The sequence below is a fragment of the Trachypithecus francoisi genome, unplaced genomic scaffold (assembly GCF_009764315.1).
Source record: "Trachypithecus francoisi isolate TF-2019V2 unplaced genomic scaffold, Tfra_2.0 Lachesis_group7, whole genome shotgun sequence".
NCBI lineage: Eukaryota > Metazoa > Chordata > Mammalia > Primates > Cercopithecidae > Trachypithecus > Trachypithecus francoisi.
Genome location: NW_022681472.1, coordinates 73,940,939 through 74,013,027, shown reverse-complemented (window position 1 = coordinate 74,013,027; position 72,089 = coordinate 73,940,939). Strand labels below are relative to the sequence as shown.

The window sequence follows — 72,089 nt, the reverse complement described above, 5'->3', positions numbered from 1 at the left end:
TAATTATATATTACTATGTGCTCAGTGTTGCATGAGCATATATTACATTAATATATAATGATGACCTAAAGGGGCATTCAATCAGAAGGGAAGATGTACTAGAAAATACGCAATTATGTTATGGTTCATTAAAATTAGTGATAGGGGCATGCACATAGTGAAATGGAAGCCATAACAACAGCATTGAACCTAGCCTTGAGAAGTTGTACCACATTTCTAGGAGTCAGTAAACTGCTCTGGGTTCCAGAGAAACTGATTGGTTCAAATTAGTAAAGAAAACTTGGTGAAGAGGAGTAAGATGATGACAAAGTGTGCACTAAGGCCCCAGAAGTGAAAAGAATGTGATGTGAGATTTCTCATAGCTCAGCATTAAAGCAAGAGTACCAGAAGGCAATGGGTAAAGTGGTGAAGGGTGGGGTTAAAAAGTTGGAGCAGTCTCATAATCACATGTCCCTATTTGCCTGTGACAGTCCTGGTTCAGGCTTGTTGTCTAGATCAGTTTTAATAGCCTCTTCTTTCACTCTTAAAATATGATACATTTTACAACTGGACGATGCATTATGTGATTGGCCACTTATAGCCGGTCCCAAGGAGTCTAGCTTTTTGGCCAGAGGAAACTGTCTCGGCTTTCAAGGGTTTTGGCAGGATTGTGAATTGATCTGTTTTCTGGTGTGACTATCTCACTTTGGTTGCAGTATAGAAAATAGATTGTAGAGGGACAGGATTGGGCTTAGTGATGGGATTGATAGATCTGTGTCCCTGCCCAAATCTCATGTCGAATTTTAATCCCCAGTGTTGGAGGTGGGTTCTGGTTGAAGGTAATTGGATCATGGGGCTGGTTTCTAATGGTTTAGCACTATCCCTTTGGTGCTGCTCTCATGATAGAGTTCTCATGAGATCTGGTCACTTAAAAGTGTGTGGCAACTCCCCTCCCTCTCTCTTTCTCTCCTCTCATGCTACAGCCATGATTCCCCTGTATCTTTTTCCATGAGTGTGAGTGTGAGTTTTCTGAGGCTTACAACTAGAAGAAGTAAAAGCTGCTATGCTTCCTATGCAGCCTGCAGAACTATAGGTCAATTCAACCTCTTTTCTTTACAAATTACCCAGTCTCAGGTATTTTTTATAGCAATGTGAGAATGGAGAATACAGAAAATTGGTATTGATGGGCGGGGCATTGCCCTAAAGATACCTGGAAATGTGGAAGCAGCTTTCAAACTGTCTAATGGGCAGAGGTTGTAAGAGGAGTGTGGCGGGCTCAGAAGAAGACAGGAAAATGAGGAAAAGTTTGGAACTTCCTAGACACTTGTCAAATTGCTGTGACCAAAATACTGATAGTGATATGGACAATGAAGTCCAAGTTGAGGAGGTCTCAGATAGAAACGAGGAACTTACTGGAAACTGGGGCAAAGGTCACTTTTGTTATACTTTAGCAAATAATTTGGAGGCATTGTGCTCCTGCCCTAGGGATCTTTGGAACTTTGAACTTGAGAGTGATGATTTAGGGTATCTGGCAGAAGAACTTTCTAAGCAACAAAATGTTTAAGATGTGGCCTGGCTGCTTCTAAAAACTATGCTCATATGTGTGAACAAAGAAATGACCTGAAACTGGAACTTCCATTTAAAAGGGAAGCAGAGCATAAAAGTTTGGAAAACTTGCAGGCTGACCATGTGTTAGAAAAGAAAATCCCATTTTCAGGGAATCAATTCAAGCTAGCTATAGAACTTTGCATAAGTAAAAAGGAGCCAAGTGCTAATAATCAAGACAATGCGGAAATGTCCTTGAAAGCATTTCAGAGAACTTTGTGGCAGCACCTCCCATTACAGGCCCAGAGACTTAGGAGGAAAGAATGGTTTGGTGGGCCATGCCCAGGGCCCTTCCATCCTACATAGCCTTGGGACACTGCTCCCGAAATCCCTGTTGCTCCAGTACCAGCCATGGCTCAAAAGTACAGCTAAGGCTGCTGCTTTCTAGGGTGCAAGTCATAAGCCTTGGTGGCTTCCACATGGTGTTAAGCCAGTGGGTATAAAGAGTGCAAGATATGAGGCTTAGAAGCCTTTGCCTAGATTTCAGGGGATGTATGGGAAGGCCTTGATGTCTAGGCAGAAGCCTGCTGCAGTGGTGGAGCCTGCATGGAGAACCTCTCCTAAGGCAGTGTATAGGGGGAAATGTGGGGTTGGAGACTTGTTGAATTGTTGCAAAATAAAATGCTGATAGTCATATGGACAGTGAAGTTGTGGCTGAAGAGGTCTCAGATGGAGATGAGAAACTTATTGGGAACTGAACAAAGGCCACTCTTGCTATGCTTTAGCAAAGAGACTGGCATCTTTGTGCTCCTGCTTTAGAGATATGTGGAAGTTTGAACTTGAGGGAGATGATTTAGGGTATCTGGCAGAAAAAATGTCTAAACAGCAAAGCATTCTATATATGGCTTAGCTGTTTCTGAGAGCCTATGGTCATTTACATAAACAAATAAATGCCCTAAAACTAGACCTTATATTTAAAAGTGAAACAGAGCATAGAAGTTTGGAAAATTTGCAGCCCAACCATGGGATAGAAAAGAAAACCCATTTTCTGGGGAGGAATTCAAAGCTGCATAAATTTGCATAAGTAAAGAAGAGCCAAATATTAATAGCCAAGTCAATGGAGAAAATTCAGGGCATTTCAGAGACCTTTGTGGTAGCCCCTCCCATCACAGGCCTGGAGGCCTAGGAGGAAAGAATGGATTCTAGGGCAGGCCCAGGGCCCCATTGCTCTCTGCAGCCTTGGGACATGGCACCATGTGTCCCAGTCACTCCAGCTCTGGCCATAGCTAAAAGGGCCATTGCTTAGACCATAGATTCAGAGGGTGCAAGCCCCAGGCTTTGGCAGCTTCCACATGGTATTGAGCCTGCCAGGTGTGCAGAAGGCAAGAGTTGAGGTTTGGGAGCCTCCACCTAGATTTCAAAAGATGTATGAACACCTGCATATCTAGGTAGAAGTCTGCTGCAGGGGGTGGAGGCCTCATGGAGAACCTCCACTAGGGTACTGTGGAGGGAAAATGTGGGGTTGGAGCCCCCACACAGAGTCCCCACTGAAGCATTGCCTAGTGGAGCTGTGAGAAGTGGGCCACTATCCTCCAGATCACTGAATGGTAGATTCACTGCCAGCTTGCACTTTGTACCTGAAAAAGCCACAGGCATGCAAAGCCAACCCTTGAGAGCAGCTGTGGGAGCTGACCCCTGCAAAGCCATCCTGCCCAAGGTCATGGGAGCCTACCCTTTGCCCCAGTATGTCTTGGATGAGAGACATGGGGTCAAAGGAGATTATTTTGGACCTTTAAAATGTAATGGCTGTCCTGCTGAGTTTTGAACTTGCATGGGGCCTGTAGCCCCTTTCTTTTGGATGATTTCTCCCTTTTGGAATAGAAATATTTACCCAATGCCTATACCTCCATTGTGTCTTGGAAGTAACTAACTTGTTTTTGATTTTACAGGCTTGTAGGTGGAAGGGACTAGCCTTGTCTCAGATTAGAATTCTTTGGACTTTTGAGTAAATGCTGGAATGAGTTAAGACTTTGGGGGATTGTCAGGAAGGCATGATTATATTTTTGTGATGTGAGAATGACATGAGATTTGGGAGGGACTGGGGGAATTCTATGGTTTGGAGGTGAGGCCTGGTGGGAAGTGATTGGATCATGAGGATGGTTTCTAATGGTTTAGTATCATTCCTTTGGCGCTGTTCTCATGAGAGAATTCTTACAAGATCTGGTTGTTTAAAAGTGTGCAGCACCTCTCCCCTCACTCTCTTCCTCCTGCTATGGCCATGTGAGATGTGCCTGCTTCCCTTTCACCTTCTGCCATGATTGTGAGTTTCCTGAGGCTTCCCAACAACAGAAGCTGCTGTTTCCTGCACAGCCTGCAGAAGCATGAGAAAATTTAACCTCTTTTTCTTATAAATTACCCAGTCTCATGTATTTCTTTATAGCAGTGCAAGAATGAACTAATGTAGGGATATTGTTTTGTGGGCAGTTGTAGAAATACTGGCAAGAGGTGATAGTGGGTCTAACAAGATAATGACACTGTGGGTAAACAGAAAAGAATGGATTTTGAAAATACTAAGAATAAGACAGATTTACCACTTAATGTATAATCTTGGACAAGTTACTTACTGTTTCTTCCTTTGCTTATAAACATTTATGCCTCATGCCTATAATTTCAGAACTTTTTGGGGCTCAGTCTTTAGGATTATTTGAACCCAGAAGTCTGAGAATAGACTGTGCAACATACAGAGATCTCCATCTCTACCAAAAATTAAAAAATAATTAGCAGGGCATAGTGGTATGTGCCTGTTTTCCCAGCTAGTTGGAAGGCTGAGGTGGGAGGATCTCTTGAGCCCAGGAAGTTGAAGCTACAGTGAGCTGTTTCTGCCACTGCACTGTAGTCTGGATGACAGAGCAAGGGCCTGTCTCAAAAACTTTTTTCATCAATTTCTTCTTAGAACTAGCAGAGACAATTGGTTAGAATGTGCATAATTCATCCTGTGAAGCCCTCAGTGATTGTCTCTTTTCCTTCCAAGCAAGCCCTTCAATACCTACATGGTGATCTCCATAGCACAGTTCCCAGGTCTACCTCCCGTGGTCAATTCTTCATTCTCCAACATTATGTGTCCCTTATCTTTCTCCCAACTTCCTAGTCCTTATACCTCCACTTAATTCCCAGATTGCAGGTGGATGTCACCAAGGATAGCCTTATTTACTGGAATATGTGCTTGATAGTTCTAATTACTTGAAGGATCCATTTAGCTATCCAAATAAGGACAGTCACAAAAGACCCAACAAACTTTAACCTTAAAGCATATACCTCGAAACTATACGCATAAGCAGTGTGGCCTACGGACATGGTAGCCATGCATCCAGGATCTCCTGCAACAGTTTGGTCATGGGCCCTGGATTTTATTGGTTCAGAAAATATGGTATCTTTGGGCAAAAATCGCTGTGTGTTTATTTGTTTGACACAGAGTCTCACTCTGTCACTGGACTGGAGTGCAGTGGCGCGATCTTGGCTCACTGTAACCTCTGCCTCCCTGGTTCAAGCAATTCTCCTGCCTCAGCCTCCCGAGTAGCTGGGGTTAAAGACATGTGCCACCATGCACAACTAATTTTTGTATTTTTAGTGGAGATGAGTTTCTCCATGTTGGCCAGGATGGTCTCAATCTCCTGACCTTGTGATCTGCCTGCCTTGGCCTCTCAAAGTGCTGGAATTACAGGTGTGAGCCACTGTGCCCGGCCCTGATCACTGTGTATTTGAATCAGCTTTACCGTCCACCATAACTACGCCTTTCTTTTTTCACTCTCCCTTTTCTTTCATTTCTTTTTCTTTTTTTTTTTCCTTTTTCTCACTTTTACCCTTCTGCTGTATATATGATTGCCTCTAATAACACCCCCAAGCACCTTGACTTTTTTAGTTTGGTTTTAGGGTGCTTCTCCACAAAGGGAGGCTTTTTAAGTCAATCCCTTTCCTGAAGTATGACATCCTTCCTTTCTTGTCTCTGTGCTTATTTATGCTAATATTTTACCCGTAAAAGCTCTGTGTCTGAGTTGATTCTCCTGAGCTGAATTTCCATATTCTCCAAGGAGTGCTTTCATTTTGTACTTGAGCTTGAACTTGGCACTCTCCTTCCCTCTCTTCTCCCAATTTAAAATTGTCCTCACCATGGACAATATCCAGCCTGATATCTTTCTTGCTTTTCATTATTATTTGAGTTACTTCTCCTCTCGCTAATTGGTATTTGTCCTTAAATCTGAAGGTCACCTATATTCCTGGTTTATCTCTAAGTAAAAGTACAGGAAGAAAAATTGTAGAATTCACTCTAGTATCCTAGAATTCTGAATATTTATTTTTTCTTAATTTGTAAAGGTAGTTAAACAATGTACAGTTATTGGTGGAACAATTCAGTATGATGTATTTTCTGTGGTTTGAATGTATTTCTTCCAAAATTCTGATATTGTCAATGTGATAGTATTAAAGAATGGGTCCTTTCAGAGGTGATTAGGCTATGAAGGCTCCTCCCTCCTTACCAGAATTAAGGACCTTGTGAAAGAGGTGTCATGCAACATTCCACTAGCTTGCTCTCCTGTCCGTATGCCATGAGAAAACATGAAGTTCCTCCTCTCTGGAGGATGCAGTCCTCACTAGACAACAAAACCTGCTGGTGCCTTGAATCTTGGACTTTCTGGAGCTTTGAATCTGGAACTTCCCAGCTTCCAAAACTGTGAGGAAATAAATTTCCACTCATTAGAAATTACTCAGTCTCAGCTATTCTATCATAGCAACAGAAAAAGTCTGCATTCATTCAGGCTATGGGTCATAAAACATAGTACAGGATACTTTTTTTCTTTCTTTTAAAAATACTTTGGTTTCAGAGAAGTTTTAGGTTCCAGTAAAATTGAACAGAAGGTAGGGAGCTTTCTTATCTGCCCTCTGTCCTCACATTCCCCATCAGAATGGTGCATTTGTTATAACTGATGATCCCACTTTACTATACCATAATCACCCATTGTCGACACTATGGTTCATGCTTGGTGTTTTACATTCTATAGGTCTTGGTGAATATTTAACGAAATGTATTCATCATTATGGTATTATACAGAGTATTTTCACTGCTCTAAAATATGCTTTGTGGTCCATTGATTTGTCCCTCCCCATCCCCCGCTACATCTGGCAACTAGGGGTTTTTTCAATTTTAATTTTTTATTTTTGCTTTCTCCATAGGTTTGCCATTTCCAGAATGTCATGTAGTTTGAATTATATAGTATGTAGGATTTTCAGATTAGCATTTTTTTAACTTAGTAATATAAATTTGAAATTACTCCTTGTGTTTTTGTGACTTGGTAGCTCATTTCATTTTAGCATTGAATAATATTTCATTGTTTGGGTGTACCAGAGTTTAGCTATCCACTCACCTACTGTAGAATATCTCAGTTGCTTCCACACTTTAGCAATTATGAATACAGTTGCTATAAACATTTGTTTGCATGTTTTTGTGTGGACATAAATTTTCAACTCTTTTGGGTAAATATCAAGAAACACAATTGCTAGATTGTATAAGAATATGTTTAGTTCTGTAAGAAACTGCCAAACTGTCTTCCAAAGTGGATGTCCATTTTGCATTCCCACAAGTAAGAAGTGAGTGTTCTTGTGGTTTTGGATTTTCATCATTCTAATAGGTGTGCAGGGGTATCTCATTGTTTTAATGTGCATTTCCCTAATGACATATGATGTGGAAAATGCTTTCATGTACTTATTTGCAATGTGTATATTTTCTTTGGTGAGGTGTCTGTTTAGGTTTCTGATTCATTTTTTAGTAGGATTGTTTATTTTCTAATTGAGTTTTAGGAGTTTATTGTATATTTGAATAAGAGCTCTTTATGAGATGTGTTTTTTACAAATATTTCTCTCAGTCTGTGATTTATCCTTGCATTCTCTTCTCATTATCTTTCACAGAGCAGAAATATTTAATTTTAATGAAGTCCAGGTCATTTATTTCTTTCATAAATCATGCCTTTGGTGTTGTATCTAAAAAGTAATTGCCAAACCCAAAGTCATCTAGATTTTCTCCTATGTTATAATCTAGATGTTTGTAGTCTTACATTTCACATTCAGGTCTGCAATCCATTTTGAGTTTTTGAAGGGTGTGATGTCTGTGTCTAGATTCAATTTTTGTGTGTGTATGGATGTCCAGTTGTCCCACTATCATTTGTTGAAAATACTGTCTTTTGTCCATTGTATTGCCTTTGCTTCTTTCTCAAAGATCAGTTGACCATATTTATGTGAGTCTATTTCTAAACTCTCAATTCTGTTTCATGGATTTATTTGTTTACCCTTTCACCAATACTACACTGTCTTAATTACTATGGTTTCATAATAAGCCTTAAAGGTCATGTAGTATTAGTCTTTCAACTTTGTTCTTCTCCTTCAATGTTGCATTGGTGATTCTGGGTCTTCTGTCTCTCCATATCAATGTTAAATTAATCAATGTCCATAAAACTAAATTGCTGAGGTTTTGCTTGGATTTCCATTGCTGGGGTTTTGATTGGGAATCCATTGATAAGATTGGAAAGAACCAATATCTTAACAATATTGAGTGTTCTTATCTATGAACATGAAATATTTCTCCAATTTATTTGGTTCTTCATTGATTTCTTTCATCTGAGTTATATAGTTTCCCTCTTTTAGATCTCGTATATATATTGTGTGATTTATACAGAAGTATTTAATTTTGGGGTGCCACTTCAAATGGTATTGTGTTTTTAATTTTAAAATCCATTTTTTCATTGTTGACATATAGGAACATATGACTTTTGTATATTGACCTTTGTATCCTGCAACTTCACTGTAATCACTTATTAGTTCCAGGAGTTTTTGTTGATTCTTTCAGATTTCTTACATAGATGATCATGTCATCTGTAAACAAAGACAACCTTATTTCTTCCAATCTGTACACCTTTCCTCTCTTCTCCTCTCCTTTCCTCTCTCCTCTCCTCTCCTCTCCTCTTTTCTCTTCTCTTCTCTTGTTTTCATTATCTAGCACTTCTAGGATGATATTAAAAAGGAGCGGTAAGAAGGGATATTCTTGTCCTGTTCCTGATTGTAGTGGGAAAACTTCTCATTTCTCAACAATATGCTGCTTTTTGTAGTGAAACTTAATGACAGCTAAACAAATAAAGTAAAGCCTTCTTTCCCCAAACCTAGCTAAGATTGCTATTGTTTAGTCACACTAACCTTCCCTCTGTATAAGTAATCCTTAAAGTAAAGAGAAATCTTTGTGGAAAGAGATGGAACAGGAGCATAGTTGTACAATTGCCTTCCTTAAGCCCCTTATTCATTTTCACAAATATTTATTGTTTGTACACTGTGTACTAGGCACTGCTCAAGGCTCTGGAAACAGTGAAAAAGAAAAAAGTTATCTCTGCACTTTAGGGACTTATACTCTAAAAGGAAGTGATAGGCAATAAATAAGCTATGAATGGTCATCATAAGAGTGGTAGAAGAAGCTACCAAGGTGTTATGAGAGAAAATAATGGGGTGTGGACTATGTGAGATTGGATAAGCAGAGGTGTCTCTGAGAATATCATATGGACCAATTTGCAAAGAGCCACAGAAAGAGCTTTCTAGGTAGAGAGAATGACTTGTGCAAAAGCCCTGAGATATGAAAGAACTTGACAAGTTCAAGATACAGAAATAAGTATGACATAGCCAAATGGAAGTAGGAAAGGGGAGAGTGGCATGGAGCAAAATTGGAGAAGCAACAAGCCAAAAACTGAAATGAGAATAGAAATGTCCAGGCAGATAATTTGGAAACTGAATAAAAGAGTGAAGTTTCCTTTCATGAGAAGATGGACATAATCAATCACTGTTGCTATCTTTATACAACTCTTGCCCTTTTCCTCCTAAACCTAAAACTGTCTTGTCACCATTGGTTTGCCCCATCTGAAGAGTGGTATATGAGTTGCCTTGTCTAACTTAGACCTGCTTCCATTGATTTTACTCAGGCAAATTCTCTGTTTTGGAGGCCATGGGAAGACACTTCTCATATGCAAATAGGGTAATTATTCAACAAAAGTGGCCTAATTTAGTGTAGACAAACATGTTAAATGTTATCCATTCTCCCTTGGGGTATTTTGCGATCAAAAACTTTCCCTTTGGTTTATGTATTCACACAGATTTGAAAGCAAACAATCTGGATGATTCTGATTCATTTACATTCCACTCATTACCATGTCATTCTTTTACAGTAGTTTGATGTTTAAAAACCTTTTGTGACTTATTTACCTAAAAAAAAATTTTAAAAGGTATTTTTAACTCTTTTTGTTCATAAGAACAGGAAATATTATAAACACAAAAACAGAAAAGACCAATTCCAGATTTCAGTTTACAGCATAAAAATTTATGATGCTGGTTTAAGTTTCAAGAGTGAGGAAAATCAGACTTTGTTAACATGAACAATGGGTGTCTTTTACATAGAGTAGAAGACTACAGCATATCATTGAGAGGTAAGAGTTTCACTCTGTTTATTTCTTTAATTCAGTAAGCTGTTGAATTTCAGAGGTACCAGACCTTTAGAAAAAAAAAAAGTCATCAAATTACATACTGACAGTGTTTGAAGAGACATTATAAAAGGTCATTTTATTGGGTAAGGCCCTGCTGTTTGCATGTGACAGAGAATTCACTAGACTGGGCTTAAACAAAATAAAAAACTAATTGGTTTAGGTGGCTGAAAAACTCAGAGGTAGAGTGGGTTTCAGGTATGGGAGAATTTAGAGATTCAAACAGTGTCATCAGAACATGTCAAATACACAATGTCAAAGACAGTTCTATGTGCTTCTACCTCTGATCTATGGTTTCCTCTCTTGTCTTCATGTGATGGGAAAATGTTTTTAAGTAACTTGAGACCATGTACTCCTAGTTTCCTGAGGCCCGATGGGGGATTAAAATGATATGCACATGCTCCTCTCTCAGTAATTACATCAAAACTCCCTAGGTGTCTGATTGGGTCAAGAGTTCATTTATGAGCCAATCACTGTGCTTGAAAGCTGTGGTTTTCTGATTTCTTAGGGCCGAGTTATGAGGAACTAAGGGTTTGAGTGAATTCTACTTGAAGCACTGGGAAAGAAACAGGGGAGGAGATATTGCAAAGGAAACTTGAGGTATCATCCCCAGAGGAAAAGATGACGAATATTGGATAGTAAAACAAATAACCCAACCAGCAAACAAAGTGAAACAAAAATGTCCATTGCACACCTACTGCCCCTATTCCTCTGATGTTCGAATCTCTTGATTGGTAAAGTGAAATCGCCGCCTGGATGGACATCCTAGCTTTGTCGTAAATTACCTAGGTGATGTGGCTGAATCCCTTCACTTCTCTGTGCCTCTGTATCCTCATTTCTAAAAGGCAGGGATTGAACTCGATGCTCTCTCCAAGTTTTCTTCCAGCTCTGAAATGGTAATGATCCCAAGCTTGCCAAATGAGAATGAGAAGATTCCCCTGGCCTAAGATTTCGTGGAAAAGAAAACGGAAGCAGGCCCAGGTGCAGGGCAGAAAAGGGAGCCAGCAGACCCTGGGCCATAGAGCGAAGGAAGCAAAAAAGAATTCTCAGGAGAGCAAGGTCAACTCCAGGACAGGACATCTCTCTGCAAGCTGAGGAGCACCCTCCAGTCACCGCCGATTGCTCTATGAGCGAGTGCACTCGAGCGGTGGTGATAGTTGCCATAGAGAGGGATAAATAGACTGTTGTTTGGTGCAATAACTTGGTTTCCACCAGAAAGTTTCACACTCAAAATAAATATTACATATGGCTCCCATCAGCAGTGCCTAATCCAGAAAGAAAAACATATACTTTCTGAGGTGTTATAAGTGTTATAATTCTACATGTCCATAATCTCTCATCTAGAGGCTTTGAAGTCATATGTGTTTTGGAATTCAATTTTTTTAAATTCTAAAAAGCAAGTAGAAGACACATATCATTTATGATATCAAAAGTGGGATACAGTGTAGCACCCTTTAATCATATATATTGCTATTACTATAGTAAAATGTATGAATGTTTACACTGAGAGAGAAAGATTACAAATAGTTTCCCATTAGTTCAGGTCATGTTGAATTTTTTCAAAAATTCAGTTTCCAGAGCTTTCTGGATTCTAGAGTAGTGGACAAAGGATCTGTAGGCACCAGAGGTGATTGAGATCATCTTGGATAAAATAAAGAAGAGAGATGGAATCTGGAATGTCAATGAATAAGTTGAATTGTTTTTATTAATGTTAAGGTACATGGAATTGACCTCCTTGTCTTTTTCCTCTGTGCGAGTCTATAGTAGGTGTTTAATAACTATTTGTGAAATGAATACTTCCTATCCATTTTTGGCTCACAGGTTGTGTTTTCATCTCACTGTTCCACTCTCTCTACTGAATGGTCACATGACATTCATGAATGGCCTCTATAGCATTTGATGGTTAGAGCGTTCTCCCTGGGTCTCTCTTTTACTGATTTTCATAAAGCCACATTGTATCTCAATCTCTGGAGGGTCCTGCTTGATTTCTCTCTTGGGCTACTTTCCCTCCGCCTGCTCCTTGTTTATTGGTGTTCGCTACTCTTGTTCCTCTGCATATTTTTCATTGGTAAACTGCATAGATTACTCACTTAGGATTTTTGTGATAGATAACCCTAAGTGGATAATCTGTCGCCCAGGCTGGAGTGCAGTGGCGCAATCTCGGCTCACTGCAACCTCTGCTTCCTGGTTCAAGTGATTGTCCTGCCTCAATCTCTTGAGTAGCTGGAATTACAGGCACACACCACCACACCCAGCTAATTTTTGGATTTTTAGTAGACGGGGTTTCACCATGTTGGTCAGGCTGGTCTCGAACTCCTGACCTCGTGATTCACCTGCCCCAGCCTCCCAAAGTGCTGGGATTACAGGTGTGAGCCACCATGCCCAGTCACTTATTTGGATTTTCTAAGATCGGGAGTTATGGTCGACAAGATGTTTCCCAAATCAAATATGCTAATGAGTTACAGATCAAATGTATTATGTTCCCCTCCTTCTCTTTTTCCACTTCCCTCCCCATTACCATACACACACACACACACACACACACACACACACACAGCATGCCTCAGTGAAAACTATCACCCTCTATTCAGGTCCCCAAGACAGATTCCTGAGTTACGAAGTTTGATCTATTGCACAGTATCTAGCTTATATCTTTTTTTATATATTTCTTTTTCTCCATCATTTACTCTGTGACTATCTTAATTCTGAACTTCGTCATCCTTTGCATAAATTACTCAGTGGCCTCCTAACTCACTTTCCTGTTTCTAGTTAACAATCTCTATAATTCATTATCTCCATTACTATTACAGACACTTTTCTCAAAAATCTAATCAAGTCATCACTGTGCTTCAAGTCTGTGATTTTCCTCACCCTCAAGATCAAATCCAAACTCCATTATTTGATTCTACACTCCATATCACCTGGCCTCTAATTTCTAGACTCACTTTTGGTTTTCATTCTGTGTCCCAGTTGTAGGAAATTATTTATAGCTCTCCAAACATGCTCAAACCATTTTGTCTTGTTTCTTTGCACATGGTATCCTCATTTTCTAAAACTGCTTATCCTCTCAAATAACTAATTTATATTTATGATTCAGACTCAGCTTAGACACCTGCTTCTCCAGGAAGTTTCCAGCTGATCATGCTCAGCTGGAATCAGTATCCTCCTCTGCACACCTATAGCACACTGTTTATAATCCTATTATAAATACTTTATAATGTTGATTTTCTTTCATAAGATTGCTGGCTTTATGTCAGCAGAGGCCAAGAAGTTTATATCCTCATTGTCTAGAATAATCTCGGACCCATTTTTGTCAATAAACTTTTGTTGAATGGAGGAATAAATGAACACACACACACACTCCTCTTTCTCACATATTAAGGCTCTCATAAAGCATTCAGTATGTTTTTATTTCCCTGAAGTTTACATATTGACTCATTACTGCTAAGAAACGCTGTTCTGATTTTTGTGATTCAAACTAGTAGCGTGTCATTCAGATTAAGTAAGATTATAAGCAGTAATAAACAATCTCTAATCTTAGAGGTCATATGGCCTCAGTTACGTGGGCCCCAGGCAGGACAAGCCTACTATGTGCCTAGAATCCTGGAACATTTATAATATTTGATGGCCAGCAGAACTTTAGATATAAAGACCTTTAATTTGTTTTATCACATTTAAAACTTTACATTTATGAAAAAATACACTGTTTAACATCACAGGTTGATTTTGAAAAAGCACCTTCTAGATTGATATGAATTTGTTTGATTTTTCTTCTCTTTCCATATCAGCATGTGAAGTATTTACTTTCTGAGCCTCTAAATTGTAAACACTCACCCTGACGGCCACATGTCCCATCACCAAGGGAATCCTTCCTTCCTCTCCCTGCTGTCCTTGCCCTGGCCTTCATCTCTTCATGTCTGGAATATAGCATTAGCTTGCTGACTGTTCCGTCTCCCCTCTTTCATTCTGCTCCTACACAATGCAGCTTGAATAATCCCATTAAAATATCCTTAGGATTTCAGTGTTTCACCAGAGGTTGCAGAATAAAATATTAAGCCTACAGCTTATCACCCAAGGCCTGTTATAATTTGTTCCCCACCTCCACTGTGACCTCATTTTCTCATTATCTCCTTGTGAAAGTCTTTAGCTCATGCAAAGGACACCCCCGCCCCCCCCTCCTTGAGCCTTCACTTTCTTATCTGTACTGGTTTAAAAATGACAGTCCCTGTCTCATAGCCTTGTCATGAAGACTGAATAAAATGATAAATAAAAAGCCCTGATCACGCAGTCCTGACATACAGTCAGCCCTTTATATTATTGTGACACGCTGTTAAAAATACATTTTACCCCTTTCTGGCACTCCCATTAGAAATTCCTTGTTAATTAGCAGTGCCTTTGCAGTATTCCAAAATCGTTCTTATTGTTTAGGATTCTCTGAGAATAAAGAGTTTACCAACAAGACACAAATGCCAATCATTCATACCGAAAAACTCAATAAATGGCTATAACCAAATTCTTTGCAATAAGTGATTCCGGTTCTTATCCGAATGATGGCATATTTTTCTACTCCTTAGTCTTGCTAGGTTTCACTTTGACTACCAACAGTTAAGCAACCCCTCAGTGGTGTTATTACCTTGAAGATCAAATAATCTGCCTTTTTAGCTGCTAGAGTCCCCTCGTGGGCTAGCTCCATTACACCTTTGACATAAGAAATTGCAAAAATCTTTGGTTACCTCTGGGGCGCGATGGTGTATTATAAAACTATGCTTTGTAGGATTAAGGGTGTTCAGAGGTTGTTACACCCAGCCAGTGGTGTACCTGCTGAGAACATGGATTGGGGGCTGGTACACTTGTTGATTCCTTATAAATGCACCCTGATTTGAATTTCTGGGAAATGGGCTGTAAAAGTGATTCAGTGCTGTATAAAGAGTACTGGACTAGGAGTCTGAAAACCTGGCTTCTGAGATCTGTGTAGAACTAATGGTATGCCCCTTTAGCATCAGTTTATTTCTTGGTAGAATATGAAAAAAGTAATATCTGTTTCCTTAGAAGACTGTTGTAAAATAACAAATCATGTTTGTGAAAGTGTTCGGTTAAAACTGATCATTTTATTTCTGCGTTAAATTTACACATACAAAATGCAAGACAATATGCAAATAACCTAAGAATAGCTGTTGGTACATTTATGGTATTTGCTGAAAATATTTTTTAGAACCAAATTCGGTCCCTAAGAGGTAACTGCTACACATACTTAGAATCAACTGCAACTAGTAATGAGAACATTATTTTTTTTTGCTATTGTTTTTCATTGTTTATGGTATTCACATTCCTAAAGGGAAGGAAAGTATGTATAAGAAGATTTTATATAAAGAAATAAATTTGAGAAATAGGACTATCTGGGGGAGGGGGGTGTCAAAAATCCTGAAGTTGAATTTTTACCTTTTAATATTGAAAACTGGCATGTTAGGTAAAAGTCAGAATTATTGGACTTCTATTTGTATTACCAGAGCAAAGTAAAGGCTTAGCTACTCTTTGGAAGGAAGTCACTGGTTAGCATCCGGCTGGTTTGTTCAAAATAATGACAAAAACAGCAGCAGCAGCTCCTGCTTCAATTCTTTCTTCTCAGTAAGATCAGAGCAGTGATGATTTTGCTGGGGGAAAAACTGATCCAGAAATTATGAGACTTGCCCCAAATCTTTTCACTGAGCCAAACTATAAAACAAGTTCTACCTGGCTCTAAACCCTATGTTCTTTTTTTTTTTTTTTTTTTTTTTTTGAGACGGAGTCTTGCTCTGTCGCCGGGGCTGGAGTGCAGTGGCCGGATCTCAGCTCACTGCAAGCTCCGCCTCCCGGGTTCACGCCATTCTCCTGCCTCAGCCTCTCCCGAGTAGCTGGGACTACAGACGCCCGCCACCTCGCCCGGCTAGTTTTTTGTATTTTTAGTAGAGACGGGGTTTCACTGTGTTAGCCAGGATGGTCTCGATCTCCTGACCTCGTGATCCGCCCGTCTCGGCCTCCCAAAGTGCTGGGATTACAGGCTTGAGCCACCGCGCCCGGCCAACCCTATGTTCTTTTAAAGGAACCACCTGATAAAGCTGGTTGTGAGAAAAACTGTGACTTCAATGAAGAAGGCAAAGACAAAAATAGAAAGTTTACTATAAGATGTAGCCTTCTTTCTTTTACTTTTGCTCCTTGCACGGAATGTCTGATGGCCTTAAGCCTGTGTTGTTATTAATAACTCAATCACTGCTAAGGTTTTTTAGTGAAAAGTAAAAGAGCTATGCCCAACCTCAGTAGAAGAAGCCAAGCTTTGCAAATGGAGCCCAGTTTACATGTTCCGAAATTGTATTTTGATTAACAGAAATATATTGCAAGGTGTTGAAAAATAACTTTTAATTATAACACAGTGAGTATCTCAAGGACACGAAAGACACTGATGTTTTCCATCTGATTCACACTCAACCTCCTGCTTCATGGAAATTTGCATTCTGATTATATTGATCTGTGCTTTTAATTTATTTCTGATTACGTTTATTGCCATCTGTGCTTTTAATGGGTAAGCTTTGGCTAGTGCCTTAAAAGGAGCCATAGCTCTCTGCTGTTATTTAGAACAGCATGTTATATATGGCTTTAAAATTTGGGTTTTCATGTTACCCTGAGGAGAAGGGACTCAAGGGTACCTTATATTAAAATGGAAAATCTTTTTGAAGTTTCCCACCGTCAGCAGCTGCCTACAGTCTCTAAAATGTACTCTGACTGCCCTCTCCTGGTTGGATGTAAGAATAGCAAGAAGAGCAGTTGCGAACATTGGTTTTAGCATTCATTGCATGCTCTTTGACTAATCTAATAGAAATGGAAATTACCTAGTGATCAAAAGAGAAAAACAATGGGGCAGAAAAAGAATTCTCAGATGTGACTCTGCAGTGCAAACATAAATCCTGACTCAACAGATTCCATGAAAAAGCACCCCAATCTTGGACTAAAGTCTGGCTTTAGGACCATTTGGTTGATAGGGTTGTCCCACAGTTATCTGTCATAACTGGTCAGATCTCATCCAAGTTCTGGATAGGTTTGGTTTCAGCGTCATAAACTGTAGGTCAGAACCCAATGGAAGCTGGGGGCACCAATGTTGCATTTGTTTTAATTCATTTATGTATTTTGTAGCCTGGTGCCCTGTGGGGTGTCTCAGTGGCAGATAAAGAGACTGATATCAGGTTGAAGTGCAAAAACAGAGGTAGCTGGAGAACCATGGAAAATGTTGTGTTTTTCATTGTAAAACACTCCAGCATTTCTCCAGCATTCATCTACCAAATTCATGACTGTGATAAAACCTAAAATGAATGTATCTACTCAACTCTTTGCTTCTGGTTCAGAATTCTGATGTTTAAAAATGCTTTGGATACCAGTATATCCTGGTCTTTTGGACCAGATTTCTTGGGTTTGAAATGCGTCTGTGCTCCGACATGTGTTACCTTCCATAAGTCCCTTAATCTCTGTGTCTTCAATTTCCACATCTGTAAAATGGTGATCATGAAAGCATGTGCTGGATTATTGTTAAGGTTAAATGTGATACATTTAAAATTCTTAGATAAGCAACTAACACAGAATAAATGCTCAATAAGTGAGAGCTGCTTATGTTATTCTGTAGTCAAAAGAGGGGTAGGATCAGTAACTTGTTAAACCCTCCATTAGGCAGAGGAACCATAAACCATTCCTTGCCACCAACGTATCTAATATCTAATAGAGATTCGATGTGTCTAGTAGAATAACATTGACCTAAAATACTCTATGGATCTTTGTTCCTCTCCTGAGATCTGCTGTATATACCTTCTTTCCTAATTGTGACCCACACAACACACAAATGGAGATTTTTTTTCTGCTGCTGTTTTGAAGTAGAAGAAATTCTTCATTTAAAATATCTTCAGGCCAAGTATCCAATGAATAGCTCAAAGTGTCAGAAGTAACTTGAATTTTTATAGGTTTATGGGAAATTTTCTGAAAGGATTATATAACTGTTCCTTTTATCTAATGATGGACAGGAAGAAAAACTTCACTATTCAGATGGTAGGGAGAACACAAATTCACAATGACCAGGCAATGGTAAGTACCCCTTGAGTGCTCCACTCGCTGCAGAACTCCAACAGGAGCTTGCCTTCCACTTAGCATCATTCCAGCAGTTCTGACTAAAGAAGACTGGACACATAATTATACTATATCAGATATGCACCTTTGCTCTTAAATCTGTTAGCAAAAATGGAAAAGGAATAGGAATTTCTGACCATTCTTTATTTCAGAAATAAAGAGATAGTTGTGAACTAGAATGTTGCCAGGTTAGAATACCAGGTCAGGAAATACCTGGCAGGAGATTAGGGGATTATGAGAGTAAGTTAGTGGAGAGAAAGGAAGGTAAACTTAAAAATAGGACCTGCTACCTCTAAGAGCCTATGAATAAACTGCTGTATGCTTCTGAAACAAAGCATTAGAATTCCTAGACTAGAGTGATCTAGCCAAGACAGTTGAACAGACTCTTCCAGGGCAGTTGGGAAAACTTCAGCATTCATAGTGCTTAGGTAAAAAAAAAAAAAAAAAAAAAAAAATAGTGTATAGATAAAGAAAGAAATAAAGAGAAATAGTTGGTCAGGTGCAATTTGGTTCAACGTAGCTTCAAGTCTCATAGGACAAAGCTCATACTCCTCAGCATGACACAGAAGGGTCTTCATAATGGGCTCTTGCTAGCAACTGTAGAGTCATCCCTGCATCCATTATCATCTTACCCTCCACGCTACAGCTGCATCGAACCACCTTCCTTCCTGAACACATCATCTCTTTTTCTTTTAAGCCTTTCTGAGTCATTCTGCCAGGAATGCCCTTTCCTTATTTTCTTGATTGACTCTAATGTATCTATCAGATCTCATACATGTCATTCCTTACTCCAAGACCCAGTTAATTAACCTTTCCCTGTGCTTCCAATAGCATCTTATATTTATATTTAAAATTAACTTGCTCTATGTTAATTGTACGTTTATTTGTAGATCTCCCTACTTAGGGACAGTTGTTGGGTCTTATTCACCATTATAGCCTCATCTCTTGTACAATGTCTAGCGTACAATATATTCTCAATATGTATTTTGAACAATTGAAAGGATTCCCTTACTTTCTCTAAGAATCATGCAGAGCTTCCACTTGAGAAGTTCTCTGAGTGGTGATTTCACTTTAGTGGTGTGGTAAGCTTTGGATATTGCTTTAACGAAATGTTAAAGAGTCTAAAAGCTCTCAGGTCAACGACCAACCTAGAACTCTTTTCTCTTTCTTTAAAACATTCTCGCCAGTGTGTAATTTTTCATTATTTGTATACATCAGCTGCCCCAAAGCAAGCTGACATTTAGCTTTAAATACGAACTGGTGGTATACTAAAGCATGTTATATTCCAAAAACATTCATGCCAAATACATGATTGCTGAATTTAGAACAGTGGACAATATGAGGAGCTTCGACTCACATGGTTCTTGAAACTTCATGGGGGTCTTTTACATTCATTGTCCCATTAAACTCTCACAATGGTCCCTTCCAAGCGGGGATTATACTTTCCCATCTTATAGAGAAGGATATTATGATTGCTTTGTAGCTTTTCCAGGCTTATCCAGTAAATAAGTGGGTGCCAGAGTTGACAGCCCTAAACGTTTTAAACTTGGATCTTTATCTGAATTCCAGACTTGTATATCCAACTACCTTCTCAACATGGATGTGTAAGGAATCTCAAACTTACAAACAAATTTGACATATTTGTTACAGTTTGAACTGTGTCCCCCAGAAAGGTATATGGAAGTCCAAACTCACGGGACCCAGGAATCACCTTATTTTTAAATAGAATCTTTGCAGATGCAATTAAGTTAAAATGCAGTCATTAGGATGAGCCCTAATCCAATTTGACTGGTGTCTACATAAGAAGAAGAGACAGAGACATGCAGAGAGAATGCCAGGTGACAATTTAGGCAGAGATTGGAGTGATGCAGCTGCAGGCCAAGAAATGTCAAGGATTGCAAGTCACCCCCAGAAGCTAAGAGGTGAGAGAGGGTTCTATAAGAGTCTCAGAGGGAGCAAGATCCTGTTGACACCTTGATTTTAGACTTCTGCCCTCCAGACCTGTGAGAAAGTATTTCTGTTGTCATAAGGTACCAGATTGTGGTGTTCTGTTAAGGTAACCTTAAAAAAAAAATGCAATGTTTAAAACTTAACTCCTGATTCCCCTCCAAAACATGTTATCTATATGCAAAGTGACCCCCAAATGCAGAAGAAGCTGAGAAATCAAAGAACAAGATAGACAAATCGTGTTTGTCAGTAGAGGATGATTTACTGGGGATGTTATGAACAGAGGCATACTCTTGGACAGCAGTAAGACAGGTAGACCTCCACATCATGACTCCCCAGACCTAGGGCTGTGTACTATAGAGAAAGGGTATACATGCTCAATAGAGACACTTCAAGACAACCTTCCAGAAGAGGCAAGAATGCTATGTGAATCATAGCCTATAGTTTATGTGATAACATCAAGTTTGTTTTGATCTAGGATAGAATTCATGGAGAATACTAAGGACAGTAAATAAAGTAGGAATCAGGCATTTCCAGAACTGGGACAAGTCACATGTCTACATGGTAGATTAGTATCCAAGATGAGGTCACCTTTGCCTGCACATACCTCCTGCCATAGTCTCTTACAAAGCAGTAAATGGCAACTTCATCCTTGGTCTTAATCTTGTTTTCTCTCTTTTGCTCACACTCCATACTCTATCTGTGAATTCAATTAGCTTTACCTACACAACATATCTACACTCTAAGCACTTATCACCACCTCCACTGCTGACACTGAGGTCTCGCCCATCATCATCTCTCTCCTGGTCTATTTCAGTAGCCTCTTCATGAGTGTCCCTGTTCCTCCTTTTGTTTTCCTACCATCTATTCTCAAGCCAGCAGCCAGCACTGTCCTGTTAAAACATGTCAGATTATACCACATCTCTGTTCAAAACTCTGAAATGTCTTCCCACATATCTCAGAAAAATGTAGGGTCCTATCATCTGATGTCAAGGTTTTATGTGAGCTGCATCCAATAGCATAGCTTCCTGCCTCATCTCACGCCATTCCTCCTACTCACTTCTTTCTAGATACACTACTTTCTTTGCTGAACTTGATCACATTACCATGGTCTCAAGTCAGTCCTTCTAAAGGGTTCTTCCTTCTCCTAGACACCTACATGACTCCTTCCCTCCCTCAACTTCAGAATTCTGCTCATTGCTTCCAAGTTAGGCTTTCCTTTCTACCTTATTTAAAATTGCAATTCCCTCTTCCCTGGCATGTCCACACTCTTTACCTTACTTTGCTTTTTTCCTTAGCACTCATGAGTATCTAATACTTCATGTATGTACTTTACAATTATGTCTTACCCCTCTCCATATACCAAAATGGAAGCCCTATGAAGACAGGGACATAATTTTCTTCCCTCTCTATCTCTGGAGCATATAGAACACATAGTACACATAGGAGTTCAATTAACTATTTGCTGAATTATGTGGATGAATGAAAGATCTCTTAAATAAGTCTCCTACTTTTTCCATTATACACAAATGAGAAAAAATATGTAGTGCAAAACAAATGACTGATATGGTTTGGATGTGTGTCCCCTCCAAATCTCATATTGAAATGTGATCCCCACTGTTAGAGGTGGGGCCTAGTGGGAGGTGTTTAAGTTGGGGGGGTGGATCCCTCATGATGGCTTGGTGCTATCCCCTTGGTGGTGAGTTCTTACTCTATGAGTCACTATTACAGCTGATTGTTTAAAGAGATTGGCACCTTCTCCTCTCTCTCTTGCTCCCTCTTTTGTCATGTGATACATCTGCTTTGCATTTGCCTTCCTCCACGATTGCAAGCCTCCTGAGGCCCTCACCAGAAGTAGATGCTGGCACCATGCTTCTTGTACAGTCTGCAGAACCATGAGCCAAATAGACCTCTTTTCTTTATAAATTCACCAGAACTTCTTTAGAGTAATGCAAAATGGATTAACAATGACAAAAGTACTCAGCTTTTTAAAAATGAGCAAGTACGCTCAATATTATTTATTTACACTCCCCCAAATTACCACACATGACATAGTTTAACAATTTAAATATCCATGTTTGATTTACCTGAAATGACCAATAGATTCAAAAGTGGAGAGGTTAAAAAAAAAGGAGGAGCACTTTTATATTTTATCCAGACAAGAGTGTTATTAAAATATGAACAAATACCACAAGTAAATTTAGGACTAAATGATTCCAGATAGTGTGCACTTGTCTGAAGGAGACTCATACTAGTTTGTGGGAATCTCTTACATTATTCCTTGACTTTGTTTTAACAAGTCATTTGGATTCCTTTTTCTGTGTTCGGAAATCAAATCTGAAATCTCTTTGGACTAAAAAAATACTATGAGTAGTTATTGGAAGCTTAGTAAATTTTGCGATGATACTCTACGTCGAGTAAAATAGTATTCTTGCAGGTTAATGGCAAGAACATTTATACATTTATATTAAGTTTTATAGTAACAGTCAGTGGAACTGATAAAAAGCACAAACACCTTAATGGTAAATATAATCATCCTAATTCCGCTCTACAGGGGAATGTCAACATGGAAGGGAACACTCTGGCCAGTGTGATGATTCAGGCCTTTGAAAGTATGAAGGGAACAATACATTAAATTACAAACAAACAACAAAATCTAGTGATTGGCTATACTGATGCCCTACAGAAGGATAATGAGCAATGGAGGTCCTTAACAAATAGTGAAAGCTAAATATAACAGCCAGGGGGCTTATTTTGTAGTTTATAAAGAGGACCTATCTTTTGCAGTCAAAGAGCAACACAGCTAAAGAGCACACTCAAGATACGGCAGGTTTATTGAACTTCAAAGATAGTAGAATGCTCTGCCAAGGCAAATATGTAATGCTAAATTCAGCACCCTAGTAGGGAAAGCCTAGGAAAACATGAGATGGGACATTTGAATGAATACCCTCAAATATTGAGACTCTCCAGCATCCCCTGAACATTTAGAGCTGCAGAGGTGCCACTGCTCCCTCCCATAATACCTCCCTATTAATTGCTAGCACTTTCCCCACACACAGGCCTCTACCCTAGGAGGCAGCAGAAGGCTCTCCTTAGGATATGTCCCCGATGTTCTCCTGGCTGCCAGGCTGATAACTACAGTTAATCCTCAGATATCCCAGCTGAATTCATGCAGGGTATGTTAAAGTATAAGGAGATTATACCCAAAGCAGTTGCAAAAGTTAACTAGCATGTATTAGTAGGAGCCAGGGGAGTACCAGTGAGATTGGATTTTAAGGATGCTTGATCAAGCAAAGCAGAACATAAGACTAGATAAGAAAGAATTCTTTAATCCCAGAGGTTGAGGTAACTGGATTACAAAAGAATACAGTGCAAGAAGGGATTGGAAAACTCAGCAAAGTTGGCATGTTGGGATAATATATTATGTGAAGGAACAATACTTTCTAAAAGATTTTATTTTATAGGAAGTGATAGAGGACACGTAACCTACCAATACTCTCAGGAAGGCTCTGGTGAGAGGAATCAAGAAGATCATCCTAATATCAGTGACGGATCCCTTCCAAAGACCAGGACTGATGGTATAAAAGATATTAACAGAGCCTGACTCATCAATAATGAAGATGATAAGACCCCAAAAGAAGAGTCTAGATGGTGAGGCTTAACCACCCACTTCCAGGGGGTTGCACATTCTGGGAGAGGTAGTCATAGAGCCTTGACCCACAGGGATTTATGCAGATGTTTACTAGAACATGGCATTCTTAGGGGCAAGAACAAATGGACAGTGAATGAGGGTACTGCTTATTATACACAATAAAAGAGGCAAGAATAGATGAGCAGGAAACTTTTGGCAAGGGCTCACATTTTCTTGGTCAGTTCACAAATCTGAACCTGTTTTAAGCTATTGACTGTTGAGGTGAATGGTTTTCCACAAAAAGGAACCCTGCAACACCAGGGCAATTGCATACTATGATGATTCCCTTGGTCTTTTCCCAAAGAGATGTATAACAACTTACTCGAGTGATTGATATTGGGTCAAGGGGAATTATAAGACATTTTGAAGATTTTGGATCAGGGACTGAGTTGACATTCATATTTGAAGGCCCAAAACATCAATATCATTTCACTGTTAGATTGGGTAGAAAGTCAATGAATAGAACCCTGGTCAAAGTCCATCTTATGATAAACTTACTGAGTTTGTAAACTAAACTTTGGTCATTTCCCTGGTCCCTAAATGTATAATTGGGTTTACCATAATTGGCAATTGGTATAAACCTTGTATTGAATTGCTAGTCTGTATATTAAGAACTATCATATTGGGGAAGCCCAAGTAAAAGTTTCTGAAACTGTGCAGCCCCTCAGCCAATGTACTAAATAAAATAAACAGTATTACATTTCATGGGAAGGGGGTTGACAGAGAATGGTGCCATCACTAAGGATATTAATGATGCAGGGAAGTTTGTCTTTAATATATCTCTGTTTAATTCAACAGTATGGCCTTTGCAGGAATCAGAAGCATCCTGGAGATTGATCATAGATAGAATACCACAAGCTCAACTAACTGGTGATCCTGACTACAGCTGCAATGCCAGATGAGGTATGTTATAATTCTGTAATTCACATTGAAAGTATAACTATTAAATTTAAAATAAAAACCAAAGAAGACTAAGTCTGGGCAACTTAGTTACCCCACATTGGAAAAGTACATAATATCATATTACGGTATGGTGAAGGAATTTGTTCTATCTTAGAAAAGAGCATCAGAAACAGTTTACTACATGGATCAGACAGCACTAAACATATTGTTCCCTCTGTACTTTCAAGTATTGTTCCCTCTGTACTTACAAAGGCCTGAATCATCGCATTGGCCAGAGTGTTCCCCTCCATGTTGACAGATTTGTCCTGGGACTGGCATAATTCTCCTGTTGTGTGTCATAATCTGAAGACCAGCTGGATATAACTGTAAAACATGATACTGGTTCATTACATCAATAACATTGGGATGAGCAAGGGCAGAATGAAGAGCTTGGTAAAACGTACACTCCAGAGGGCGTGAGATGAACCCTCTGAAGATTGAAGCACCTGCTCTTTCTGTAAAAATTTTAGACATCTACTTGTCAGGGGCATGTTGGGACCTCCCCTCCAAAGAAAAAGGTAAATGGTTGCATTTTGCTTTCTTAATTCCAAAATGGAAGTACCATGGTTTGCAGGTCTCACTGGGTTTTCTAAGGCAAGATGTTTCATAGGAATATCCCTTTGGCTCATACATGGTTTGACATAAAAGGGAATCATCTTTGTGTGGTGTCTGGAACAGGAAAGAGCTGTGCAGCAGATCCAGGCTGTGACATAGCAGCTTGTCTTGGTAACTTCAGTTTACCATAACAAAATGCCACAGAACTGGGTGGCTTAAATAACAGAAATTTATTTCCTCAAAGTTCTGGAGGCTAGAAGTCCCATATCCATTTCTGGCAGAGTCAGTTCCTATTAAGGGCCTCTTCCTGGCTTGCAGATGGCCATCCTCTTGCTCTGCCCTCACATGACAGAGTCAGAGAGTTGCTTTTCTAATGGGTCCACCAGTCCTGTGGATTAAGGCCCAACCTTTATAAAATCATTTAACTTTATCTTCTAAAGATCCTGTCTCCAAATACGGTTATGTTGGAAATAGGGCTTCAACATATGAATTCAGGTGGAGGTGTGTGTAAAAATAGAATCATAATTTAGGCCCTAAATTGTGGGTTCTGCAGCAAGGTCATGCCATTTGAAGTGGAGAATTAAATGCCTCTTAGGAATAGTTTCTACATGCCATTGGGCCCTGGTGGAGATAGAACACTGAACCATGGGATACCAAGTGACCAGCCACCCAGAGCTGCCCAATTGAGCTAGGTTTTGTTGGGCTACAATCAAGCCATAAATTTGGGTGAGCACAGTAGTTTATTATAAGTAGAGACATTACTTTAGGGTGGAAGGCATGAGTAAGCTGCATGAGCAGTTAGCTCAGACTTGCTTGTTAGCCATCACCTCTCCCTGTAACTCACACCTTTGCCTCTTATGGGGGCTTCCTTATGTGGGTACAAGCTGAAACTGCATGACAGCTCCGTTAGAGTCATATCCAGGAGTGGTTCTGAAGAAAGTGGTGAGCAAAATATCTTAAAAATAAGTGGAGCTTAATCATCACCTCCCCTTGTTTTTTTGGAGCTTTTTAAAAATTGAAGTGAAATTCACATATAAAATTAACCATTTTAAAGTGTACAATTCAGTAGCATTTAGTACATTTACAATGTTGTGCAACCATCACTTCTATCTACATCTTAAATAGTTTCATCACTCCGAAAGGAAATTCAATATCCATTAAGCAGTCACTCTTCAATCCCTCCTCCTTCCAGTCCCTGGCAATTACTGATCTGCTTGCTGTCTATATAGATTTATTGATTCTGTATATTTCACATAAATAAAATCATACAATGTTTGACCTCTTTTGTGCATCTTGTTTCACTGAGCAATAATGTTTTCTAGGTTCACCTATGTTGTCATATGTATCAGTGCTTCATTTTTTATGGCTGAATAATATTCCATGTTATGGATATACCACATCTGTTCATCCATTCATCCATTGATGGGATTTGGATTGTTTCCTCCTTTCAGCTGTTGTGAATAGCCATTTTTGTATAGTATTTGCTTTATTTGCTTGGGTATCTGTTTTAAATTCTTTGGAATACATACCTAGGAGTAGAATTACTGGGTCATATAATTCTATTGTTTGCCCCCCAAAATATTTGGAGGAACTGTCAAATTATTTTCCACAGTAGCTGCACCATCTTACATTCTTACGAGCAATGTACAAGGCTTCCGACTTCTTTTCTTTAAAAAGTTATAGCTAACCATCTTAGTGGGTGGTGAAGTGGTAATTATTGTTTTAATTTGGGTTTTCCTGATAGCTAATGTTGCTGAGCATCTATTCATGTGCTTTTTAGCTGTTTGTATATCTTCTTTGGAGAAATGCCCATTCAAGTGTTTTGCCAGTTTTTAAATTGAGTTGTTTTTTGTTGTAAGAATTCTTTATGTATTCTGGATACTGGACCCTTATCAGACGTATTTGCAAATTTTTCCCATTGTGTAAGTTTTTACTTTCTTTGCAGTATCCTTTGATGTAAAAATAGTTTAAAATTTTGATGAAGATCAATTTGTTTTTTCTTTGATTGCTTATGCTTTTAGTGTCATACCTGAGAATCCATGGTCTAATCCAAGGTCACTGGGATTTCCCTATGTTTTCTGAGTTTATCTGATGAAACTTTGTGGAATAAAAGTGCTCCGAGGTGAGAATATATACAGTCATGTGCAGTGGGCTTATGGAGTGCTTGCTCCAGAAGCATGAAATCACACTCAACTTAGCATCTAACCAGGGAGATAGCCCCATGACTGCGGTCATTGACCACATCACATAATGCATGATCCAGGATCAACCAGCCTGATAGTGTTGGAATAGCCTGCTGAAAGCACATGTGAAGCACCAGCACAGAGGCAATGCCCATGACAGTGGGGTGCCATTTTCCTGAATGCCACATGCACACTGAATTTGAGACTTCTATAGAGTATTGTGTTCCCAAAAGGGAAAACTAATCGGCCCAGGAAAAGAGATGAAAACAGGAGTGGCTTCATTTACTGTCACTCCCAATGACTCATTATGGACTTTGTGCTTCCCATCCTTACAATTTGGGGTTCTGCTTGGTTACCATTCTGATCTGCTTATTCTTTTCTAGGACAGAGCAAGGGTTTTATTGACTACAAGCTGTGGCTGCTGTTGAGTCATTTTGGAGTCTTTAAGCATCAAACGAGCAGGAAGGAGTTGCCCTCTTTGCAGGGGTGATTGATCCTAATAAAAAGGTATGTAGGGCTGTTATTACACAATAGAAATAGGGAGGAATATGTATGAAACTCAGGTGATCCACATGGGTACCTTTGTGGTAATTCCTTACCCAATTATGACTGTGGATGGACAAGTGCAGTGACCCCCCACCTGAAAAAGTTATTGTTGTCTTGGATTCAGACCCTTCAAGAATGAGGGTGTGGGTCACACCACCAGATAACTCACCCAGACCTGCAAAGGTAGGTGATAGCTGCTAAGAGAATTCAGAATGGATGGTTGGAGAGAGAGAAAAATACCACTTGTGGCCCCAAGACCAACCGCAGTGATGTGGCTGAGTTTGACCCACTAACCTTCCTTTTCTAAAAGTCTTCCCCTCAGGATGAGAGGCCCACTGTGGAGTGGCTCCCAGGATAGGCATGGAGAAGTGGATTGATTTGGTACAAGGGGTGAAAAGTGGCAGTTATGAAGTGTACTATTTAGATCTCCAAAAGATAACCATCCACAGGGAGTGCAGTTATCTGGCAGCACCAGTTGCAGATGCCCTCAGGATCTTCCTTCAGTGTCCAAGCCAATGAGCTGAGGCCATTCATTCTGGACAGTCCACAGGCAATGACTGCACATGGTGTTGGTATAAGGGCTCATCGTTTCTAGCTAGTGTGAGACTCCTCTATGGGCAATCTTTGTGCTGGAGCTCACTGCTAAATTGGTTGAGACTTTCTCAGAATGAGCACAGTCTGAGGCTCTTCCTACCTAAGGCTTTTAGGCTCTTCTCCTAAGAGTCAAACCTGCATCAGGGGCAGAAAGATTATTTTTCCTACTTGTGCTCTCTCTCCTCTTTATCTTTTATAGGCATTTTCTCCAACAAACATCTTTGAACTGCATCTTGGCTTCTTCTTTCCAAAGGACCTCCTCTCCCAGACTTGCATCATCATCTCTGGTAGGTAACTCAGGCTTGAATAAATTAAGTGGCTCACCTCAGGTCCCACAAATGTTAAATGGACTATTTTTTTCACAATATTTATTCTCATACTGAATAATATCCATGAAATCATGCAATTGATGTGCAAGTTATAATTCCCTAATTCACACTGAAAGTATAACTATTAAATTTAAAATAAAAAACAAGACTAAGTCTGGCTAACTTAGTTATCCCACATTGGAAAAGTACATAACGTCATATTTTTTTGTTGAGAATTTATTTGTTCTATGAAAGCATATTTGACCAAGAGTTAATCTTTGAGATTTAGTCAACGTAGTCATTCTGAAGACATGGAATACCTATCATCTTACTGAGAAACCAATTTCAATGCTTATGGCTGCCAGCCTCTGCCAGCCAGTGTCTGTTAGACACTTCATCTTAGTGTCTAACATAGACACTTCCATCAAACAGCAAAGGAGATAGTCCAGTTGTATCCCCTCCAAGCCAATATTCTATTCCTATGGTCTCTAAAATGGAGTATGTGCACTTAAATATGCAAGATAATTACAGAGTGACAAAGGAAATATTTTAACTCTATTTTATGAGCACAAAATTAAACTTTTACTAATAGGTTGGTGCAAAAGGAATTGCAGCTTTTGCCATTACATTCAATAGCAAAAACCACAATTACTTTTGAACCAACCAAATACTTAAAATAGGTGGACACCAGTTCAGATATTCCACAGGTATAAAGTATGTATGCTCAAAAATGGAGACAACTGTTAAAACCTGCTGTCTAAAATTAACAAAACACAAACCTTACATTCTAGTGAAGAAGAGGACAAATATAAATTAATGCTATATGCATATACACTATACAAAATATATCTTTCTGCCCTTGATGCAGGTTTGATCCTTATGAAAGGAGAAGAGCCTAAAAGCCTTAGGTAGGAAGAGCCTCAGACTGTGCTCATTCTGAGAAAGTCTCAACCAATTTAGCAGTGAGCTCCAGCACAAAGATTGCCCATAGAGGAGTCTCACACTAGCTAGAAACGATGAGCCCTTATACCAACACCATGTGCAGTCATTGCCTGTGGACTGCCCAGAACGAATGGCCTCAGCTCATTGGCTTAGACACTGAAGGAAGATATTTTGTCTAGTGTATAGGCACTATACAAAAATGTAGAAAAGAAAAATATAAATTAATGCTATATGCATATACACTATACAAAATATAAATGTAGAAAAGGAGAACAGGGAGTGCTCTTGTCAGATTCAAGATTAAATGTGGTTCTGAGGTAGGACCTCACTGTAAAGGTGATGACTAAGCAAAGACCCAAAGAGGGTGAGAAAGCCAGCTCAGTAGTAACTTGGGAAAAGAGTGCTGCAGAGAGAGGAACTAGGATTGTCCTTTTGTTAGGGGCACAGCCCAATAAAGGTGTAACTAACATCCTTTTTTTATCACAAAGTTGGGCATTCAAAACACTAAACATAACTAATTTATGCCGGAGGTTGCAAATGTTTTTTGTGAAAAATCAGACCTTGGCAATGACCTTGAGCAGTAGGATATAAGTAACTTCCACAAGCTTAGTGTTCCAATAATAGAACAACTAGGCATACATGGGTTAAGCATCATTGCTATCCCCAAACTCTGGACCCCTGCCTGATGAATAAGCTGCCACCTAAGACACTGATTCATCAATTAAACTTGAGGCATGTTGTTAATGATAGAACCTTCATGATAATGATCCAGAATTCCAGATTCTGGAGTATTCAGAGGTGGAAATTCATAGTCCATGCTCAAGATCAAAGGGCATCTCTCAGACTGGAAAATCCTTCTGAAGTCAGTACCAGGCATCCCTGGAAGCCCGAATAATTTGGGAAAAGGCTGACTCAATGTAAGGTAATACAGCAGACCGAAGCCCCCATAGTTCATGCCGGAATTGACAAAGTGGAAAAACACTCAGGTAGTCAAGCACTCAGGGACCGTTCTAGATGCAAGTGGCTTAACCTTTTCTCCCTCATGCAAGTTTGGCTTAAATTCTTACAGCAAAAATCATGAGTCCTTTGTTATGACAAAAATGATATAAGATATGACATTTACCATAAATAGTTATGTTGTTGAACATTCTGCTAAAACTTCTTTGGGTAAAGAAAAGATCACATTTTTGGATATGGATGTAAAACCTGGGTGAACAGAGGCAAACAGAAATAAGAGTCTGCATTTTGGAGTCAGACTGTTGTGGTTTAAATCCCAGCTTTCTCACTTGCTAGGCAGGCAGCACTGGGTGTTTCTTAAGGTCTGTGTTTTAGTCTCCAAGCCTTTAAAATGGGATGAGTATATACCCCATAGGGTTGTTAGGGGAATAAATGAAGTAATATTTGACAAAATGCTTGAAACATATAAAACATGGTATAAATGCTTTTTAAATAAAACAATTCTCTCTTTTTAGCATGGATAGTTTATTTTATTTATTTATTTATTTATTTATTGGTGAGACAGGGTCTCACTCTGTTACCCAGGCTGGAGCCTCAACCTCCTGGGCTAAAGCAATCCTCCCACCTCAGTTTCCCAAGTAGCTGGGATGAGAGGCATGTGCCACCATGCACCCAGCTAATTTTTTAATTTTTTTTGTAGAGATGAAGTCTCAGTATATTGCCCAGGTTGGTCCTGAATTCTTAGTGTCAAGGGATCCTCCTGCCTTGGCTTCCCAAAGTTTTGGGAATATAGACATAAGTCATCACACTCGGCAAAACAGAATTCTCATTTAAACTTCCTATGCAACGTTACTTCCAAAGACTTACCTCTTTCACCTTCATCAAAGAAAAAAGACAATTCTTGAGAGACTTTTACACAGAAATGTTTAAAACACAACTTTTTATACATTATAAGTCTAGAAGCTCTGTCAAGTTTATATCAAACCTTTAACTGAATTTCAAAGTGAATGGTGTAATAGATGACCACAAAGATTATCAAATGAATACTTTATTAGAGACATAACACGTATAAAATAAATTTCTTTTCATCAAGGAGTTACCAGATTTTAAAACCAACCAACACTTCCTCATTTTTACAGCTAAGATATGTTAAATTCTTAAACGCCATAATTTTTGTTCAACTCCTTTGTCATTCAACTCACAAATCTAGAATGCAATTAATCTACAAATCTAAGTATTCACAGATGTGTCTTAGGCTTGGTTCGTAACAATCTAGAAGCAATCCATTTACAAAAGTGCCACCAAAGCATTTTAAAGAAATCAATTTAATGCCACCAAACAGAAGACTGCTATACTGGGAAACAAATCTCACAACTAAATTCTAGCAGACTAAACGATTCCAACTAGAATAGACTATATATCCATATGGCACATTTATGACTTTGTAATATGTAATTCATAACACAGGTTTAGGTGTGTGGTATGGAGCTGGGAAAACCAAGGAAGTAGGATATTACAGAAAATATCTGATGTAAGTATAAAGTCATATGCCTGATTTCCTCATGTCTTCTGTCTTTATATTTTTATCACAAACCAAGATCTAACAGGGTTCTTTCTAGAGGATTATTAGATAGGTAACACTTGATCATTAAGCACTGATCATGCCACTCATTCACAGTTGTTCTATGTTCCATGAACTCTAATAGCCCAACTTATACATGGCACTCCAAGGGGATGCTTCAGCCAGAAAGTAAAGGGCTGAAAGAGTACAGCAATACAGAAGCCCTAGTGTGGTGGGAACTGTGGCCTCACTCTAACTTGTTCTTCCATTCAAAACATTTTGGCACCTTTCCATGACCAGGATCTCTACAGGTAGGTTAAAATACTTTTCTGTGCTATTCAGCCAGAAATAGTTTTTGTGCTAGCTATGATTTTAAAACTGATTTTGTCTGTCACCAGTGCAAAAACAATATAGATGTCTGGGCTAATGCAAAAACATAAGAATCTACAACTTTATATTTAATAGTCTATTCAAATTTAACTCAAAGTAATGCAAAATAATTAGAAGTAAAAACTTAATTCTTCTGAGAGCTCTATTTGGAAAAGCTTCGCATATCCACACACAAATATGGGTATGTTCATGCACAGCGCAAACAACTGTATACTAGGGCAAACAACTGTATACTGAAGCATAAACTCAAAGTAAGACGTAAGTAGCTAGATACCAGTTCCAGTAGTGGTTAATGGTCTCTGGGGATCCCATTTTAAGCACTCTCAGATGAGGATCTTGCTCAGTTGTTAGACTATCATTAGTTTGATTAAGCAACTAAAGTTTACTTCATACATTACTTTTGCCTATATCCAGGACTCTGCCTGAGATAGTCTGAGAAACCATACATTCCTCCAAAGGTAAGTATGTGACTATTAACACAAAGGCAATGTGATTATTGCATAATGAGGCTAAATATTATGTGGCTTGTCTATTAGGTTTATAAGTTTTCATGATCAGTTCAAGAAAATGCAGAACATATATAACTAAGGTTTTACACCAGTGGTCGACAAACTATGGCCCACAGGTTAAACCCAGCCTCCCCTTGTTTTTATAAAGTTTTTATAAATAAAGTTTTATTAGAACATAACCACACTCATTCATTTCTGTATTGTGTACAGCTGCTTTCATGCTAGAGTTGTGACAAAGACTGTATGGCCCATGAAGCATAAATATTTACCATCTGGCCCATTTTTTAAAAAGTGTGCCAATTCCTGGTTTACACTAAATTATAGAGTTCAATGCAAAGCCTATTTGAAATGTGTTTTTTTAGGGAGTTGTAGTTACCAATTAAAATTAAGGTTCAGGTGACTCAGCAACCAAACAAAAGGGATACTAATTTTTTATGAACAATATATTTGTATTTTATGGACATCAAAGGAAACGTTCAGGAAGGGAAGGAGGGGAGAGATGTAAAATAAAAGGCCATTTCTTTAATATCATAATAAAATTAACATTCCATCCATGAAATAAACCAAAATTTGAGCTTTGATAGAGTCTCTCTCTACTAAACAAATTACTTTTGGAATGTTTTTGCATCTGGACAAAATGGTATCCAAATTGATCAGACATACAAGGTAGACAAATGAAACTAACACACGATAAGGAGTGTTACGGTCGCCATCTTCGTAAAGCCAGACCCAAACTGCAACCATAACAAGCTGTCGTCACAAAGGCAAAAATCTAAGAAAAAAGAAACAAAAATTCACATCAGATTTACAACACCGACTTAAAAGCAGTGTCCTCAAGAACAAACATACGAAGATTGACCAATCTATCTAAAAATACTTCGACACTTACAAAAATATATTTGATAATTTGTACAACTTGTTTATTCCCTCATACAATTACCCCCCACTTCCTTTAAACATTTTAGCCCCTAATAATTTTCTCATTTGTGGACGACTTTACATTGAACATTTTTTCAATTTGTTCACATTCTGGGCTCACTTATTAAGTATTTGTGAATCCCCAGGCACTGTATTTAAAAATTCAGCATGAAGTTCTATTCATGTAGTGGCTTCACAGCCAAGGAAGCCAGCAATTATCAGAACCTGAGGATTCATCAAATAATTTCTGTGATGATGGAAGGTAACTTTAAAACTCAAGACAAGTGGAAATGAATTATCAGGTTGGCTTGCTCTTGTATGGGAGACAGTCCTATGCACAAATTTGCACTCTACTGTGAATTACTGTCCTGAGAATCTCTTCAGCACCAACTGTGTGTGTATCACTGCACTTCGTACATACAAACAGTAGATAGCATCCTCACCCTTTTGGGGCTTATGACCCATAGAAGACTAAAAGACAAAGAAAAAGCAGTTCAACATGATAAATGTTATGGTTTAGCACAGGGATTCTTAACTAGGAAACTAGCTCTGGGAAGGAATACTAGATTCACCGATAGACCATTTTCACAGTTTAATTACTATTCTCTTCTTTCCACCCTTCTTCTGCTGATTGTTTCTCTGATACATTTCTAATCTAGATATTGTTTTCTGAATGACAGCAATAGCGCTTGATATCTATTATTATGGAAAAGGAATTTTCCTATCTAATGTCAGTTAGAATAAAACTCAAACTAGAGATTTACTTTGGAGTGAGCACATGGATGAAATGGGATGTAATGCTGAACTCGAAGCATGTAGAGGTTTACTGAGACAGCTTCACTTAGAAAGGGAAGGACAACAGGGACAAAGTCACAAAAGAGAAGCAGCCAGAAAAGATTTACATTATGGAGAACACGGAAAACTAGGCCCTTAGGACAAAGGTGAGAAATTAAGGACCTCAGACAACCATCACATATTTCAGCAGCTACTATTCTTGTGAAAGTAGGTTCTAGGGTGACTATCAATAGATGTGGGGATACTTTAATGATCCAAGATGATCCAAGAATCTAGCCTGCACCATTAAAAAGAAGGGACTAGAAGTAAGAAACATATAAAGGCAAATACAATGGGAATTGATGACTGATAGCAAGGAAAAAAGTCAAGTTCCTGAACTATGCTTTGTAAAACTGTTAAAGGGTTTTCCAATGTGATTTTGGATCACAAGGATTCTATGATCCTCAGGGATGATATGGTGGGTAGAGGCAGCTTTATGAAAAGAGAATGAGCATCATTCAAGGCCCTCTTCCTCCACTTCAACTACAGCACCTAAACTTTTATTCTAGATTTATTGGGGTTTTAGGTAAGAATTCATTAAATAAAACTTTTATTTCTTTTATAAGCAAGTGTTAAAGTCACTAATCTACACTATAAACCTTTCAAAGCTAAAACCATGACTTCTTTTTGTTGTAATCCCACCTTCAGCCTAATTCATTGCAGGCACTCTATAAATTTTGACAAATCCTACCAGACTTGGGAAACTTATAATAGGTCTTGAAACCATTTGTCTTTTACCCCTCAAAACTCAAACTCTAGACATGTATTGTCTAACATGATAGCCACTAGGCACATGTGATTAAATTTATTAAATAATACTAAAAATTCAGTTCCTTAGTCATACTAGTTATCTTTCTCACTCTTTCCCCCCACCAGACAGAGTCTTGGTTTGTCACTCAGACTGAAGTACAGTGGTGTGGTCTCTGCTCACTGCAACCTCCACCTCCTGAGCTCCTGGGTAGGTAGCACTACAGGCACAAGCCACCAGGCTTGGCGAATTCTTTATTCTGTTTTGTTTGTTTGTTTTTCCTTTTTCAGAGACAGGGTTTTGCTATGTTGACCAGGCTGGTCTAAAACTCCTGGTCTCAAGCAGTCCTCCCACCTCGGCCTACCGATGTGCTGGGATTACAGGCATGAGCTATGGCTCCTCGGCCTAGTTAATTTTCAATTGCTCAATGGCCACATGAGGCTAGTGGTCACCATTCTGGACAGCACTTACATGAAATATTCCTGTCACTGTAGAAAGTTCTACTAGACAGTGCTGCTCCAGACAGATTTCATTGACTATATGAGTACTGGGTTATTTATAGGCTACCTGGGAACATAATAAAACATTAGGGTCACTAATTTGCCATATACTTAATTAAATATCACAATATTTCAGAAAATAATTTGGACTTCTGACATCTTAAAAATGATCTCTAACAACAAAAAAAATATTTCTTCAAATTATCTATACAAAATGACAAATTAACTCCAGTATATGAATTAGATGATTTTAAAAATTTAATAAATACCCCAAGGAATGTATTTCATCTGCCTATCATCTACTACAATGGCTGGCTATTTGCCTTACTCACCTGCACTTTCCTTAATGGCAGGAACGGCAACTTATTCACCCTGTCCTTAACACCCAGCAAAATTACTTGATAAATGGTAGGCCCACAGTAACTATTCATTGAATAAAAATAAATTGCAAGCAGCTATCGAATACTAAAGAACAAAACTGGGAGATCTCCTTTACCATCTCTGAAAGTTATCAGAAGCAAAAAACACAATTCTTTTTGCAAAGTAGACATTGCTGTGCAAAGCCAAGCAGTTCTACTGGTTCGCTATGATCTTACATGAACATCAACCTCTTTGTGCTACAGTTTAATCACCCACAACACTGGGGGTGATCATGGCACTTTGCTTACAGGGTTACTGTACAGATAAATAGCTATTATATATTTAACACTAATGGCTAGCATTAAAGAAAATGAATGTTGCCTGAGGAGTTTCCTGGAGGCCTTGACAGTGGAGCGGACGTGCTGGTGAATGGTACTCATTGAATACTTACTGTGGCTGCTACGTTTATGTTATACTGGTTATCACTCAGGAGCGGCTGCACGGTCATGGTTGTATTGCAGTGCAAATCATGCAGGGATGTGGCTGCTGCTTCCAATAAAAAGGCTCCAAAATAGAAGACAAATACTGTAAAATGGTAGGCAAAATCCTAAAAGAGGAGAGAAAAGACATCTGCAATTAAAAAAAAAAAAAAAGATATTTTTCTGTTCCTTATTTTAAATGATGTTTAGGTTTAGCAAGATCAAAACATTTAATTAAACAATTTTAACTATATTCACTTTTTATCTTAGCTGCTTTAGAAATGTCAGGCTATTAGAATCCAAGTGGAAATCAACCAACCCACCTTAATTGGCACATTGGTAAACCTTTCCAAATACTGAATTTTATAATATATAATTTTAATTTGGATTAAGATGCCATAGAGATCAATGTTAATTAGGATAATATAAAAAAGCCATAACATATGCTGTCTTTAAAATTCAAGTAAAATAGCATTTAAATAACATCTTTTTATTATGGTTATTATACGTATTCATACACATAATTTTATTTTTGAGCAGTTATTTTTATCATTAGAGATTTCCACTGAAAGATACAGAAGACTAATAATAGAATTCAATAACACATATTCATATATTTCATTAAAAACTACTAACATGTACTTTGACCAAAAGTATAAGAACTCGTTTATTAAGTTTCTTTGTATGTTGCTGACATTCATATAAGCATAACACTATTACAGTTCATATTGTCTTACCTGAATTAATATATCATCAACACATCACTGTTTGTTTTTAATAGCTCCCACATATCAGGTACCTTACGTGCATTATTACTCATCCTTATAACCACCATTATTGTCTCCATTTTACAAAGAATTTCTTCTTTCTTTTCAGTTAAATGACTATTTAAAGCCACATAAATATTAACTTTGGGAGGGAGAAAAACATGTAGTGTGTCTAGTCCCAAAGTCCTGTTTCTTTAGTTTTCAGAAAAAATTATTTTAATTGACAAAAATACATATTTATCATGTACACGATGTTCTGAAATATTTATACATTGTGGGATGGCTAAATTGAGCATATATATATATATATATATATAAAACCTCCCATAATTATCTTTTTTGTGGGGAGAACATTTTAAATTTTTTAAGCATTTTTCAAGAATATAATACTACACTGTTATTAACTATAGTCACTATGCTATATAACAGATCTCTTGAACTCATTTCTCCTAACTGAAATTTTGTATTCTTTGACCAACATTTCCCCAGTCTCCCATTACCCCATACCCTGGTAATCACCATTCTATTCTCTACTTCTGTAAATTCAACTTTAAGATTTCACATATAAGTGAGATCATGTGGTATTGATCTTTCTGCGCTTGACTTATTTCACATAACAAAATGTTCATCTACCTTTTTAAAGGCTGAATTAGTATTGTGAATATATACTGCATTTTCTTCATTCCTCTATGACCCTTAGGTTGATTCCATATCTTGGCTGTAATGAATATGAGAATGCAGATATCTCACTGATTTCCTTTGGATATATACCCAGGTGTGCGATTGCTCGATCATGTGGTCGTTCTATTTTTAACTTTTTGAGGAACTCTACAATGTTCTCTATAATGACTGTACTAATTTACATTCCTACCAACAGTGTGTAAGGGTTCCGTTTGAAGTCTCTTCTATCAAACTTATTATTGATTTCTATTACTGTTATAGCAATATTACACCAGGAGAGCATTGCACTGCCTTTGTAAATGGCCATACAGCAAATGATACTGTTTACAGAAATTGTTCTCACATCTGGCCGAGCACGGTGGCTCACACCTGTAATCCAGCACTTTGGGAGGCTGAGGCGGGTGGATCATGAGGTCAGGAGATAGAGACCATTCTGGCTAACATGGTGAAACCCTGTCTCTACTAAAAATACAAAAAAATTAGATGGGCCTGGTGGCAGGCACCTGTAGTCCCAGCTACTTGGGAGGTTGAGGCAGGACAATGGCATAAACCTGGGAGGCGGAGCTTGCAGTGAGCCGAGATCACACCACTGCACTCCAGCCTGGGCAACAGAGCAAGACTCTGTCTTAAAAAAAAAATAGGCCCAAGATGGCCGAATAGGAAGAGCTCCAGCCTCCAGCTGTGAGTGACACAGAAGACGGGTGATTTCTGCATTTTCAACTGAGGTACCAGGTTCATCTCACTGGAGAGTGCCAGATAATAGGTGCTGGTCAGCTGGTGTAGCCCGACCAGCAAGAGCTGAAGCAGGGCGAGGCATCGCCTCACCTGGGAAGTGCAAGGGGGAAGGGAATCCCTTTTCCTAGCAAAGGGAAACTGAGACACACAACACCTGGAAAATTGGGTAACTCCCACTCTAATACTGTGCTTTATCAAGGGTCTTAGCAAACAGCACACCAGGAGATTATATACCACACCTGGCCTGGAGGGTCCCATGCCCACGGAGCCTCCCTCATTGCTAGCACAGCAGTCTGAGATCTAACTGCAAGGCGGCAGCAGCGAGGCTGCGGGAGGGGCGCCCGCATTGCTGAGGCTTAAGTGGGTAAACAAAGCCACCAGGAAGCTGGGTGGAACCCACCACAGCTCAAGGAGGTCGGCCTGCCTCTGTAGACTCCTCCTCTGGGGACAGGGCATAGCTAAACAAAAAGCAACAAAAACCTCTGCAGATGTAGATGCCATGTCTGAAAACTTTGAAGACAGCAGTAGATCTCCCAGCATGGAGGCTGAGATCTGAGAACGGACAGACTGCCTGCTCAAGTGAGTCCCTGACCTGTGAGTAGCCTAACCTGGAGACATCCCCCACTAGGTGCAGACCAGCACCTCACACGGCAGGGTACACCCCTGAGACGAACCTTCCAGAACAAGAATCAGACAGCAACACTCGCTGTTCAGCAATATTCTATCTTCTGCAGCCTCTGCTGCTGATACCCAGGCAAACAGGGTCTAGAGTGGACCTCAAGCAAACTCCAACAGACCTACAGCTGAGGGTCCTGACTGTTAGAAGGAAAACTAACAAACAGAAAGGACACCCACACCAAAACCCCATCAGTACGTCACCATCATCAAAGACCAAAGGCAGATAAAACCACAAAGATGGGGAGACAGCAGTGCAGAAAAGCTGGAAATTCAAAAAATCAGAGCGCATCTCCCCCTCCAAAGGAACGCAGCTCATTGCCAGCAATGGAACAAAGCTGGATGGAGAATGACTTTGACAAGTTGAGAGAAGAAGGCTTCAGTCCATCAAACATCTCAGAGCTAAAGGAGGAACTATGTAACCAGCACAAAGAAACTAAAAACCTTGAAAAAAGAATGGATGAATGGATAACTAGAATAATCAATGCAGAGAACACCTTAAAAGAACTGATAGAGATGAAAACCATGACATGAGAACTACATGACAAATGCACAAGCTTCAGTAACCAACTCGATCAACTGAAGAAAGATGATCAGTAACTGAAGATCAAATGAATGAAATGAAAAGAGAAGTGTGGAGAAAAAAGTAAAAAGAAATGCACACAGCCTCCAAGTATGGGATTATGTGAAAAGACCAAATCTACATCTGATTAGTGTGCCTGAAAGTGAGGGGGGAAATGGAACCAAGTTGGAAAACACTGCAGGATATCATCCAGCAGAACTTCCCCAACCTAGTAAGGCAGGCCAACATTCAAATTCAGGAAATACAGAGAATGCCACAAAGATACTCCTCGAGAAGAGCAACTCCAAGACACATAATTGTCAGATTCACCAAAGTTGAAATGAAGGAAAAAATGTTAAGGGCAGCCAGAGAGAAAGGGCGAGTTACACACAAAGGGAAGCCCATCAGACTAACAGCAGATCTCTCAGCAGAAACTCTACTAGCCAGAAGAGAGTGGGGGCCAATATTCAACATTCTTAAAAGAATTATCAACCCAGAATTTCATATCCAGCTAAACTAAGTTTCATAAGTGAAGGAGAAATAAAATCCTTTAGAGACAAGCAAATGCTTAGAGATTTTGTCACCACCAGGCCTGTCTTACAAGAGACCCTGAAGGAAGCACTAAACATGGAAAGGAACAACAGGTACCAGTCATTGCAAAAATATGTCAAAATGTAAAGTCCATCGATGCTAGGAGGAAATTGCATCAACTAGCGAGCAAAATAACCAGCTAGTATCATAATGACAGGATCAAGTTCACACATAACAATATTAACCTTAAATGTAAATGGACTAAATGGTCCAATTAAAAGACAAAGACTGGCAAATTGGATAAAGAGTCAAGACCCATCAGTTTGCTGTATTCAGGAGACCCATCTCACATGTAGAGACACACATAGGCTCAAATAAAGGGATGGAGGAAGATCTACCAAGCAAATGGAAAACAAAAAAAAGCAGGGGTTGCAATCCTAGTCTCTGATAAAACAGACTTTAAACCATCAAAGATCAAAAGAGACAAAGAAGGCCATTACATAATGGGAAAGGGATTAATTCATCAGGAAGAGCTAAGTATCCTAAATATATATGCACCCAATACAGGAACATCCAGATTCATAAAGCAAGTCCTTAGAGACTTACAAAGAGACTTAGACTCCCATACAATAATAATGGGAGACTTTAACACCCCACTGTCAACATTAGACAGATCAACGAGACAAAGTTAACAAGTATATCCAGGAACTGAACTCAACTCTGCACCAAGTGGACCTAATAGACATCTACAGAACTCTCCACCCCATATCAACAGAATACACATTCTTCTCAGCACCACATCACACTATCCCAAAGTTGACCACATAGTTGGAAGTAAAGCACTCCTCAGCAAATGTAAAAGAACAAATTATAACAAACTGTCTCTCAGACCACAGTGCAATCAAACTAGAACTCAGGACTAAGAAACTCAATCAAAACCACTCAACTACATGGAAACTGAACAACCTCCTCCTGAATGACGATTGGGTACATAAAGAAATGAAGGCAGAAATAAAGATATTCTTTGAAACCAATGAGAACAAAGATACAACATACCAGAATCTCTGGGACACATTTAAAGCAGTGTGTAGAGGAAAATTTATAGCACTAAATACCCACAAGAGAAAGCAGGAAAGATCTAAAATGGACACTCTAACATCACAATTAAAAGAACTAGAGAAGCAAGAGCAAACACACTGAAAAGCTAGCAGAAGGCAAGAAATAACTAAGATCAGAGCAGAACTGAAGGAGATAGAGACACAAAAACCCCTCCAAAAAAATCAATGAATCCAGGAGCTGGTTTTTTGAAAAGATCAACAAAATTGATAGACCGCTAGCAAGACTAATAAAGAAGAAAAGAGAGAAGAATCAAATAGACACAATAAAAAATGATAAAGGGGATATCACCACTGACCCCACAGAAATACAAACTACCATCAGAGAATATTATAAACACCCTACACAAATACAACTAGAAAACCTAGAAGAAATGGATAATTTCCTGGACACTTACACTCTCCCAAGACTAAACCAGGAAGAAGTTGAATCCCTGAATAGACCAAGAGCAGGCTCTGAAATTGAGGCAATAATTAATAGCCTACCAACCAAAAAAAGTCCAGGACCAGATGGATTCACAGCTGAATTCTACCAGACGTATGAGGAGGAGTTGGTACCATTCCTTCTGAAACTATTCCAATCAATAGAAAAAGAGGGAATCCTCCCTAACTCATTTTATGAGGCCAGCATCATCCTGACACCAAAGCCTGACACCAAAGCCTAAAGAGAATTTTAGACCAATATCCCTAATGAACATCAATGCAAAAATCTTCAATAAAATACTGGCAAACTGAATCCAGCAGCACATCAAAAAGCTTATCCACCATGATCAAGTGGGCTTCATCCCTGGGATGCAAGGCTGGTTCAACATACACAAATCAATAAATTTAATCCAGCATATAAACACAACCAAAGACAAAAACCACGTGATTATCTCAATGGATGCAGAAAAGGCCTTTGACAAAATTCAACAGCCCTTCATGCTAAAAACTCTCAATAAATTTGGTATTGATGGAACGTATCTGAAAATAATAAGAGCTATTTATGACAGACCCACAGCCAATATCATACTGAATGGGCAAAAACTGGAAGCATTCCCTGTGAAAACTGGCACAAGACAGGGATGTCCTCTCTCACCACTCCTATTCAACATAGTGCTGGAAGTTCTGGCTAGGGCAATCAGGCAAGAGAAAGAAATAAAGGATATTCAGTTAGGAAAAGAAGAAGGCAAATTGTCCCTGTTTGCAGATGACATGATTGTATATTTAGAAAACCCCATTGTCTCAGCCCAAAATCTCCTTAAGCTGATAAGCAACTTCAGCAAAGTCTCAGGATACAAAATTAATGTGCAAAAATCACAAGCATTCTTATACACCAGTAACAGACAAACAGAGAGCCAAATCATGAATAAGCTCCCATTCACAATAGCTTCAAAGAGAATAAAATGCCTAGGAATCTGACTTACAAGGGATGTAAAGGACCTCTTCAAGGAGAACTACAAACCACTGCTCAGTGAAATAAAAGAGGACACAAACAAATGGAAGAACATACCATGCTCATGGATAGGAAGAATCAATATTGTGAAAATGGCCATACTGCCGAAGGTAATTTATACATTCAATGCCATCTCCATTAAGCTACCAATGACTTTCTTCACAGAATTGGAAAAAACTGCTTTAAAGTTCATATGGAACCAAAAAGAGCCCACATTGCCAAGATAATCCTAAGTCAAAAGAACAAAGCTGGAGGCATCATGCTACCTGACTTCAAACTACACTACAAGGCTACAGTAACCAAAACAGCATGGTACTGGTACCAAAACAGAGATACAGATCAATGGAACAGAGCCCTCAGAAATAATACCACACATCTACAGTCACCTGATCTTTGACAAACCTGAGAAAAACAAGAAATGGGGAAAGGATTCCCTATTTAATCAATGGTGCTGGGAAAATTGGCTAGCCATAAGTAGAAAGCTGAAACTGGACCCTTTCCTTACTCCTTATATGAAAATTAATTCAAGATGGATTAGAGACTTAAATGTTAGACCTAAAGCCATAAAAACCCTAGAAGAAAAGCTAGGTAATACCATTCAGGACATAGGCATGGGCAAGGGCTTCATGTCTAAAACACCAAAAGCAATGGCAACAAAAGCCTAAATTGACAAATGGGATCTAATTAAACTAAAGAGCTTCTGCACAGCAAAAGAAACTACCATCAGAGTGAACAGGCAACCTACAGAATGGGAGAAATTTTTTGCAATCTACTCATCTGACAAAGGGCTAATATCCAGAACCTATAAAGAACTCAATCAAATTTACAAGGGAAAAACAACCCCATCAAAATGTGGGCAAAGGATATGAACAGACACTTCTCAAAAGAAGACATTCATACAGCCAACAGACACATGAAAAAATGCTCATCATCACTGGCCATCAGAGAAATGCAAATCAAAACCACAGTGAGATACCATCTCACACCAGTTAGAATGGCAATCAAAAAAATCAGGAAAAAACAGGTGCTGGAGAGGATGTGGAGAAATAGGAACACTTTTACACTGTTGGTGGGACTGTAAACTAGTTCAACCATTGTGGAAAACAGTGTGGCAATTCCTCAAGGATGTAGAACTAGAAATACCATTTGACCCAGCTATTCCATTACTGGGCATATACCCAAAGGATCATAAATCATGCTGCTATGAAGACACATGCACATGTATGTTTACTGCAGCACTATTCACAATAGCCAAGACTTGGAACCAACCCAAATGTTCATCAATGATAGACTGGATTAAGAAAAGGTGGCACATATACACCATGGAATACTATGCAGCCATAAAAAAGGATGAGTCCCTGTCTTTTGTAGGGACATGGATAAAGCTAGAAACCATCATTCTGAGCAAATTATCGCAAGAACAGAAAACCAAATACCGCATGTTCTCACTCATAGGTGGGAATTGAACAATGAGATCACTTGGACACAGGAAGGAGATCATCACACACTGGGTCCTACTGTGGGGATGGGGCAGGGGGTAGGGATAGCATTAGAAGATATACCTAATGTAAATGACGAGTTAATGGGTGCAGCACACCAACATGGCACATGTATACATATGTAACAAACCTGCACGTTGTGCACATGTACCCTAGAAGTTAAAGTATAATAAAAATAAATAAAAAATGTTCTCACATTTAAATGCGTAAGAACTACAAAGATGTGCTTTCTATTAAGTAACTCTCATTTGTAAACTGATTCACAAATGCCTTCAAAAGATTTAAGAAATGTGTTACTGGCCACATGTCTAATCTACAGGAGAGATGCTCAAATACATGTGGTTATTCAACAAATATTAGTTGATGAAGGTCAAACCCCAAATTCAAATGTCACCATTTTTAATGGGTAAATGAAATGATGCTAGATCGTAGTAAGAAAAATTTAGGCACTCATTTAACTTACTGAGGTGAATCATCAGAAATAGTTGATCTCGTAAAAAAGAGATTTGATGACAGGACCTGCAACTCTTGGTGTGATCTGATCCCCTGATTTCTCCACCATTACATACCTTTTTCAATGTCACCCACATTCACCTCATTTTGGTCCCTAGGAAACATTTTATAGCTCAAGGATGCTACTCTTTACACATAGTATTGTCTCTGCCAGAAAGGATTCTGCCCACAAGCAATTACTGCTTGCCCTTTCCCCCCTCTCTCTCTATTCCTGCCAATTTTGCTGCTTCTTCCCTCCTTTTCAGAAGTATCTGAATTGTGGTTTCAAGGCTTTCCTGTCCAATCCTATTCTTTCGCCTTTCATCTTTTTATAGGTGTTACTTCCCAATACACGTCTTGCGCTTCTCACTCCATATGCTTGGGTCATCCTATCCAGCCAGGGTCATATATACTCTTGGTGTTGGGAGAAAGTACATAGTATGGAATTTACGGCAATTCCAGTGTGAAAATCACGATGGAGGTTCCTGGAGTTTTAGAGCCTCTAGTAACCTGCACTGGAGAGCGACAAGTCTTTGAAAAGCAGCTCCTAGTACTAGATCTGGTAGAAAAGAAACACTTGATCATGAGACACCAGTGGCCAGGCATCCGGACTTGGGTATGGAAGCCACTAACTCAAAAAGTCATGTGGGCCAGCAGCTGTCTCCTTGTGATAGGAAGGACACATATATTGACCTAAGCAAGACCAGTTAACTAGAGTTAACTGCATGAGCAGGTAGTCTAGGCTCTCATATTATCCACCAGAGTGGAACTGCTCTCCTTCCTCAGTTCATACCTATGGCCACAGGGAAGAGGGGTTTTCTTATGCCCACCTGAAGGAGAAAAAAACCCTGAGCTTTGTTTTTGGAAGAGTTGGCTCCTGATGTGCTTGCAAGGTGGAAAGGGACAGCAGCTGTATTATATGTGCATTATAGCCACATTCAGAGTTGGCTTCGAAAGACTGGTTAGGGAATATTTTCCCAGTTGGTAGAGCTGAGTGATGATGCATGTCACACACTTTGCTCAGAAAGAAAAGTGGCCCATGGCTGGGTACGGTGGCGTGTGTCTTTAATCCCAGCACTTTGGGAGGCCGAGGTGGTGGATCACTTGAGGTCAGGTGGAACAGACCAGCCTAGCCAACATGGCAAAAGCCCATCTCTACTAAGAATACAAAAATTAGCTGGGGATGGTGGTGCATGCCAGTAATCCCAGTTACTCAGAAGGCTGAGGCAGGAGAATCGCTTGAATCCAGGAGGTGGAGGTTGTAATGAGCAGGGATCCTGGATCCTGCCACTGCACTCCATGCTGGGCGATAGAGGAAGACTCTGTCTCAAAAAAAAAAAAAAAGAAAGAAAGAAAAGAGGCCCATAGTGAGAATATACATAGACTGATTATCAATAGCAAATAGCCTACTGTACTTGTCAGGGCCATGGGATAAAACAGATCAAAGCTTCAGGGACAAGGAAGAGATACGGGATTAGGCATACTATGTGAAGATCTTTCTGTCACTTGGTAATGCTTACCCGAAGCATCGCTTTGGAATGCTACGTAGCCAAAAGGACCCTTCCAGTTGATGTTAGCAATCCTTTGTCATCAACCACCCCATACCTGGCATTATGGGCACATAAACAGAGTACCCATGGTCAGAGAAAGTGGCCATGGAAAGGCCCAAGAGCATGGCTTCCTTATTGCCAAAGATGATCTACCCACTGCTTCCTCTGAATGTTGAACTGTCAGCAACAGAGACCAACTCTGAGCTCCGGATAAGGGATTATCCTCAAGGGGACCAACCAGTCACCTGTAGTAAGTGAAAACTGAGCTCCTACCTTCCTGGAGGGCAAAAGATTTCACTCTCACAAAAACAAACACCCGTAATGGTTATTCTCACGAAAATAGAATTACCTAGGGCATCGATTTATGAATTTGCTTTTCTGACTCTTAGAGCTTGAGCCACCAGCTATATCCAATGATTTACAGACTGCATTCACTCACAGGCTTTCACTCTGTCTCTGATCAAGGAAACTACTACTCAGAAAAGCCTGAGTGGAAATGGGTGCCTACCCCTGGGTTGGTTGCATCACGTACTGCACCACCTAGAAGCTGCTGGCCTGGCCTGATAGCACAAAGGAACAGCTGGCTGAAGGTACAGCATGGAGGCACTAGTCTGTGAGGATGGGGGTCATCCTTTAGGATGCAGTAGATACACTGAAGAAGAGCTTCCTACATGTTATTGTGTCTTCATTGGAAGAATGGAAACTTAGGGGTAAAAGCAAGAGTTTCTCCAGTTGTCATCACTTCTAATAACCTGCTGAAATCCTTTATGATTTCTGTCCCCACAACTCTAGGTTTTTCATGGTCAAGGGTCCTTGTCCCCAAAAGGGTACTCTTGACAGAGGATACAGCAATAGTGCCATTGAGCTACAAGGTATGGCTACTCCCTGGCCACTTTGGACTCTTTTGCCCAGGGACAAAAAGGCAAGAAGAGGAGTTACCATCTTGACAAAGGTAGTTGCCACTAAACATCAAGAGAAGGCAGAGCTGCTGGAAGTCAGGATGGCAGTAAAGAGCATGTATTACCCTAGCGTATGTGCCACAGGAGGGCGAGAGGAATTATATGTAGACCTCAGGTGATCTACCTGAGATCTTCTCGGAAGTCTCTCTGCCAATTGTGACTAAAAACAAGTGTAGCAACGCTGGCCTGAAGCAGATGTGGTTGCCAGGTGCCCTCACTCTCTCCCAAATGAGAGTTTGGATTCACCACCAGGAAATCACTGAGAACACCAGACAGGAAAGCTGAGAAGAGGAATGTAAAATGGTCAGTGGAAGAGGAAGATGAGTACCAGTTGGCCTTAAGACCAACTCCAATGAATGGAGATGTCATGTATCCCTCTAGCCTCTCTCCTTTAAGTCTGTCTTCAGGAAGAAAGGCACACTGGAACCCGAGAGAAGCGACTCCCCAGATGCGTATGGAGAAATGGATCTGCGGTATGAGATGAGAGACTGGAGCATCTAATTGTGCACTGCACACATTTTCCATCAGGAAGGAACTTGATGTTTAGCTGTGAGGTGTGCAGGTAGCTGACAGCCTCCGGCTTCAGTGGATTTGGGATCTGCTAGAATGCGTGAGCCAAGGCCACATTCTTCCTGGATATCCCCCATCCCCACTAGTGACAGCACAGTGGAGGTACTAGTGCTTGGCCACTTGTGCCCAACACACAACTCTCGAAGGACAGGCTGTGCTCTGAAGTTTTGTATGGATTTGGTCAAGACTTTGTGGAGTGTATCATTCTTGGTTTTCTTCCTGATCTTCCTCATTTCCTCCTTTATTTTCTTTTACAAGTGTTATCTACCCTTTTCCTTAAACAATAACAACAAAATGCACAAAAAGCCCAAACCAAAACTCTTCTACTTATAAATCCATCTTAGAGTCTGCTTCCCAGTGGAGCTGAGATGACACATATGTTTTGGCATGCTAGGCTTTTCCTTTTTGGCAATTAACATAATATTTAATTGATGCATTAATTATGTAACAATTTTTTTTTTTGTTTTTGTTTTTTGAGACGGAGTCTCGCTCTGTCGCCCGGGCTGGAGTGCAGTGGCCGGATCTCAGCTCACTGCAAGCTCCGCCTCCCGGGTTTACGCCATTCTCCTGCCTCAGCCTCCCGAGTAGCTGGGACTACAGGCGCCCACCACCTCACCCGGCTAGTTTTTTGTATTTTTTAGTAGAGACGGGGTTTCACTGTGTTAGCCAGGATGGTCTCGATCTCCTGACCTCGTGATCCACCATCTCGGCCTCCCAAAGTGCTGGGATTACAGGCTTGAGCCACCGCGCCCGGCCAACAATTTCTTTACTTACATTGTCTACTACAACAAACTTTGAGAGCAACTGCTAGATCTCTTTTTTTCACAATTGTATTCCCAGGGCCTAGTATAGGGCCAACTACTCAGTAAATCTTCCCAACCCCTGGAGAGCTGTACCTATATTTGTATGTGGCCATCCTGACTATACTATTCCAATTTGTGCCAGGTGTGGGATATGCACCGGATGTGTGTAGAAGGGCTTCCACAAGGCTCACTCATTGCATTTGACAGCCCAGATCATTTCTGCTAAGTCAGTGGTTCTCAAATGTTAGCCTGTATCAGAACCACCTGGAGAGCTTGTTTAAACACAGGCAACTGAGTCCTACTCCCAAAGTTTCTGACTTAGCAGGTCAGGGTGGAACCTGAGAATGTCCATTTTTGACATGTTTCCAGATGCTGCTGCTCTTCTGGCCAGGACCACCATTTGTGAATTTCTGCCTTAGGCTCCTGGCCTCTACTTACTAGCAGATGAACCCAGCCTCTTTCTTGGCTGCCTTCATGTGCTCTTGCTCTTTCACCAACCTTATCAATGCGCACATGCCCCAGAGCACTGCCCACTTGTTTGCCTTTTCCTTAGGCAACCTCAGCCTCAAGCATAGCTTTTTTTTTTCCCCTGGCCCCCCCGCACCCCTCCGCCGAGTGACTATATCTCACATTCTTGTCTTAAGCCCATGCTTTACTCTTCGGTTCAGGGTCAAAATTCCATCTACTAGTTAAAAAAAAGAAAAAGAAAAAAGCTGCATTGTGTATAGGGGGATCCTGGTTTACAGTAACAGCAGCAAGAAAAACGGATGACAACCACTTTGAACCTCAGTTTTCTCATTTGTAAAAATGAGAACAAGAATACTTATCCATAAAGAATTGTCATGAAGGTCAAATAGGCAAATGAATATGGGGCCAGAAAATATAGCTGAGGACATGTAAGATATTAAGCAGTGTATAGAGCTAGAGGCCGTTATTCTAAGTGAAGTAACTCACTTATTTGAAAACCAAATATTGTATGTTCTCAGTTGTAAGTGGGAGCCAAGCTATGGGCACACAAAGGTATAGAGTGGTAGAATGGACACTGGAGACTCAGGAGTGGGTGAGGAGAGGGGAAAGAGGGATAAAAAGAAACTATGTATTAGGTACAATGTATACTACTTGGGGGATTGTTACACTAACATCTCAGATTTCACCACTATGCAATTCATTCATGTAATAATAAACCACTTTCACCCTACAAGCTACTGAAATAGAAAATATTTTAAAAAATAAAAATATATTAAGTGATGTCCATAACAGGCAAATGATCAAATGTGTGCCAGTTATACTTGGGGGGGATGAAGGGAAACATGTTTAATTGCATAGGATTTTTAAATAGCTCTATTTTCTAAAATGTATCTTTCCTTAGTACCCTTACCCTACAAAAGGGACTATAAATTTAGAATCTTCTGTTTAAAGTTCCGCAAAAATGGTATTTTTTCCTCTCCAAAAAAAAAAAAAAAAAAAAAACAGAAAAGCTATTTCAAAAACAAAATCTCCTTATTTTCCCGGAGTAGAATGAGGCAAGTATTTATATTTGTTATTAGATACTATATTTTTTATATCTGTTATTAGATACTATATTTTTATTTCACTATGTATATCAAAGCTAGAAAGTTCAGAAAAAACTGCTGAAGCTATCATGAATGTAAATTTAATTTCTTAATAAAACCCAGAAGACATAGCAAACTCAATATCCTACAACAAATACATCTAGAAAATAAGTTCTTTATCAAAATGCATTCTTGCTTCCTTCAAGCATGGTATAAAGTGGTAATAAACTTATCACAGGGGAAAACAACTATTTTTGAGCCATTAACATCTAACAGTTCCAGAATGTAACAATTGTTACCAACTTGTGACAATTCCATTATATACATGGCTAAAAAGTTTTCCTGGGAGAGTGTACAAAATATATTACCAAACCTATCAAAAGTAAGCCATATAATAACAAATGACTAAATAAAAACACAGAAACAAAACCAAAAACGACACACACACACAAGAAGAAAAAAAGAGAAATCCTTTCTAAATAGGGAAAACATTTAATAAATTCCTTGAGGACAAGAGTTGGCTCTTAGAAAGCATGCCTACCATACAATCAGCCCTGTGCCTTGCTATTACCATTGTTTGCCTCAGTTAACAGTGGACTACTCCAGCTAAAAGACCACAGGTAACCTTTGCAGCTGACCTATGAAACAAAGATTTCCAATTTCAGCTGTCACTTTCATAGAGTAGCACAATTAAAACAACAGAAACGCTTACATTTAATTTCCTGAACATCAGATATAAGGCTACAAATGGGTGGGAAATGCAAACTTGGGAAAACGAATAAGTTGATAAGGACATGAATGACTGTACTCAATACCAAAGATGATATTACCATTTTACAGAGGAAGAAATTAAAATTGAGAGAGGTTAACAATTGTGCCCAAGGCCACACAGCTACTAAGCAAACCAGATCTATGCTCAAAGCCCATGCAGGACTGTAACCACTGTACCCCACTTCCTTCTTAGCTTTATACTAAGCTGTGCCATTTGCCCCAGGGCTGGCTTAAAGGCCAGCCATACTCCCTACGCTTCACCGCTAATAACATTTAGGATTACAGTTCCTCTTATGCCCTATAAATAAAACAAGAACAGATATTTTTCTCTAACATCTGCAGTAAAGCTGTGGAATAATATGCCGTTATACTTGAAAGGAATATACATAAAGCCTGACTGAAGGTCTGATGTAAGCTTCTAAACACCAAAGTGTGATTATAACCTAATGGGGGTCCTTCTTGAACTTCACTGAAGCACTGTGATCCACTGAGTCATTCTAAAACAGTCTTAGAGAATGAGTGGCTGCAAGCATGGCAGACAAGTTCTATATGCTAAGCAAAAAGTTGATCTAATTTAATGGTTCATAATTTTAAAAGTTGTGTTGATTGCAAATTCAATTATTTTATTTTATTTTATATTTTATTTTGAGAGACAAAGTCTTGCTCTGTCTCCTTGGCTGGAGTGCAGTGGTGCGATCATGGGTCACTGCAGCCTCGACCTTCTGGGCTCAAGTGATCCTCCTGCCTCAACTTCCTGAGTAGCTGGGACTACAGGAGTGCAACACCACGTCCAGCTATTTTTTGTAGATTTTATAGAAACGGGATTTCGCCATGTTTCCCAGGCTGGCCTTGAACTCCTGGTCTCAAGTGATCTTCCTGCCTCAGCTTCCCAAAGTCCTGGGACTATAGGCATGAGCCACCATACTTGGTCACAAATTCTTTTTATTCATTTTTTTTTGAGATGGAGTCCGCTCTGTCACCCAGGCTGGAGTACAGTAGCACAATCTAGGCTCGCTGCAACCTCTGCCGGGTTCAAGCAATTCTTCTGCCTCTGCCTCCTGACTAGCTGGGACTACAGGCACATGCCACCACGCCTGGCTAATTTTTGTACTTTTAGTAGAGATGGGGGTGTCACCATTTTGGCCAGGCTGGTCTCGAACTCCTGACCTTGTGATTCACCCACCTTGGCCTCCCATAGTGCTGGGATTACAGGCATGAGCCACCACACCCGGCCACAAATTCATTTTTAAAAACTCACCAATTCTTTTTAATTTGGGACAGACATTTATTATACTTTTATTATTATTATTATACTTTTCTAAGTATTTATTTTCTGAAAAAAAAAAATTTAAATATCTGAGGCAGAAATTAATGGAAAATTTCAAGATACATGTGACAACCTTTAGATCCCAAAAGTATTTGTTCAATTGTTTGATAATTGTAATGCAATTCATTTGCTGTATGAAATGAAACAGTTTTTGAGTAAGAGTCATCTAAGCTGTGGGAGTAAAAGAATTATTTCTCAGCTCTATCAACACAGAGATTTCACAAACTGGAGCCCTGTTGTCCATCAAGGCAGCCACACAGCACCACAGTGGTTTCTGTGGTTGGATCTCTTCTCTCCCATTAGAGACAACTGGCCAAACTGGGAGTCTGGCATTTCAGAAGAGAATAGGATCTAGGTTTCTCCCATCTTCCTGCAGTAGACTTAAAATAAAAAGCCCTTACCAGGAAGTTCCAGTTAGCATTAATTTGAGTCACCATGCCGGAGAGGAACATGCCCAGAAAGAGAAGCGAGAAGAAAAATGCCGTCACAGACACAAACATGACCCATCCTTGTAGCAGAGGTAGAGGAACATTGGAGGAGGCAACCAAAATCCAGACGAGACCCCCGAACAGCTGAAAGAAAAAAAGACAGAGGGTGATTGGTTTGCTTAAAAGATACCTTTTATACAACAGAATTCAACATGCTTGTATTACCCTGTGTTGCATTCATTTTCCTCCCAGACCCCGGAACATATTCCAGCAACCCCACGCCTTCGATTTTCTCCTTATCATGCAAGATGCCTTCTTTCCTCAGGTGCAAGACCAATCCTTTGGCTTGGAGAACTGATCCATCTCCACACCTGTATCTTCAAGTTGGACTCTTTTCTTCAACCCATGTACATGCCCAACATTCCCTCATCATTGACAAATACCTTCCTTTGACTTTATCGATTCTGACTACCACCTTTTCAATGAAGGTATTTTTTCAGTCAACCACACAGTAAGGGGAACATCACACACTGGGGCCTGTTGTGGGGTGGGGGGAGTGGGAAGGGATTGCATTAGGAGATACACCTAATGTAAATGACGAGTTAATGGGTGCAGCACACCAACATGGCACATGTATACATATGTAACAAACCTGCACATTGTGCACATGTACAATAGAACATAAAGTATAAAAAAAAAACAAAAAAATCATTGTCTACCCCAAGGCCATGAAGATACTCTGTTAGGTGTTTCTTCTAAAACCTTCATTATTTTTACTTTTCACATTTAAATCTACAACCTGTCTTATACTGATTTTTGCATTTGGTATGAGATAGGGGGTCAAGATTCAGTTTTTCTCCATATGTATATTCAGTTGACCCAGTGTCATTTACTGAAATGACCATACTTTCAAGAGTCTACTGTTGTCAATCAGGAGACCATATGCTGTGGGTTTGGTTTTGTTCCATTCTGTTCCACTGGGCTATCATCATGACAAAATATTGCACTGTCTTTAGACTAATCCCCTAAGCACCTGACATTTTAAAAAATCAGTAAATAGCACCATTTAAAAACTTCATGTTCTATTTGTCACGAGAATATAAATAAAATATATATTTACTGATCTTAAAAAAAAACATCTTTGCTTGATCTCCACTTCCTCTCCCTGAAGTTGCTCTTCACATCACTATAAACCAGCTCCTGATCTCATTGCTTCTTAGAGTTTGCTGGTAAAAAATGGCTAGAATAATAGTTGCAGCTGTTGTATATGGTGGTAACAATAAAAACTACCATCATTTATTGAGTATCTATTATGTATTGGACAGAGGAATAAGTACTTCACATATCTGTGGATCTAAGGATCAATAAATACCTATTACAGTTCAGGCTTTATGCCAGGTGCTGGGAATCAAATGGTAAACAGGTTACACTTGGTTTCTGTCACCACAGAACTCACAGCCTATTAGAGGAAAGAGACAAGCAAGTGATTAAAAAGCTGCTTCATAAATGTCACAATTGGGCAAATACTGGGCACTGCAGGTCCACACAGCAAGGGCTCTAAATCCAGATTTGAAAATGCTTCCTAGAAGCAACAATTCAAAGCACAGGGCTATGGGGTAAAGCAGAGGGAGGAAAGGGAGGTTCCAGGACGGGAGCTGAGAGGAGCCCCGCACAGGTGAAGAACAAAGCTCAGCAAGACAGGAGGGTCATGCGCTGGTGGGGAATGGAGAGAACTGCACTGGAGACTGAGCGAGGAGGTGCTGAAGCTCGGGCCAAGGAACTGAACTTCACCTAAGGGTGACGGCAAAGCCAAGATCATCTTGAGCAGAAACTAGTACGGTAAAGATTTGCCTTTAGAAATGTTTCTCTGGCTAGAATGTGAGAAAGGACTGGGGAAGAAAGGGTGGACGGTGGGAGAGCACATCTCTGTGTTTCTCTAGCTCTATCAACACAGAGATTTCACAAACATGGTGTAACACAGGAGACTGTTACACCAACAGAGTGTAAGAATCAGAACACTGAGGACAGAAAGGAATAGATTAGAGTGAAATTTAGAAGTAGACATGATAATAGTTGGTAACCGATCAGATGTGAGACATGACAGAAAAAGGACAGATAAGGAAAATACTCAGATTTCTGGCATGGGCCACTAGGCTTGAGAGAACACTGCAGGAGAAATGGTGTGAAGATAATGAGTTTCATGCATCTATCACCATTGGTCTCCTCCATACTACCATGCATTCTTTGCATGGCATTCCAAGCCATTTGTGATCTGACATGTCTTTTTCATCCTTGTCTCTTGCCACTATGCTCCTCACATTTTGTATTAGGGCGAGAAAAAAAATCCACAGTTCCAAGACAAAGATCTTTCACATCAGAGTGGCCTGTTACTTGCATGCCGTAAATATCATTCCCTCCCTATGTGTACTTAAGATTCTCCCACTCATATCTAATCTTGAGCACATCATTTACAACATTTTTCCTGAGATCCACCCCTGCTCAGATATGCCTCCCTCCTCTGGGCAACCTCCCTATTGGGCTTTGTTACATCAGTGAGATACACTGTAATTAAATCCCTTTGGCTCTCCATCTGCACTACCAGGCCTTCTTGGCAGCATACTGCTTTATATGTCTCTGCATCCCAAGTCATTTATTAATCTACACAGTAATCCTTTTCTAACCATCAGTCAGCTACTATGCTAGATTTGGCAGCACAAAACCTTAGGCTACATACCTGCCCTGAAGACAACTCAAGCGACAATCAATCTCTCTCTCACACACACACACACACAGAGTGAGAGATAGAGCACGCTCTCAATTATTTGCTTAGTAAACAAGTTAGTGCTCATATGAGAACTGTTTGAGCTCCAAATATTAAAAATCAATCCTCATCTGTACATTGCATTTAAGTATCTAGATATCCAAATTACTCCACAAGTCACTGAAAGTTAAAAACACAAGTTTTAATTATATAATCATATAATTTGTTACTACTTTGAAGAAACATTTTTGAAAGCATAAATGATCACTTGAGCAATGATAAATCACCAGTCTAAAAAAATGTATAGTTGTGGTGTACCTCGAATCCTAATGTCAAAAGTTAACAATTGATGCAGAAAGTGTTATGAAATAAATCTAATGAATATCAATGCATCTTAAAAATTTAACCACCACCTTATCAGTGCCTATAAAAGAAACAAACTTGTTCCTGATAAAATATTATTTACCTTTACATACTATTAATCAAATAACTGAAGGTGGTAAGAATGTCTTTAGTGGATCAATCTTTCCTTTTTTTCCACTTTCTTCTTTCTGGTAGCCTTTTCTTACTCTCCCACAAAGAATAATCTGCATAACTGTAAATACAGCTTAAGAAACATACATCATTGTTAAATATCTCTTCGGAGTTATTTCCTGAGAACCTATGTGCAAATACAAAGGATAATAAAAAGCAATTGGCCACTGTTTGTTAGGGACAGGCAGAGCCAAATAGATAAACATAATAATATGAGTTAGGGATTATGATACATTCACACCTCTAAGGAGGAGGCTGTATGATCCTTTGGAATTAAACACACCATTTACTCAACCCAGAGTGGACCTGAAACAGGCCAGCCCTGAACCTACTGCTAGGCACTGTAGAAGAACACTCAAGAAAAAACAAAAAAGGCAAGGTTCCATCTCCAGGAGCTCGAAATAAGGAAGAAACAGACACCATTAAACTGATTCAGGAGCAGATTGTAGTAGGTGCTATAAAAAGAGCTCAACACAGTGTGCTCTGAGAGGCTGGGAGAGGAGAGAAGAAATACAATGGGAAGAATCTGGAAAGGTAGGCACGGGAGGCAGGCTTCAGAGTAAGCTTTCAAGACAGACCAAGACTTTGACAGCAGAGGTTATACTGTAAAGCAGTATAGATTAACTGTTCTTATTGTACTCAGAATTATAGCCCTTCAAACATCTCAAAGGCTTGGAAAGGAAACTAAGTGCTGCATGAACAGGAGTCAGATTTGCCTCCTCACTTGTGGGGTATGTGCTGGATGGAAAGGGGAGAGGGAAGGAGTGTATGAATGCCCCCTCTCTCTCACTCACATAAATACATATGATACATCCCTAGAACTGAGATTCTATGAAATCTAGGCTTGCTTTAGAAGACAGAGGATGGACCAAAGAACATAATTGAGCCCACTATGGAGGGCTACCATCCTCATTTTGAGATTGTCATACTGCTGTATGGGTCACTCTGGCCTTGACATAGCTATTATTCCCTACTTTGTGATTTCCTTTTGACAAAAGCTACTTTTCTTCTTGAGTTTCCCAACTTGGTTCCAACTTAAAAAACTGAACTTAAAAACTTGACATGACCAACGTTCAGTATATTCACTTCATCTAATTCTGGGCATTAGTGAGCTTAGAGTGTTTGCAAACCAATGTAATTATCAGCATTCCTGTTTAGCAGAGATGACTCCGGAGGTGGTCATATTTTTAGAGGTAAAAAGCAGAACACAAAAATTGTTAAATCTGACAGAGAACAGATGATAAATACCGTAGCAACTGCAGAGTACACACTGTGAAGAAAGGTATTTGGAACTATTATATGTTTCGCCCACGTTCTCATCATCTTGGATCTGAATCCACATTCTGACCCCTTCTCTACCACTGCCTTCCACTGCTTTCTAGTGTTCTAAAAAATCCAATAATTCTGTATAAAATAGCCAAATGCACCTCAATTTGAAATTTCTTTAACAAACCAAGTCAGAGCTTACGACTTCAAACCTCAAGCTCGAACAAAAAGACTACCTTTGCTTCCAGGAAATACAAAGGTAAAAACCTCCTAGGAGTAGGTATCAGCCTTTCCCGGCGACTCGGTTGCCTTTTATCTTCTTAACCCAACTTTAGGTGTACTGGGTACATACCAGCAGTACTCAAATATATTCTGAGTTGCAGTTATTAAATTGCTACACATTCCTAAAACAACTCATCTTCTTTCTGGTTTAACATACGTTTGTTATGTGTGCTTGGCCTCTGCAGACCAGAAAGGTATGACTTGGCTGAATCCCTCCCATAAGAAAACCACAGAAGTACTTACCCGCCAATCACACTAAACTGAACCCTCAGAGTTTGATGTTAAAACATGTTTTCACTAGAAACTGTGGAATGGGAAAAATACAGAGTCCCATGGGAAAACATGCTCTTGAGCAAGTAGCAACTCTTGCAATCCTGGGTGCATGAATTACAGACTTAACTCATCTCCTATTTGGACGGTCTTACGTTCCCAAAGGATTCCTTTTGCAAATGCTCTTTTTCTTTTCAAATGTCACTTATTTCCTAATTATCTGCTTTTAAACATACCCTCTGACAGCTAAACATTTTTTCAAACTAATGTGACACCTCTATCTTAGTACACCCACAAAGTAAACAGGTTAATTTCTACTGTAACCTATTTTCAATTAATGTTTGGAATGAGAAGAGGAAAAGGTAAGTGAATTTGAAAGGATAAAGACTGGCTAAACTATCCTCTAAGGGAAAACATTATTTAGAATTTTCCCTATTAAGCTCCCTCCTTCTAATTATATTACCTATATGTTGGATATTTCATTATTCTATTGCAGTGAGAATGAACAACCAGCAAACGTAGAGTAAAAGCAAAAAAATATTTGTCTTTCAGTCTGACTTGTAGAGTTAGAGTAAGAGGTTGAAGTTAATGATGATAGCAGAAATATTACTTAACATTTACTGAGCTTTTATGTTATAAGCACTGTTATAAGGGTTTTATTTGTGCCAATTTAATCCTCACAAACCTTGAGAGAATATTATTCTTCCTACTTCATAGATAAGTTAATTGAGGTACAAATCCATTAATAACTTGTCCCTAGTTATATAGTTAATAAGTGTTAGACCTGAAATTTGAACTTGGCAATTGGCTTCTAGAACTTATGATTCTAACATCCTGCTATTCTGCCCCTCTCATGGTTTAGTGTTCATTCTAAAGCAGGGTTTCCACCCATATTCCATATGAATCCCTAAAATCATCTAAAATAGGGTAGACAAGTACATATGCATTTTTCTGAGGATACAGTCCACATCTTTCATCAGAATCACAAAGGGGCATGTGGCTCCCCCACCCAAAAGTTCAGAACACTTTATCTACTTGTAACCCCTTCTATTTTAATGGATGTTTACTTATGGGGTGCTGCACAGGAAACATCATGGTTATAGAAGTGTTCAGTATGTACAGAAATTTACCAGCTAGAAAAAAAATTACCTACAATTAGCTCCATTTTACAGACAGTTTGCATTTTGAAAGATTTATTTAAACTAGCAACATACTTCAGCCAACAGATACAATATAATAACTGGTAGATGTATTTACAAGGCAGCCCACCCAAGTCTGGATTCATTCACAGTGCGACTGTAGATCACTGGTACCACTACGAGGCATACTGCTGCCCCCTCCCCAAGCTCATCATCTCCCCTGTAATGCTGCTTTTCCTACTACCCTCTCTCTTTGCACTCCAGCCTCTGTCCCTCATCCCCTGAGCATAGAGAAATGATCACACTTGTCCATGCTTCTGCCTAGCATGCTGCCAGTAAAAATTTTGCTGGATAACTAAACTCCAGTTGCCATGTTTTCCAGAAAGACTTCCCTGGCCAGGTGCCATCTCTCGGTGCGTCCACGGTTACTGATGCTTGTATTCTCCACAGCAATTACAACTGCATTGAAATCATGGATCCACATGCCCGTTTCACCCACTAGACTGTGACGTCAGAGTCAGTGACATTGCCTTCAACATCTCTGTACGCTCAGAACCCAGGATGGTGCTTTCTACAGAAGGTCCTCAATCCATCCTCCTTGAAATGAATGGAAACCAATCAATGTGTGTAATGAATGGTTCCAGAAGAGAATGCTCTAGGAGTGCAGCTTGGGATGCTAGGAACACATTCCTGTCTGGAGCCCAGCTCATTCCCTGCTTCATGGTGGATGTCCAAAAATAGGCACGAAAACAAGGGAAGCGAGAACATGTACTTCTCAATTCTCAAATTATTACTGGTGACACCCACTACCTAGCACCAGATCTCAGGAGGCTGAGATGGAAAGTTATGGGAAAGTTTGTACCTCTTGCCAGTTGAGTTCATGACACCCAATTTTTAATCTTTTTTCAGCCCCAAATTTGCCCACATGACCTATTTCTACTGTAACTGCCACTGGAACTTTTGACCAGGGTAAATCTTGTACCTTCTCCCAGTGCCTCCTGCTCCCCTCATCAGTCGCCATCTGTCCTCTAACTATGCTGACTTCCATCCAAACTACTTCTGGACTGGCCCTGGCATAGCCCTGCATTAGTGATGCAAGGCAGCAAGGTGTTTATTTATTTATTTAATTAGGAAAACAGAACAAATTCTGGGATGTAATGAGAAATGACATATACATAAGAGGCTTACGACCAAAATATCTTAATACTCATTGCAAAAGAAGTTCTACTTTTTAGCTTTACATTGGAAGGCTTTAAAAATATGTCTGGGAGTGCTGAAGAGAGTTACACTTGCTTCCTCCCCATGTGACCTAAACCTCCAATTCAGCTGCTTAAATAGCTGACACCCTAAAACGGAGAGGTCATATTCCAGGGAGAAATATGTTCTGGTTCTTTTTCTTCTTCTTTATAATAATTCCTCTTGATCTTGAAAATTCTCTTTTCATGTTTGTAGGTAACTAGTTATCACTTTTAGGTTAAAATCGTTCCTGCGTGCCAATGCCCTGATATTGGCCAGACCTGTATAAATCACTGTCTCTTTTCTTTCTTTTTACCTTCCTCCTTCTCATAGCTATTATACAAAAGTGGAGATTGTATATATGTTATCTATAAAAGGACATGGTGTCTCCAGACTATTTTCACATACTGCTCAGTTTGTACTATAGAACAAACAAGTAGCATTTGTTAAGTACTGCACGTGCATGATACTGGGTACACCAACCTGGTTCCTGTCCTTTGTCATTACAGGGTCATTTCTATTCAGCCATATCATTGCAAATACACCATGCCCACAGCTCCTACCCCCACATAAAACATTTCTATCAGGCTCTACAAAACAAATCTGTTCTCCATGACTTTTTCCTTTGGAGCTCAAGGTGAATCTTTTCAGCTACTTTGTTTAAAGTTTTCCGTATTTCAGTTCTTCACATTTTTTTTAAAAGGACTGCCAGTCAGAGCAAATGATTGTTGATAATAATCTCTGGCAGGGGCATTGGGCTGTTTTCCCTTATGAACCTTTAAAGGTTATTTATTTATTCATTTATTATTCTGGGGATATAGTTTCGCTCTTGTTTCCCAGGCTGAAGGATAATGGTGCGATCTCGGCTCACTGCAACCTCTGCCTCCCAGATTCAAGCAATTCTCCTGCCACAGCCTCCCAAGTAGCTGGGATTACAAGCATGCACCACCACGCCCAGCTAATTTTGCATTATTAGTAGAGATGGGGGTTTCACCATGTTGGTCAGGCTGGTCTGGAACTCCTGACCTCAGGTGATCCACCTGCCTCAGCCTCTCAAAGTGCTGGGGTTACAGGCATGAGCCACAGCGCCCGGCCTACAGGTTATTCTAATGTGGATGGAGATTTTTAATCCAGAGGCAAAGGAAAAAAAAAATACAGTTTTAAAACCCATTTAGGAGACAACTATGTCCATGGACAGCTCCCTCCTGCACACTGCAAATAAACAATGTCCCTTCACAGTCAAAATTTATTTTCCAGGCAAAAAACTCTATGCATCAGAGCATATACATGTTCCTAGTCCAAAGTCAAAGCTTTCAGTTGAAAATAACCTGAAGTTCCTTCCATAGATTTATCTGCATGACTGAACCTGCCTCCCCTAAAGTCCCTCCCTCACAATCATCCTTTCATTAACATTTGTTTTTCTGGCATAATTCCTCTGAGTTACATCTTATATTTAAGTTTAGTCTAGGTATCATTTTGGGGCAAGTCAAACTTTATGTACTCAGTTGACTTCCCAAACCTCAAACCTCTCTCTCCTCTTCTCCATCCTTCTCTCATTGGTTCTATTTCAGGTTCTTTTCATCCCTTATCTAAATTATTGCAATAAGCCCCCACCTGCTCTCCCTGCCTTCAGTCTCTTTGTTTTACAACCAGACTTCATCACTCAAAGGTTTCTAAGACACAAGTTGGATCCAGTTTATCTCCGTCCTTCAGCAGCTTTCCATCAGACAATAAATCCAATGCCTTGGCCTAGCATTTCTCAGCAAACCAGAACCTGAGTCCTACCTGCCGTTTTTCCTTCTTCTGCCACTGCCCACCAAAATCTCACAACTGATGGAACTTTCTTGCCATTGTCCTTCTTGTCTCTGTGTTTGTACTTGTCCTTGTTTCTACCTGGAATTCTCTTACCCATTTTCTAATGAACCATGGCTCATTACTGAAGGCTAACCTCAAATGTCCCTGCCTCATGAAAGCTGCCTATTCTGGCCTCTCCAGAAGTCAGGTGTACTCTATCCTGCTTTTCCACAATACTTTTTATAAACCTATGTTAGCAATTCATACACAGCACTGTAATTCTTTCTTGACTTTATATTCTACCAAACAGTAATTTCTTTTAAGGGCAGGAACTATGTTACTTACTCTATTTGCAGGGCATAAAAGAAGGCTTGATGCATAGTGTGTTCTTAATTATAAGCTGAGTAAATGAAAATTACTATGGCACCCAAAACACTACAGTTAGAAGCATGTGAATAAGAATCCTAGAGTATCTCCCACAAAGATAAATGTGAATGAATAACTTGGGGAATATAAGTAGTTTCTTAAACACTAAAACTGCAATATAAAACACAATGAATTCAATGATTATCTGTATTCTTTTTCGTGATTAGTACTAGTAAAACTTCAATTTTTCTTGTGCATTTTACAAGATAAGCTCATTGGGAGCAGGGACCCTAAATACCTTGCTCAGCCCAATAGTGCAGATGCTCCAATGTTATTTTTTAAAGTAGATAGACCCACCGGAAAATGTTTTAGCTGCAGTTCACTTCCTATACTTAATTATTTCTTCCCTGAATGGTAGTTACTTTTGTGAATACACTCTCAACTAGGTTATAGGTCTTTCTGGTGAGGAAGGGTTTAAACATCTTTGTTCCCAAAGGAGTGTCTTGCACATAGTAGGTATTCAGTAAATGCCCGATAAGTGATTTTTATAAAATATTCATTCAGAAAACTGTGAGATTTTGAAAATGAGAATTTTGAAGGTGATGTCTTCCATTCTAAGCTAAAAGGCTTAGCTTTGCAATATTAACTTAGGATTAAACTCTGTGGCAAGCACGCATTGGTAAGTATTGCTAAGGCCAAAACAAAAAGCTGACAACTAGGTACTAGGGAGTGGAACACACCTACCTCAAAAAAAAAAAAAAAAAAATCACTATGCATGTGAGGTTATAATATTCTCCACTTAAGAAGTCAGTGCTATAATGCTTTTCCTGGTGCTGGTAGGCTGGCACTATTTATATATTTTGTAATATCTCCCCAACAAACGGCTTTTATCTGACAGGCTGTGAATAGAATACATTAAGGGGAATTGGGAATGAATTCTTTCAGCCAAGTTAAATGATTAGTGTGAGAACCGAACTCCAAGAGCATGGTGTCAATAGCGTAGTCAACTATTGACAGCCCAGTCCTCCTTTGTCAGGTACAATTTTCACATGATAAGTTTCAGAAGGCAATGGGACAGAAATGAAGAACTCTTAAAGACAAACGGATTTGAACAGAAGATCAAAATTAAAATGGACTTTGAGGATATCCAGAAACACTGGCAGAGGTTAAAATAATGGGTCCCCAGAATGGAGATCACTTAGCATTTAGGACAGTGCCTGGGAAATTCTCACATTTACTTTACAGGTTGAGGAATTTCTTAAGAAGGAGCCATGGGAGATGGCAAATGTTAAAAGAATCAGAAATTATTAGATGGAAATTGAGACATCTAGGAGCTAAGTTGCTTCAAAAGTGTTCACTTAGCTTCTATCTGTACATCCACTCAAGATGGGTATTCTAAATGTAGGGGTAACAAGGAAGCTTTGATCTCTGCTCTCTCAAAGCATGTAAACCAATATCTCTAAACAGTCCTAAAGGATGAGAGCCAAGGAGCTTTAGTTTGACTCTAGTGTGGTCACTTGTTTCTCTAAGGTCACCAGTTTCACTGGAACATTTTGGTCATTTTTCAATGGGGTGGGGGAGATTGATATTCAAGTAAAGGAGATAAAGGGGGCCTAAAAATGTAAACTTATTGAGTTGGCCATAAAAAGAGAGAAGCAAACTAATAAGCTTTTGGAAGTGATGCTGTTCTACCTAGCCAAGAGTGTGAGACATGTTTCAGGATGTAAGAAGCCAGAGGAAATGAGATGAAAGGATTAGATTGGACACTTCTGTGAGTCTGGGATCCCACCTAGGTTGGGGAGTGGTGGTAGTTTTAGCAGATAGAGAATTCACCTCTGTGAGAACAGAGCTGTCTTCTCCACAGTGTGTCCCTGCTGTATATCAGAATCTGAATATTAGAATCACCAGGGAGGCTTCAAAAAACAACTAGTGAACTCTGGCACTGCCCCAGAGATTCTGATTTAATTAGTCTGGGCTGGCAACAGTATTTTAAAAAGCTGTTCAAGTTATTAAGTACAGCAAGAATTGAGAACTAACCATGGATCTAGATTAAAAAAAGATATAATGGGGAGGGGGAGGGGGAAATTGACTAAGTCACTTTCTACTCTGTTCCCTCAGAATTAGGTCTTGTTTTCTAAAAGTCTGACATGACTACAGGTTCTTGAGATGGTATTTGATTAGAGGGCATGGATAAGCCTTCTTTGCATATACACACGAATATATATTTACATATACACATACAAGTATCTTTACATACACACATATATTTGAATAAGCATTAGAAAAATATAACCAGAATATCAAATGTGAAATTTCATGTATATTATTGCTTAAGAACAGGCAAAAGTACTGAAGTTTAGAAAGTATGTCAATGAACTGTCTATAAATTCTAGTACAGGTGGAATGCAGATATGGCAAAAACTTCTCAAAGAGGTAGGCAAAAAACTGGAGCTTGCAGAACACGGAATAAAGTAGCCGAGAACCTAAGAAATCGTTCTTTGCAGATCTTCCAGTTCTAATCGTGTCTCCCTCCCACAGCAAGGCAGCCAGCCCAATGCCATCCTCTCTCCGCTCTTCCCACATGGATGCCTGCACCTCATCCCAAGCACTCAGATGTTTCTGAACCAGGCTCAAACTCAAACCAGCCTCGCAGTCAGGATCCCATTACTGATGTCATAGTCTGCAACTCACTCACGTCTCACCTCTTTCAGATTCAAATCTGGGCTAAACTTAACTTAGGGTGGTGTGGCTACCTTAGCATAATAGAACAGTGCTCACAAGGTGTTCCAGCTCCACAAGCACAAAAGTGAAACCAAAGCGACCCAAATCCAGGTTATGCAAGCTCAAAGGCGAGGGTGAGGGGAGAGATGAAAATCCTAAACCGAGCACTTTTTATTTGCCATTCTCAGGGCATGATGCAACCTCTGGTTGCCCAATTTATATTTGCACATGTTCTCGTTGTCCACAAGGAGCTTCGAAAGTTTCCAACTCCATAAAATTCCATTGAAAAAGTTCAAGAGCTACCTAAAAATGTTGCACGACAGGCAGGTGACCCCACCTTTACTTGGACCCAACAAAGTGTGCTAAAAAGGTTTGGAGTTGCGTAGGGAGGCCAGAAGTGAGAAGGTGCAAAGGCAGGCAGAGAAGAACTCGACAGCCACGTTTCCACCTTTCCCCTACCATTCTCACGCCCACTGGATTAGAAACTGCCAAGGGCATGGCACGTAACTCACCTTTCTCCTTGCCCTGCCTCCTGCCCAGCTCCTCTTTCCAATCCAGAGGGCACTAATGATGGCAAGGGTGAGTGGGGAAAAAAGCATACTCAAGTCCGCAGCCCTCTTCCACTTCCTGTTGCCTCCCGCCCCCACTTTCCACAGCGTGGCAGCCTCCAGGTCACACAGTAATCGGCTACACCTTTGCAGCACCCAACAAAATGGCAGGTTAGCAACAGGCGAGGCCGAGAGCCAGGCGCTCGCCCCGGCCAAGCGCGGCCCCTGGCCATGCCCTGGGTTTCTAAAGGCGCCTCCGAGCCCCAACACCTTTCTTTCCTCCACATCCCCAATGCTCGGCCCTGCCGGGCCGCCTGCTCGCCCTCCCCAGGCCATTTCCGTCGCCTGCGGGGGAGCAGGTGCCCGCGTAACAGGTGCTGGGCTGGAGGGCCCGGGTGGCGGCGCGGGGCACAGAGAGGACCCCAGGAGGGAGCGCAGGAAAAGGCCACGTCGAAGGGAAGGAGGCCGGGGGCGGACGCAGAGGAAGACAGCCCGGGGGACAAGGATGCCGCCGCCTGTCTTCGCTCCCCGCGCGACCCTCGCTCCGGCGGCCCCACTTACAATCTCCAGGCAGACGAAGGCGCCCGAGTAGGTCCGCAGGATGTCGGGGCCGGCGGGCAGGGTGACCCGGGGCCCCGGGAAGGACACGGCGGGGTTCGGGGGCGGCGGGACTGACGCTCCGCCGGCCGACATGCTGCCGCTGCCGCTGCTGAGTCTCCGCGCGCCGCCGCCTCCCGCCTCCCGCCTCCCGCCTCCGCCTCCCGGGCTCCTGCTGCCGCCGCCGCCGCAACTCGGCTCCGCGGGGTCCGGGCGCGCCGAGCGGGAGGAGGCGTGGCCGTGGGGGTCCTGGAGCCCCTCCCCGTCACGTGGGCCCAGGTAAGCGCGGCTCCGCCCGGTCTCCCGGGCCGCTCGCGATCACGTGCACAGGTGCGGCCGCCGCCGGGCGCGGTCCTCCCAGTTCCGCCGTCCTCGCCTCCTGCTCCGCTGGCCAGCGCCAGCGCTCCCCGGGCGTCTCCATGCGCGGCCCCACACACCTGATCGCTATTTTTACCTTCTAGCCCTGCCCTTAGTTGGCAACTGTGCTTTCCACCTGTCTTTTCCCCAAGTCTCAGAGAGCGCCGTCACCCACTGTGCTCAATCTGACAGATACACAGGTCTTGGGGCTGTGACTCAGAAGGTAAAATCGAGGTCACCAGTCACACTTAAAAAGTGGGGTGCATATGTTTTAAATGGGACTCGAGTGGGATTTTTTTAAACGCCACTCGGGCAGCGTCACGCGTGGGAGTTGGATGAGTCAGCTGCAGCAGCCGCTGGCGCAGGGTCCCTGCAGGTCACCAGAGGTGTCCTCGTCCGTGAAACGGGGATGTGAAACCCACTGGCATAGAAGCTCACATTAGATCACATAACATGAAAAGAGTTTAGCGCACAGTAAGCTCCTTAAATGCTACCTGATATGATGACAGCTCTTTTCCTTACACACGCGCGTATCACTGCTCAGTGGACACACGATGTTGCATGGGTTATATTTTTTTACGTAGAACTATTAATTATTGATTTCACTGGTATAAAACTACTTGCTTATTGCCTTTAGGGGCTTAAGGGGATTTTTTTTTTTAATTATATGTATGATTCGAATTCCCTGCTCTAGTTTATCCCCATTTATCTCCATTTTATCCTTGGTTTTAACGTCAACATTTTGTAAGTTCAGTAGAGGAAATGAGCTTAATTTTCTCACCTATTAAAGATGAGCAAATCTACACGCATAAGGACACACAGGTAGACCACGTTGGAAAAAAGAAAACATTAGCTAATCTCATCAGACGTTCTCCAAGTTGAATCCTGACCTTGCCTGTCAGGTTCAGTCTCCGAGGAACTGTATTTAGCACTATGCTCTGGTCAGCAGATTCTAGTTACTCTACTTCTCCATTATGTTATAAGTGAAACTCATAGGTGTGGTTGTGGCATCCAGGTAAAAACCACAAAACAGGGTGTGGGTGAAACCTATTGTATATCCCTCCTCTCTCCACCTCTTAGTCACCACTTTCTGGTATTTAATGTGTAGTGTTTATTTAACAGGAAATTTTAAGTTTTCTGCATTGATTTGTTTGATCGATGAGCCCTTTCTGTGTTCAGACTCTGATTGGCAGGGGATGATCCTTCTGTTTTATTTTCTGCCTAAGAATTCTCAGTAAGCACTTAAAAAAAATGTTCAAAGGAACGACTTCAAAGAAGTAATCATGGAGATGATCAGCAGCTACAATATGCCCAAAATATTTTAGTGAATGAACTTAGTATGTCCTTGGAGTTTCTAGAAGGGCTAATGATTCAGAAGAGCCTCAAGTGATCTTATTTTAACATTGCCACCTAGGCGAACACTTTCACTGGGTCTCTTACTGCACCCTCCTTGCTGTACTGCATATCCTCAACCATCTTTGCTTTACCTCTCCTTCCTGCTTCCACAGTGACCAGTGGCATGAAAAAGGTTGTCAGTGAGCCCTCTATTATTGTAACATATTATCTGCTTGAAAAAGAACACTTTCTTTCTTTCTTTCTTTTTTTTTTTGAGAGAGTCTCACTCTGTCTCCCAGGCTGAAGTGCAAGAGTGTGGTCTCAGCTCACTGCAACCTCTGCCTCCCGGGATCAAGCGATTCTCCCGCCTCAGCCTCCCGAGTAGCTGGGAACACAGGCGCATGCCACCACACCCGGCTAATTTTTGTATTTTTAGTAGAGACAGGGTTTCACCATGTTGGCCAGGCTGGTCTCAATCTCCTGACCTGGTGATCCGCCCACCTCAACCTCCCAAAGTGCTGGGATTATAAGCGTGAGCCACCGTGCCTAGCTGAAAGAGAACCCTTTTCTAGAACGCTTTTTTCTCTTAAGATCACTACCAACACCTATTTGTTCTGGATAATACCAGTTTCCCTCTAGTGAAAGCAACACCTCTAAAATCAAAGGAAGAAAACGCACTTAGCTTCACTCCACCCCACCCCTTTGCCTCTTCCTCCAGGACACTAACCATGAGCAGAAAAGTTTCACCTTTCTGCTCTTTTCCCATCCTGTTCCGGTGGTTCCTGACTTCCAGCATAACTTTAACCCTGCTCATAGATTTCCTTTGAACTCCATTTTTATGGAATATCAACATTCATGTTACAATATTTTCAACGATCTTGACTCAAAATGACTTGCTACCGTCAATAAATTCTCACCTTATTATTGGGAATTTTTCTGCTGCCATTCTCTTGAATGCTGACATTCTGATGACTGTCTCCTATTGGTTTCTCTCTTTCATCCCTAATTCTTTGACCCTCAGCCTTACCATCCCTCATATTCTCTCACTGGTCCCGTTCTAACTTTTCTTTCTTTCCTTTTTTTTTTTTTTTGAGACGGAGTCTCGCTCTGTCGCCCAGGCTGGAGTGCAGTGGCCGGATCTCAGCTCACTGCAAGCTCCGCCTCCCGGGTTTACGCCATTCTCCTGCCTCAGCCTCCCGAGTAGCTGGGACTACAGGCGCCCGCTACCTCGTCCGGCTAGTTTTTTTTTGTTTGTTTGTTTTTTTTTGTATTTTTTAGTAGACACGGGGTTTCACCGTGTTAGCCAGGATGGTCTCGATCTCCTGACCTCGTGATCCGCCCGTCTCGGCCTCTGAAAGTGCTGGGATTACAGGCTTGAGCCACTGCGCCCGGCCCCCCATTCTAGCTTTTCTAGCTTCCCCACCCATGTGCTTATGGAAAGGTATTTTCGTGATTCTCGTATTGGTCTCACATTGCTTCCCATCTTGTACTTGACCCTAAACTTACTCTCACCATTCCTTATTCTTCAGCTTGAGTTCAACCCAGTCTACATCTGCCCTCTCTGAATCATTCAGCACACTGCCCAGGGTTGCTGAAAGAAGGTCATAATGAAGACTTTTGGTTCCACTACAAATTCATGTGATCTAACCTTGGCTGGACCTTAGGTATTCCCAGTTGTCGTTTTCCTTTTACCTCCCCCCGCCCCCGCCCCTGCCACCCCCATGCCCGGCAATATTTCTCTCAGTTCTTATCCCATAGCTTCTTTTGTTTTACCGGTCTTTGTGCCTGTCACAAGTAGACATTATGTTCAGCGAATAAAAACAAATCTAGACTGTTCCACTCTTCCATAGTTTCTTTGCGTTTACAAGAAGTTTTAGGACATCTAGCCAGTAATACTTGTTTCATTGAAAACACTTATCCAAGACAAACACCTGGGTGTTTCCCTTGGTACCTCCTTCTCATAACACATATTTAATCAGTCACCAGGTTCTGGCAGTTCTACCATTTTATTTTCTAGAATAGATCCACTTTCCATTCCCTCTGTTCTGACTCTGACTATCCCTCTCACAGTGAATGCTCTTCTCACAAGGAATGTGCTTCTGACAGTGAATTTCCCTCTCTTATATTCTCTGTACTGCTCTGTGAATGATCTCTAAACAGAAAATTTATTAGTCACCCCTCTATTTAAAACCCCTCCAGTTCCTTATTTTTCTCAGGATCAATTACAGATGCCCTGGGGTGCATTCAAGGTATTTCTGGCACATGGCTTCTGATGAGCCCTCCCACCTCACCAGCCTTGTTGATCCACCTACAGCTTCAATACCTCCTGCCTCCAACCTTTACACATTCTCCTCTCTTTTGCAGAATATCCTTTCTTCTTACCACTCCCATATCCTAAACCTATTTCCTGTATCTTTTGGGTCACAGGGTAAGATCTTTCTGGCAGCCTTTCTCTGCCCATTTAAGATTAGGTGGACCCCCTCTCACCCAGTGTGTTTCTATAACCTGCTGTGCTTAATCCACATAGAGAACGTATCTCACTGAATTGAAATTGTGTTTTTACTTGTCTCTCATTCCTTGCTAGTGTTATGTAACAGGATATTTAATTGAAAAGTTCAGTGGAGGCACCAGAAGATGGTAGATATCAGATACCAACATGAGCTGTTGAATCAGACCACCAGAAGTTTTAAAGTGAGCTGACTGCGATCTCCTTAGACAATCTATAAACCCCTTACTTCTATCAAGAATATGAAAAGCTCAGGAGTTAGAGGATTTGGAAATATTTCTTTTTTGGCAGTGGATGGGGAGGCACCGTGCTAGGAATCACACTTCACTCTTTCCCCCTCCATCCCCTCTTCCTCACTGGAGGAAACAGCTGAGTTTTATTCACATTACATAATAGAAACTCAAGTAAAATCAGCTGACCAAATGAACGCTGCATCTGAATTTCTATGCTTCATCGTTGTTCCTAGCTACTTCATGTTTCATAAGAAGTGTTTACTTCCCCAGGCAAAGTTGAGCCCCATCTCAGCTTTTTATCATTTCCTCTTTGTATTTTTCTTAGGAAATTAATTCTTAATTTTCTTTACTCTCTCCTCAATGTTCAATTTTTGCTTTATATGCAGCCTTTCGCTTTGAATATGTATGTTTCCCTTATCATCAAAAACAGCAACAAGTAACTCCAGTCTAAAATACAATAACCAAGACTAGATTAACCTTCCTTGTATGAAACAGCTAAA

At 40.2% G+C, this 72,089-nt stretch overlaps 1 protein-coding gene and 1 long non-coding RNA gene across 2 annotated transcripts; one reads left to right on the top strand and one right to left on the bottom strand.

The window, feature by feature from the left end:
• Nucleotides 1-30,729: 30,729 nt before the first annotated feature.
• On the top strand, nucleotides 30,730-61,278 carry LOC117078977. Its single transcript, XR_004435228.1, has 3 exons — nucleotides 30,730-30,857; nucleotides 53,970-54,132; nucleotides 60,279-61,278. It is a non-coding gene; the product is annotated as an uncharacterized LOC117078977 (long non-coding RNA).
• MAL2 (mal, T cell differentiation protein 2) lies at nucleotides 33,855-67,359 on the bottom strand. Its single transcript, XM_033202541.1, has 4 exons — nucleotides 67,123-67,359; nucleotides 53,618-53,788; nucleotides 37,164-37,319; nucleotides 33,855-34,124 (listed from the first exon to the last, which is right to left on the bottom strand). The coding sequence occupies exons 1-4, from the start codon at nucleotides 67,252-67,254 to the stop codon at nucleotides 34,053-34,055; spliced, it is 531 nt and encodes a 176-aa protein (XP_033058432.1). The 5' UTR covers nucleotides 67,255-67,359; the 3' UTR covers nucleotides 33,855-34,052.
• Between the last annotated feature and the right edge of the window lie 4,730 nt (nucleotides 67,360-72,089).

Coding starts and splice junctions, on each gene's coding strand:
- MAL2 (XM_033202541.1), bottom strand. CDS start 67,254: ATGTCGGCCGGCGGAGCGTCAGTCCCGCCGCCCCCGAACCCCGCCGTG. Junction 53,789..67,122: donor CCTTCGTCTGCCTGGAGATT/GTAAGTGGGGCC, acceptor TTTTTCTTTCAG/CTGTTCGGGGGTCTCGTCTG. Junction 37,320..53,617: donor ATGCTAACTGGAACTTCCTG/GTAAGGGCTTTT, acceptor CTCCTCTTTTAG/GATTTTGCCTACCATTTTAC.